General features: G+C 34.2%; 1 protein-coding gene and 1 long non-coding RNA gene across 2 annotated transcripts in view; both read left to right on the plus strand.

Annotated features, from left to right (window-relative positions):
• The first annotated feature begins 715 nt into the window (after nucleotides 1-715).
• Nucleotides 716-31498, plus strand: LOC143253333 (TWiK family of potassium channels protein 7-like). The gene is made up of 2 exons (XM_076507050.1): nucleotides 716-1350; nucleotides 28716-31498. Exons 1-2 carry the CDS (start codon nucleotides 894-896, stop codon nucleotides 29423-29425), a joined length of 1167 nt encoding a protein of 388 aa, XP_076363165.1. The 5' UTR covers nucleotides 716-893; the 3' UTR covers nucleotides 29426-31498.
• Nucleotides 31499-64950: 33452 nt separating this feature from the next.
• LOC143253335 (uncharacterized) overlaps nucleotides 64951-72089 on the plus strand; it is a 19759-nt gene continuing 12620 nt past the window's right edge. The window contains exon 1 of the long non-coding RNA XR_013029514.1: nucleotides 64951-65379. This is a non-coding gene — a long non-coding RNA (uncharacterized LOC143253335). The remainder of the gene's footprint in view (nucleotides 65380-72089) is intronic.

Consider the following 72089-nt stretch of genomic DNA (forward strand, 5'->3'; position numbering starts at 1 on the left):
CTTTACCAAATGAAACTTAGAATCATTAAACCAGCTAATTATTTTCCATTGTTAGTGATTGTCGTTACTTTTACAGAAGGCGCGACATAGCCAGGCGGTTAAGGCGCTCAACTCTTAATCTGAGGATTGCGGGTTCGAATCCTCGTCACACCAAACATGCTCGCCCTTTCAGCCGTGGTGACGTTATAATGTGACGATCAATCCCATTATTCGTTGGATAAGGGTAGCCCAAGAGTTGGCGGTGAGTGGTGATGACTAGCTGCATTCCCTCTAGTCTTACACTGCTAAATTAGGGACGGCTAGCACAGATAGCCCTCGTGTAGCTTTACGCGAAATTCCAAAACACAAACTTTTAAAAAAAGATCGCAAGGAGTTCCTAAGATGTAAGCTACTTAGTAGCTAACGTTCCGAAACTTTCTTGCATTCTTCGTCTACAGCTAAAACTACTTTAAGTTAAGCATATTCTCTTATCATTTATTACCCAGAGTTAAATTTCCATGGGAAAGACATGAAACCTGTTCTTTATAGTTTTTACTCACTCATTACCTAAAGTATTTCTGTTTACTTTTACAATATTTTTTAACCTTAATGTTTCTTAAATGAAAGAAACAGTTTGACGAACGTTTTAACAAGAGATGGCACTAGCTGCTAGCCCACGCGACTCTAAAAATTGAAGACCGTGAGCGATGTCGGTCTAAGAGACAAGGACCATGTGGTTTGTGTATATGTGTGTGTGTGACGGCTCGAGATGTTAAAGTCAAGCAAGCTCGATGCTTGCACTTGCGGATGAGTGCACGGAATACCGTAGAAATGTCGATAATGTAATGTTCTAAACTGGTTGTAAACATGTGTGCTTTCCGGTTCAGACTACGCAATTAAAGCTGACCTCCAAAATGACGTTAGAGAGGAAACGATCATCTCGGCGAAGTAGAAGAGAAGGTCACCATCCCGCGAAAAAACGGCGGCCAGCCAATAGATGTAAAACGTGCTGCCGGAAGTTCACAGCTTTCATGTTTTCTCACGTCGGTTTGTGCGGACTTGTGGTCGGATACAGCATCATGGGCGCTTTCGCTTTCCGGGCGCTCGAGGCTCCCTACGAGGAGGAGAAAGCGAGTGAAGTAATCGAGATGCGGGAGCAGACGGTGAAGCGACTGTGGGATATCACATGTAATTATAATGTGCTCTACAGAGAAAATTGGACCAGAACTGTGACCTCTGAGATAGAAGACTTCCAGTCTGCTCTGATAGCGGCAGTCAGGGACGGATATGACGGCAAGGGAGTGGAGGCTGGTCAACAGTGGTCATTCTCGGGAGCTTTTCTCTACTCGCTCACTGTCATCACCACTATCGGTAAGACGTTGTCAACTTAACTTTTACGTACATAACATTTTCGCTATTCACCCTCAAATTTCTGACTCGTTTTCGTACTGTCCACTATTGGTGGGGTTTACGTATGACACACAAAGTATTGTTTTTATTCGTCACAACATTGTGTTAAGAACTCTACTAGAAATAATGTGAGTAAAAATACTCATTTTCTGTAGGGGTTGTTTGTTAAATTTTAAGTATAAAGCTACACCATAGTTATCACGGATACCGAAATATGGTTTTTATTGTTTATAACCCTTCAGATTTACTGTTGATCCACTAAGTGTGTAGGTGGGTAGGGAATATGAGGACTTGTAAAAGTTTAAAAAACAAAATGATGAAAATCTAGTTTAGTAAGAGCAACGAGACACGTGCTACATGAACTACACGTGTTACGTCAGAGTATATGTTTCAGAATTTGGTTTGGTTGTTGTTAAACGTATAGCAACACAAAGGGGCTATATGTATTCTGCCCACTAAGGGTGTCGAAACCCAATTTTTGCGTCGGATGCCTGCAGAGCGTTTCATAACTCAGTTTAATGCATCACTTCGTGTTTTAACGCAGGTGACTCCATGAGTTGTATTTATTACAATGCAGATAGTACATTTGTTAATTTTTGTGTATGACACGATGACTATTACGGACCCTCCTAACCAACAAAGTTATGGCATCACAAGCCATATGGTGCACAAACAGTTTAGAACGGTGCACTTGCAAAGCCGGTGTATGTGTGGGGGTGGGGTCGGGTTTAATGCACAAAATAAAAGTTGAAATGTCATTTTTCACTGTAATATTTAATATTTATTCATTTGTTTATTTGTTTAGAACCTTCGAGTAAAGAAATACAAAGACTACCTGTGCACAGCCATTCCTAATTTTAAACTAATAAACAAAATGAAAAACAGGTAGTCAACAGCACTCGCCAGAAACTTTTGGGCATTTATCATACGAACAAATGACGTTATTTCACCGTAATCTTATAACGCAGCCACAATCCCAAAGTGTGGACAAGATTTTCCAAGAAAAGGGCGCGAAACACGAGCTCTCAGACTCGTACTATGAGCATATTTATTGGAAAGGATAAAGGTGATGACAAATATCTTTGTCTCATAGGCAAAAAAGCCATCTATAATCACCGACTTGTGAATAAAAATTCAGTTTAAAAAACAATAAAAAATAATTATGAATATTTATCACAATTCAGAATCAACTTCCATAAACCGATGAAAAAAAAGTGAAGAGTTACGAGATTTAATTGGATTTCTTCTGGGAATTACATGTTATTCATGTTATTACATGTTATTCTTAGGCTTAGTTTGGTACATCTTATTTATTTATTTCCATACAGATAACATAAATATTTACTATAAGCAAAATATAGTTAGTGTGTGTGGGGGTTGTATTTGCAGCTTAGATACATGTATTTAACATAAATGTAACTGATATATCGATGATGATCTTTGAGTACCTTTGCTACCCCATTCATTTACTCGAAGTTCATTTCTATGCTGTTGCTTTAGGTTCATTAGAACTACCTTTTGAAACTCTTGATGTTATTTTTGCCTAATTCACCAGTCCGACTCCCCTCGTTAGTCTGAATGTTTATACAATTTTTTCGTGTGTTTTTTTGTAAGACTGCATTCGCAGTAAAATGTAACATGTGATATAAAGGGATGTCTCCTTGCCGTAAAAACGATCTCCGCACTTTGAGGTTCTGAGTGCACTGTAAGTTTGTCTATTGTGAAAAGTTAGCGCAAAGCTATACAAAGCCTACCTGTGCAAATTGTTATTAATTTTGAACTGATAGGCCAATTTTTGGACTACTTTCTGTCATATTGAAAAGTTAGGTTAACTGTTACTCTTATAGCACACTCTCAGCACACTTTTTATGCTCAAGGATAACGTCATACAAATTCTAAATCATGAAATTTACAGTCCAGGAACGTAACTACTAGGCCACGCCCGACTAAGAGTAATGATCAAAACTCACTGTTCGACCAGAAAAAAAAGTGACCAAAGAGTTAAGGGCAGGTGTTCTTGACTTTTTGCTATCTCCATAGAAAATTGAAGATCTGGTACGCGAGCATAGCTTTGCCTGAATATAAAATAAAAACGGAGATATTTCGTGTATGTTTGTGGTGTTTAAATCTAAAGTTAATGCAACTAATACCTGACAATGGAAATATGTGGTTTCAAATTCAAATAGCAATTTTAATATAAACCCAGTTTTTTGTTTAAGAAAGAAGAAGATGAAAATGTTCTCCGTTAGCTCAGCGGTACGTTTACAGAATTAGAATGGAAACATGCGGAGCTTAATTCCTCAAAGTGGACAGATCACAGATGTTTTACTGTGTGGTTTTGGGATTAAACAAAGAAACAGGAAAATATATAGATGATTATTACATACCACACCGTAGTAATATTAACTAAAATAAAACGTAAATTAATGTCGTTAGATTTTTCAAAAACCCAGAAACAAATAAATTAGTTAGGGTTACGTCACCCTATTCTTCTCAAAATGTATCATTTATATATGTATATAGAGGATACTTGAAGTAACAAGTTAAAAAAAACAACGCTCATGACCACAGTCTTAACATTTAACCTGGAACAAACGGATGCGTTAGATGTAACATTGGTTCCTTTAAATGCAATTATCAGGAGATATCTATTACATTTTTCTTTGCTAAATCTTAGTTATGTAATATAATGTTGTAATACATTGTTTTATTTTTTTCTCTTTCTACTATATTAAGAGTAAAAATGCTTTTAAACACAGCTAAAGATAAAATATTTATTAAAAATTTCAGTCGAAATGTTTCTGCAACACAGTTGCTATCATCAGAGCTGCATTACCGAAACTAGTCAGCTGAAACGTTCGATAAAGATTTTATCTTTGATTGTGTAAAGAAACGTTGTTCTTGCTTTTCTTCTTTTATCAGACCTTGTTTATCGTTTTATTACAGCCCATCAAGAGCCCTCCAAAGATAAATCTGGTTGGTAATGTTTGTATTATTACAGTTAGTAACTGAATTATTTGACCTGGTTTTATTCGAACCAGCGTTTAAACATACACCATAAAAATGGTCGCCTTCAGTCAGTTTAAAGACATTCTCATTAAAAAAAAAAAAAAGCGAGGCCGAAGTTTTATTATCCATGTCGACATCTGTGTATCGGTTAACTTGTCGACTGCATGATTGCCTGGTCTATTTCGGGAACCAATGTCGTTCACAATATAGTAAGGTGAATCCATTACGCAGAACCCCACCAACTGGGACTTGTTTTCTTCCGCCAGGGTGACTGTTTCACTCCGTGAATAAAAATAATTAAACTGTTATTTTAGAAAACGTAAAAAACAAAACAAAAAACGATTAAAGATACCTAAAAAGTGACTTAAATTTGCATACCGTGAGGAACATCTGAGTTGACATTTTCGACCGTACATTCATTTATTAGAAGCGTATTTAAGGTAATATTTTAATCAGGTGCATTTGGGAAAAAAACCCAAAAAAGCAACCAAAAATAACTGATATCTTAATAGCATCGTTGCGTATTTTATTTTTCCTATAAAAATTATAAATACTGTTGCCAAGCTACGCCACTTTCAACCGCTTTATCTCATAAAAATACAAGTACTTTGCTTATCCAGTCGTCATAAAAATGCTAATAATACGATTTATTTTGCTTTGAATTTCGCGCAAAGCTACTCGAGGGCTATCTGCGCTAGCTATCCCTAATTTAGCAATGTAAGGCTAGAGGGAATACAGCTAGTCATCACCACCCATCGCCAACTCTTGAGCTACTCTTTTACCAAAGAATAGTGGGCTTGATCGAAACATTATAACGCCTCCATGGCTGAAGCGGCTAGCATGTTTGGTGTGACGACTAATAATACGATAATCTGTTTTTACTTATCCATGTCTTTCATTATAAAAATATGAATATTTTATTAATCAGGTGTACTTATTTTGTTGTGAAAATATATATGCGCTACTAATGTGTTTATCGTTTTATGTTCTTTGTTATAAAAAAAATGAATATTATACTAATGCGTCATATTTACCCAATATTATCCTTAAATTAGCATAAAATACCCACGATCAACCCCCATGATACACGTAGGCCCCAGTGTAACGATTAAGCTCCTCCACTGTCCCCATTTACTTTTATAGATACCTTAAGGGGGGTTTCGCTCCTGGTACCTGAGCATGTGTGCCCAGTTTGGTATCGTTAGTTCCTGAATGTAGGTATGAATAGAGTGCCCCAAAATTCTCAGAGAGGTCAGGATTATGAAAATTGATAACAGACTCTAGTTTATCTACCATTAATATGTATTCTCAGATATCTATAACGCTTGTTTTAGACCTCTTTTACAGGAGGACCATGTAATTTTGTAAATGACTCCTTCGGGCCACCTTGAGTTCGTTTGCTAAGTTCGGTCTTGCTAGCTCAAAATCTGTAGGAGGAATTTGCGGACAGACAAACAAACAAATTTACACATATTATGAATTAATATACATACTAACATTCTCACTTCATTTTATGTTACTTAGCTTATGATTACAACATTAATCTATCTCACCAATATACACATTCACATTACGTCTTAATTTGCTCAGTGTATGGTTACAACATTAATTTATTTCATCTTTACGCATCTTCACGCTACACCTAACGTTAGTAAGTATATGCTTACTATATACCCTTTTTTTTTTTTTATTATATCTAAGTTATTCCAAAAGCATCTGTTATAAATGACTTGGCTACTGCAGTTGTGCCCTACTGTTCGTTTCCTGTCAGGAAGGACCGTGATTAGTAAGAAAGTGTCGTTTTTAGTTCATTTAGATTCTTTAAAGACCCACAATATTTGACTAACAGTAAGAACCTTCGAGGCTCGCGCTTGGACGAAAACAAAATACAAAACAAAACAAAACAAAAAACAACGTGCTGTTTTAAGTCGTCGTAAATAAAGCCAAACACAACACGAAGCAGCCGAATTCTTGAGAAATATCACATGGCCAGCACACCTTCAGCACTCTATGGTCTTGTTGAATATTCTCAGCATGTTTGGCATCATGAAAAAACAGACGACAGCAGCCGACGTCAGCACCAAACAGCGTTGAAAGATAGAGGTATATTAAGAAATGCACGTGCAATAACAACAACAACTGCGGGGTAAGGGTTGTTGCAAATTAAGCTTCAAATTTCTTGTTTATTTTAATATCATTTTCAATTTTACGCTATGATAAGTATTTTTATATTTTTTGTTTGTTACAACAACAGGTATAAAGACATGAACAAAAACATTTTTGGGGAAGTTACCAGTTTCTGCGTAACTATATATAGGACCCCACATAATAATAGGTGGAATTACTTGCGATATTGTTTATATGTTTTTGTATAACTTATATGTTGGTAAGAACACTTCCAATCAGCAAAATAAGGGACCACAAGCAACGGTACGAAAAAGTTTTAAAATGTTTGTTTAAAAAGCCAATGTGCTGTATCGGAAATTTGAGGATTTAAAAAACAAAACAACTTAAAACAAAATACGAAAAAAAATGGAATTATATGTTTACCCTGGTATTGTATTGCAGCAAAAGTGGAATAATTTTAACATAACACGATATTATATGTATGTATACGTATGTATGTGTATTTTTCACACGTACCAAAAATATAAATTCGGGATCAATTTAATTCACAAAACACTGCTACTTATTTTACGAATAGCACAAATTATAGTGATCCAAAAAAGGAGTTCTCGTTTTGATAAACACTCTTCTATTACAACTAAAAATGTTTTAAATGTTTTTGCCAGTCAGAAGTCCTCTTATTTATGTAAACCAAAGAGAAGAATGAAATACGTAATATTCCTTTCAACTTCAATATTATAGTTTCTAGGGGAAATTAGATACAGCTCTAAATCTCAAGACATTTCTCTTGATATATATAGCAAAAACGAATTATTCATTAGCTATTCGCATACTTCCCTAAATACTTGGAACTTGAGTACCAGAGCTGTCACCAAGTTCATACATATTTCTTTCACTAACCAGACACAGAGAACGAGGTATCGACAAAACGTGTATAAGTTTACTACAGCATTAAAAACGTTACAAAATGCACAAAATTTGACTCTCTGTCACATCCAGAAAAATGAATTGTTCTCTAAAGGTGCATACGTTATTTCGAGCACCATGAAATGTCACCAAAGTCCACACTTTCTACGATACCCGTAAAACAAACAGCAGATGTGGAACTTGAGACAACTTCACTGAGTGTCCATTCACTTATTATCACGTTTGGAAAGGTGTCTCTGACATCGAATTGCCCGGATAGATATATTTAATAATATTTTTAAAACATTTTTATGTCATTCGTTAAAGAAGAGCTCTGGGCTTCGAAGCTGACGAAGTTGGGTTCAATTCCGTGCGACACCCCAAAATGTTCACCGCCTTTAAAGCTGTGAGTGTACTGTAATAGTTAATAGTCAATTCGCGAGCGTGAATGGTGTGACTGGCAGGTTATTGCTCATTAGCTTTCCTTCCTTTAGTCAACAGTTAAAAATGGAGAGGGCAGAAGATAACCGCAGTAGCTCTGCCATAAATACAAGTACAGTCGACAGAAAAACATAAATAAACAACCCAACAGTTTAGATACATTTTAACCCCACACACTTGCCAAATTATCCACGAGAAAAGTCCTAACATTTAATGTCATCTATTTGAAGAAAACAACAAACAAAAACCTTTGCATTTGTTATAACATATCCAGAAAGGGAAGAGGTATACATTGCAATGGCATATGTCTTTGCATTATCTGAGAAGAGCACAAGATATACAGAAAAGCCACATTTGTTTTTAAAAAAACATTTGCGAGGTTCAAGAGTTATCCAGTGATATTTTAAATATTTTAGGAAAAAAAAAGATAATTTATGACTTTACTTTCTAAAATACCCAGAAGGTGTAGAAATTATTAAAGTTGTATACACTTTCTGAAGCACAGTAAAAGGAGCCATACTATTAAATTTGTTATATTTTTTTACGATTTCTGAAAACAATTTCAAATCTTGAAAACTAGTCATAAAATCCTCTTAAATCGCACACATTGAAAATATAATGATATCTTCTGTCAGGTCTGACAAATGGCTGAAGTTTAAAAGGAAAGGGAACGTTTATGAATCATTTATCGTTAATTTTTGTGCCATAACAATGTGAAGGTAAATGAAAACGTTTAATCTTGGTTGTTTGAAAGTTTCCTGCGAAACTATACAACGTCGTCCTAAAATGTAAAATAACAGAATTGAGTGAAGACAGCTAATCGACAGTACCGACTGTCAATTTTTGGGTTACTTTTGACTTATTGAAGAGAGTGATTTGGTTATCACCGTCTTTATAGTACACTTACGTCCCAAAATGTGGAGTGCGTTTTTGTAGAAATGGATCGCTAGCCATGAATCCTCAAATTCACAGTCCAGACATGGTGATCACCCTCATAATGCATCCCTGCCACAAAGTGTGGAGCAGCAATGGATCACGAAACACGTATCCTTAGATTCTCAGTTCAGGTAAGCTAACCATTGACAAACTCTACTAAATTTAAATGCATTTTGAAGCAAAGAAAGAAAATCGATCTTATTCTGACCTTATAGAAAGTCATTTTATGTTTAAATGAGCTTTCTTTCAAAACATGATGAACAGCTTGTAATCACTGTCATGTCACAACAACAGGGAGGAAGAAAAGTCTGAAAAACCAATGAAAATGCCTCATTTATTCTCCAAATTGTCTTTCAAACAAACCGCGTGTTTCGTTTTGTTTTTCGCGCGTCTCGTTTTATAAGAACTTAAACAACAACAGACGTGATGAGATTGTTTATAAATGCATTCCTTGGTTTTTCTAGTTATCTCACACTAAAAAGAGTAGTGAGACGTTAAATTACAGCCCGCTGTTTTGAAAGTTTGTAGTTAAGCACAAAGGTCTACAATAGGCTATTTGTGCTCCTCCCACTACGGGTATTCAAACCCGGTTTTTAGCATTGTAAGTTCGCAATATACCGGTGTGTCACTGGGGAATATTTTTCAAACTTATACGAGTTTATCTTATTACTGACGTTTAGCGATATACTTAAATTTAGACAAAATTATTTCTATTTTAATGAATTCATATTTTTGCTCAGAATTTTACTGTAACTGGATACTTACGGAACCAAACGTTACTGTATAACCTTTTCTTTTTTCACTTGCATTTTTCCAAGTTTTTGTTCCCAAGTACTGTTTTCTTTTTAAAATATGTTGACTATTAAATTTATTTATCAACTCCACTGATATTTTTGTATGTTTTACACAATCGATAGAAATTTCCTATCTATCGCGTTGTATATGTATTTACATGTGCACATATGCTTAATTTTACACGGGTGAAATGTCCCCAATACTTTTTAAGGACTAATATTTTGATGTAATACCCTCGTGCATACCTCACATACAGTAACTGTCTCCCCACTTTTGAAACCCAAGCTACGCCACTACATGTGTATATTCATATGTTAACGTGCTTAAAAATTAATTCATGTTAACATTTAAACTCACAACACAACAATTTTGACAAAATAATTTACCTTTCACACTCTATAACTGTTGCACGTCGACGCTACTAGAATCTATCAACGCATAGCAAGATAATATTTCTTGTTGCTAATACCTGATAAAACTAGCATCTACACTGATACCACTGACAGTTATACTTATAACTTTGCTACTCCTTAACGATGACGTAAAATAATCATCATCTTACAATAGATTATCGAATAGTAGTTATACGTGTGTGGTGAAGTGTAGTTAACTTAATTGTGACGTTATTTTATTCAGTTTTATTTTACTTTTCTGTTTATTTTTCTATCCACTCTCTGGATATTGTACTTAACGAAGTACTCAGAAGAAGGTACAGACAGTAATTAACCGAAACTACAGAGGATCTTTCATCTTCAACACGTATTGATTCGCGTTTCAAATTGCTTAGACTTGCGTATTCATGATACTTTATATTTTTCATATAGTTATAAAAACACGGTCTATTACCAGACCAGGAAAAATGACAGGTAGTTTCGTCACGCCCATCAGTGGCACAGATCTATGGCCTTACAACGTTATAAACCGGGTTTTAGTAGCTGTGGTGGGCAGAGCACAGATAGCCCATTGTATAGCTTTCTTCTTAACTACAAACAAACAAAATTTCGTCATAGAGTTAAATTACTTTCCTTAACATAAACAGAGAAGATAATATTTTCATAAGTATCAAGATGTTCATAGCAGACATTATTAATACCAAGTTTCACTACGTGACATTATATTTATGAAACAAGGCTGGCTACGGTTTTATGATAATAGTAGTGTTCGCTGTAGGTGCATTGTATTTATAATTTAAGACTGGTTTTGTTATTATGATAAAAGTGTTTGCTTTATGTGGATTGTATCTTATAACACAAGGCTGGGTGTGTTATATTAACCACATTTGAATTTTACGTGTTACAGAAAGTTAATATTTCCCTTTAACATTTGTGCTACCAATAATATAGCAATTCGAATATTCAGTTAAATGATAAATCATGCAGATATGGACTAAATACAGGGCAGACTTCTAGATTTTAGACATTGCTGACCACAGGAGGAGGTAACAGCCTCTCAGAAGACTCGTCGCAACAAGGGCTTTATTTAGACCTTTGAACCGTTGTAATTAATGGAGCCGAGTGTCACTTTTAGAACGCGCCCACAGCTGAACGTGTGGAGCGAATTTAGCAGTATAGTGGTACAAACTTTTGACTTTTCGATATGCAGTCCGTCATGCTAGACACTAGACCATGCTCAACCTTGAGTAAATATTAGGTATTATGTGTAAATAATTATTTTAATCTTCATAGAGTGTTTAAGTCAATGAATATTGTATTTAAGCATTATTTTTCTTTAGACTAATACAATAAAGATATTTGAAGTAGTTTTGTTATTATTATTATTAACAATAACTGAACTAAATATAGTAAAGGAATGGTTATAAAAATAATTAGTTTATGTGTTTTTAATGCTAGATTTCTTTCACGCACATTAGCTTGAATGGTTAAGGGATACAAGTTTCAAATTAAGATGTCAGAAAAAGAAAATTAGGCGATTACCTTTTAACACGTTACATCAAGACTATTTAGGATATCTTAGTTCACTGTTTTGTAAAACTGAAATAGAAATCTTTCTTTTCCTCGTCTTCACTTACACACTGCGTGAAAAGTCTATGAATAGTAAAGCCGCTGAGAAACCGAAGCGTCACTGTCACTTCTTTACTTTTATCAACATTATCTCATCTTTACATTCCGGTTTACCCAACATTGAACATCTGTTCTTGTTGCTAGGATACAATGACGCAGGGTGGACAACTCCTCTCGTCATTTGGATACCAAAATGACACAGAAGGCAGGCTACCACTACCACACTCGCTTGAAGTACACCATTTCCTTGCTTTGTTTTGTTTCTGTTGTCATTTTTGGTATAAGTTTGTTCTGATTATCAACAGAATAAGGTTTTTCATTTAGTAAATCTTTAAACGTAGCTGTAGTTAAGTTCACAGGGAAGTAGAACAAAACATATACTTGGGAATTGTCCAGGACAACGTTCAACGTCTTATAATAATTGATGGGGCAAAAACACGTGCACATCTTTTATACCAGCATAACATTGTATGGATTAGTCGTTCGGTACAGGACAAAACGTACACCCTCTGATGTCAGCTACGCTTCTCTGAAATGAAAATAAGCACAGTAGAAGTTACATACTACCAGAAATACATGTAGTGTCGTTATAAGAAGTTGCATGCAAACATGGATAGTTATAATGTCGATATAAGTAGTTACATACCTCCAAGAATAGTTGTAATGTCGATATACGAATTGCATATCATCATAAGTATGATGAAATTTTTTCTAAAAAGTAGCATACAACTGTACTGTCGCTCTAAGAAGTTACATAGCATCAGGAACGGTTTAGATGTCGCTCTAAGGAGTTAGATACCATCGAAATAGTTGTGATATCACTTTAAGAAGTTAGGCACTACCAGGGCTATTTGTAATGTCGCTCTAAGAAGTCATATGCCACCAGAAATAGTGGTAATGTTGCTATAAGAAGTTACATACCATCAGGGATAGGTGTAATACGCTCCAAGCAGTTGTACGCAATGGAGTATATAGTAATTTCTTTATGAAAAGTGGTATACGTCCAGGGATAAATATTAATGTTGCTCTAAGAAGTTGTATATCAATAGGGGCAGCCGTAATTTGTTTTTAGGAAGTTACATACTACCAGGAATAGTTGTAATATCACTCTAAGACGTTACATATCTCCATGAATAGTTGTAATGCCACTCTAGGAAGTTACATACTACCAGGAATAATTGTAATGTCACTCTAAGAAGTTACATACCTCCAAGAATAGTTGTAATGTCACTCTAAGAAGTTACATGCTACCAGGAATACGAGAAATATCGCGCTACTGGGTTCCCCTCTGACTTGGTTACTAATAAATTCGAACATTCTGTAAATTGCATTTTCGGTTATAAGAACACAATTATAAGTGTTAACATAAACCTTAGATTTAAAGCATTTATAAAATACAGTTTGAATCTACTTAAACATTCGTTAGTGTCTAAACATATAATTTATAAATAGCATCAGAGAACTTACAAACCTGCGTTTACCGGAGCATCTGTTACCACCCTGAACGAGTCTGCAATTTTTAGAATCCATAAATTAACGGATTATCTAAATATTTACTTTGAGCATATACGAACATTCAAACTCAAAATCTATATCAATTCAGAAGATTTATTTTGACATGAATGTATGTTTAAGAGTATCCACTAAGTATCTAACTGCTACGAGAAAATCTACCACATGAAATGATAGTACTTTATATAAACCTTAGGTTTATGTTACTGCATCATGAAATATTCAATGAAATCGTAAAAAACAAACAAAAAACTATATATATTATAACAAGACGATCTTATAGATTTTGTATATTGTTTGGTTTGATAGCACCACTGTAAATACTACATAGATGATGTCGTTTAAGGCGTTATATTTGTAAAACACTCACCAAATCAACTTTGTTTCATATTTTGTTATTGTCGTTACATTGATGTGTGATCACGAAATTGTTGCTATGTTAATCAATTGGAAATAAAAGAACAGAAAATTAATCAAATAAATAGTCCATGATCGTCGCAACGACTAACAATCAATAAAGATTTGCAAAAAATAAAAAAGAAATTGATTTTTTTTTGCAGTTAACTAGTTAACAACAAAATAAAATAAAATATCTGGTCATAGTGAAGCACTAAACAATGAAATACAGATGGCTTAACACTGAGCCATTCTAATAAAAGATCTGATCCTACTGAAGTTCAAAACAATGAGATACAGGTGGCTTAACACTGGGCCATTGTAATAAAAGATTTGATACAACTAAAGTACAAAACAATGAGATACAGGTGGTTTAACATTGGGTCATTGCGCATTATATGAGAAATTTATTTTTATGATGAATAACTGCAGTTATACAGAATTTCGATTTATCTGCCTGTTTTTAAGCCAGGTAAGGAACCTCGGAAGTTTTGGGATTTTATCAACGAAAGTGAATACATTATTCTATCATATAATATAATTTGTTATATCGCAAAATGATGTTCATACATGGTTTATAAATCATGTAAAACGAACTTGGTCAAAAGGTCACTCTCGAACTAATACATTTTATATAAGATATATATATATGTGTTTGTGTATTTGTTTATGAGTGCATAAATAATAATCAGTGATGACGAGAAACCCACTTGTAGAAAAACCTGAACCTGACGATGACCGAAGAAGGTCGAAACGTTGTTCGCTCCTGTACATAAAATGTTCTCAACCCAAACGAGCCGTTTTTACATATATATGAGTGCAGAAAGTATTGTAAAGTGTTCCATAACTAAGCGTTTGTTCTCTTCTCTATTTTTAACATATTTATCCTGTACCACATGAACTTCAGGTGTACTTGTTAATAGAAAGTTGTTATTGGCTTTTATTTCAATTGATTTATACTCATAGACTAACTTTAGAATCTATCCTATGCATATTCCTTGTTTAACTTGTAGCTATCAGTTGTGTGAGCTAATGAACGTTCATATGACAGGAGATTTCTTATAATATATAGATGGTATCTAATGTGACTACTGGTCTTCTACGAATGTATACGGATATTAATATCACAGCGGTATAGCTTTAACTCAACAGGGTCATTAAAAGAAAGAGGAAGCGAAACGTCTAGCATGGGTTTTGAGCAGAACCCTCAGTTGGGACAACCATTTTGTATATTATTTAAGGCTTACCACTTACTAGTTAACAATATGCTAAAACAATGGCTACCATTAAAAGCCAATTGATCGGAAATCATAGACAAATATCCAAAATCCAAAAAGGTTACTTTGAAATATAATCGAAAACTGAGTGAATAAAGAAACAGTGCACGTTGAACATTCTCTGATTTGCTGTAGGATAAAACGCTTATTCAAGATAATATGTAAATCGTTGGTTCTTATTTACAACAACAACTTTAAAAAATCGTAACTTCAAACTTCCAGCCAAGTCTATCTATACCATTCAACTGTATTATTTCGTCTACTCTTTACCCTTGATAAATAAAAAAAAAAATATTTTCCCTTTGTCGGTGGAATGATTAGGCGTGGGAATTTACGGCGTTTCAGTATAATATCAAACGAAAACAGGACTTCCAACTAAAATTATTCGCAGTTTATCAAACTTCCTGGAGGTAAGTAGCATTATAGTAGAGGTGGAAGACACTCTCTCAGATATTTTACTCCCCAAGAGAGGATAGAACTATCTAGCCCTACCCTGTTTATCATAGGTGTAAACGAAACGTCTGTAAAAGACTTAAATTTCACATAATGCTCACACTTCGCAGATGATGTGGTCATCTGGAAGAGAGCCTAAAATAATATGTACATCATGTACAACAGCAAGGTATGGGTAAGTTTTGACCGGTTTAAATACTGACACGCTGGTTAAAATGACCTGAACTACTCAATTGTTTTCAGAGAATACTCATGATTAAAACCCAGACGTGTTTGCACCGTGATTGCTCAACCTGCATGAAACAACTCATTTTATTACTTGTTGTATTTTTAATGCCACTAAGTATACTTTAAGACAGAGCTTATTTTATGTGATCTAAAACAAATTTATTTATGTAGATTACATTATTATTTCAGTGTACTGTAGTGAGAACGCAAGATTGTGCAAACCTACATCAGCGTTCGCGTGTAATTACATCAAACTAATATCAGCCCACAAGGCATTGAAAAGGCAATGTGAAGCTTCATTTACAAACGTTAAAAATAATTCTAGCATTGCGTGAGTGTGGGAAGTATCATCGGAAGAATCTGGCATTGTGTATGTGTTGGAAGTATCACCGGAAGAATCTAGCATTGTGTATGTGTTGGAAGTATCACCGGAAGAATCTGGCATTGTGTATGTGTTGGAAGTATCACCGGAAGAATCTAGCATTGTGTAAGTGTGGGAAGTATTAAGGCAAGAATTCTATGTGGATTAAATAAAGTCACAACAACATGAACACAATATCATTAGCGCGAAGCCCTCGAGTAGCTTTGCGCGAAATTCAAAAAACAAACAAACTTTGGTTTATAAGCATTTATTCTTAGATGTACATATAATCACTATTTTCGTATCAAAAGTACATGAAAGCGAGCATATTGGTCTGCCTGCGACATAGATAGCGAATGAGAATACAAGCACTATTTATTTACTTTAATGTAATTACATATTTGTATTCACATAAATGCAAGCTTATCGTTATAATCAACGGTCTACAGTTGAGAGTATAATAATTTGTTTGCAAGCCTAAATGAAGTTTGATGTTTACGTGATTGATACGCTTGTTTAAATATTCGACCGTTTGCTCTTGTCTTATTCTTAGCTCCATTAAGTTATAATACCAGTTAATAATATACATAGGAATGAAAGAAAGCATAGATTTTTTTAGCTAATATTATTCTGATGAATTTATGATTTCAAATCCTATAATAAATAGCTTTAGTTTACACTTAATGAATATTTGTTTGTTTGTTTTTGAATTTCGCGGAAGGCTATGCGAGAGCTATCTACTTTAGCCGTCCCTAATTTAGCAGTGTAAAACCAGAAGAAAAGCAGCTTTCGGACTACTGTTTTACCGATGAATAGGAGGATGGACAAACAAATATAAAGCTCCCACGGCTGAAAGGGCAAGCACGTTTGGTGCGACGGGGATTCGAACTTGCCATCCTCAGATTACGAGTCGAGTGCCTTAGCCACCTTGCCATGCCGGACCGTATAATGAATATTTAATTTGTGTAATGCTTATAGGAGTATACAAGAATAATCAATTTTATAAATAAATAACCTGCTAGCACCTTTTTCATTCTTTTTTAATCAATTAGACACTCAGCGTTTCGCTTCACACAAACCGAAACTGACAAACGTTGAGTATCAAATTACAAGTAAAACAAGAAAACTTAAATTATTTTTATATATTTCTTTACTAATGAATATTATTATGGCATGATGAAGAAACGGATCTAATCCTATACCATGCTAGCTGGATGAAGAATCCATCCTGCGTCATTGTAACCTAGCGACATGAACTAACGATCAGCATCCACTTGAGTAGTATAAAAGAAGGGACTCCGGAAATCTATTCAAAGACTCGTGTCCTTACAATAAGACATTTGAAGTCAAAGTTTCAATTCTTACTTTCAGTTAACAGCTGGAACGGCATTCCTCTCCGTGTCTCCACTTTAAAACCACAATGTGTTGGTAACATACCTGGATAAAATTAAATTTAAAAACTAGAATGACTAAGGTGGTATGTATGTTTGATATTTTATATATTATTAGTACAAGACCGAAATAAATAACTGACATAAAGTATTCAAACGGAAACTGCAGATTGGCAGAGTATCGATTTATTTGTTTGTTTGAACAAAGCTAGACAGTGGACTATCTGTATTGTGTCCACCCGATTTTGAACATTACAAGCTTTCAGGGTTATAGCTAAACCACTGATGGAAGCAAGCATAGATAATACATAATAAATAAAGTCTATACGAACACAGAGATAAAACTTGTTTGGTTGGGAAAACGATTTTTGGTTAAAGACGAAAGTAGATACAAACAGTTCGTGTGTTGTGAAACGTGGAAAAAAAAAGGTGAATCGGGCAAAGCAGTACGCTAGAGTTATTTTACAAAAAAAAACAGGAGATTTTAATCTACACCTTTTGTAGGATACGAAGCTCAACTTGAAGAAACAGTTAGTATATTCTCTTTAAAACATTGATTCTCAAATTTTCTTGAACGGATAAAAACATATATTGGAACCAACCGCTCCTACTGTACTAGGGCTATTCTCTGATACGGCCTCGACCGTTGTGCGTCAGTGATAGTCGGCGGGCTACCAAGAGGACCCTCCGCACTACCTGTGAGCTCGGGCCACACTTTGAGAAACTGGTTTAAACGTCTCAAACTGAATCTTTGAAGATTCTGTTCTTCTTTTGTTTTTATCAATAAAACCTAGTATTTTTGAAGCACATTGAAAGCTATCATTTAGTTCTAACAACGGCACTAAGTCACTTCAGACTCCATATCGTACATCTTTGAGTATTACACTTAAAAAACAAACAAACTCATTACGATGTCGTAAAGCGTCAGTGAATGGTATATTGTCGACACCACAACAACGGACAATTGTTACCCCGAAATGACGCACTTGTTCTTTAAGATCTAACCCAGCGTACGTAAACTAAATGCCAAGTATATACCGGGCATTGTCGAAACATTTGTCTCACAGAACGAATCTTTTGTTCGAGTTCGACGATAAAGCAACAGTATGCAACATTTCTCAAACATCTTCCAAAAAGTCAAAAGAGAACAAAATAGTTGATTTTGCTGATCTGTGCTAAAGGAACGGGTTACAAACTGTTTCAGTGTTTTACAGAACTATAGGTCATTCATATAACTGGGCAGGACAAAATACAACTTTTTTTCCCTTCTTCATCGGTATATCTCTAACAAGGAAGATAAAAGAGAATACAAAAGAGAGAGTTGAACTATAACATGACTTTATCAGAAACTTATGGAATCGTCTTAACGTACGGAAAAAGTAACAGTTCGTTATCTTCTGGGTAAAAAGAAACTTTCCTAATTAATGACTTACTTATAGTTTAAAGTTTTTAAGAATAAGTTTATTTTGTATCACATTTAGTTTTCTATCCCGCTGGAACTGACTAAAGCCTTCTTGGAGAATCTCAGACTTTAAGATCTATATGCATGTGATGGCAGTTTCTGTTTAGATAAGAAATAAAGTAAAACATATGGTATATGTTCTGTATTTATAATCGTGTTTAGACACAAGATGAAATCTTTTTATTTCAGTTGGTAACCAATAAAAAATAAAAACAAAAACATCACAGTTGTGAGACTCGACAGCAAGGTAAAAAAAAACTTATTGGAGTCAGAGTTAATGAAATAAACTATTTTTGAAGTCAGAGATGTTAATCATAGTAAACACAGGCTTCTCTGTGACCAATAGTAACAAATATAAAGAAAGTTTTATTTTTCTACTTCTGATCAGAGAAACAGAAAATAGCAAAACAAAAATAAAAACAAAAACAAACGTTGAAAGTGTTTGATTTGAAACAATAACTCTATATGATCCCAAACGACTTTATTTATTAATAACCAATTTTCGTATTGGTAGGTCAGGCATAGCCAGATGGTTAGGGATATTCGACTAGCAGTCTGAGGGTCGCGGTTTCGAATCACCATCCCACTAAATATAAAGTCCTTTTAGTCATAATGTGACGCTCAATCTCACTATTTCTTGGAGAAAAAGTAGCCCAAGAGTTGGCGGTGGGTGGTGATGACTAGCTGCCTTCCCTCTAGTCTTACACTGCTAAATTAGGAAGGGCTAGCGCAGATAGCTCTCGTGTAGCTTTGCATGAAATTTAAAACAAATCAAACCAATCTAATTTTACACTGCTAAATTATGGACTGCTAGCGCAGATAGCCCTGGTGAAGCTTTGCGCGAAACTGAAAAAAAAACCGAACGCATTAGCAATAACATTGAGAGTTTTGATTCGTATTTCTTTAAAAAACTGTAATATTTTTTCAAACAAATCATACACTTCTTTAAAATATAATTTTCTTATACGAACCAAAATAATCCATATTTCTTTTTTATTATTTTTTCTTTCACAAAAATATAGGCTTCTCAAAGTTTGTAAACTTTTTATTATAAATCACGTTCTTATGTAAAACATCAAATTAATATTTATTTTTGTTATTTTTAAATTTCATAATCCTCCCATTGGCTCAACGATAAGTCTGTGGATTTACATCCCTAAAAAATCTGAGTTGATATTCGAGGCAGGCAGAGAACAAAAATAACCTATTGCGTTGCTTTGCATTTAACAAGAAACAAACAGACAATAATAATATTTAGACATGAAATACACAGGAGTGTATGAAACTGTTCAAGGTATTTGCATAATTTTATATATACTTGAACTGGGGATGAAATATAAGTCCACCACTAGTACAGTGGTATGTCTACGAATTTACAACACTAAAATCAGCGGTTCTATTCCCCTGGGTGGGTTCAGCAGATAGCCCGATGTGGCTTTGCAATAAGAAAATACACGAAATATAAATTTACAAAATTTGTTGCTGTTCATGTTAAAATCTATAAAAGTCTTATATCAAAACCTAAGTTAATAGTTATAGAAGATATATATCGTAAGGTATGGGGGGGGGGAGAAAGGTATATTTTGAACAAATACGGATCCTTATTTCATTTCGATTCTTGTTACTTAAAGACATTCCATGACTTGTTTTCGTTGTATTACCGATAAAAGCTAAACAAACTATGTGGTAAGATAAATTTTATTTCGTTTTCTACTGAGCCTCACACCTCCAAACTAGTATGTGGGTTCTCTACCAGTTGAACTGAAGGGTTAGTTCAAAAGTCATTGACAGCAAATTACTAATCATTACTATTTTGCCAATAATTCGATGTAACAAAATTATCTCTTAGTCCCACCTCATTGATTAGATGGACAGACGACCATTGATGCTGGTAGTCCTCATCCTAATTAGACTGGTGAACATTGTTCTCTCCGTAAATTGTAGTCCTCAACCTGGTTAGAGGGATAAAAATTGACCTCTTACAATAAATTGAAGTTCTCGGCCTGGTTAGGCTGATGAGAAATAATAGCATTCCAAACTAAGCTTGGTTAGAGAGATAAGTATTAATATTGCTACTAACCATATTTTCAGCCAGCTTGATATCGGCAGGTGACCTCTAATACAGTTATTCAGTTTTCAGCATCTCAGTTTGTACTGCAATTGCTTTGAGACTAAAAACACAATATTTGTGATAATTTGAAAAAAAAATAATTCTAGCTATACCATTAAACTGAATGTCTTTCATTTTTATGTCACATGTTACTAAGTGATTCTACTCAGAAACGAACCTCTCGATCTGTCGTGGTTTGCCAAGTCTTTTCAATGTTTATATAATCATCAACCTTTCGCAATTAACCACTGCTTTTAACACGAGTAGTATTTTTTTAAATCCTGGTTTCATATCACGGTCAAAACATTCGTGTTTCTCATGTAAAGTATTTTTCCACTGCCATATTGGAATTTCTTCTTCTTCTCCATAACAGCCTTAACCCCCACTTTCAAAATGAAGAATTTTTACAACCAGGTATCCTGCTCAGGCGGCAGCCATGTAGGATGAGTGTGTCCAGTGACGAGGATTCTAGCTCGAGATTCTTAGATTGTGAGTTTAGCTCCCTAACCACCAGCTAGATGGCTTAGGATCGAAATTCGTTAATGTCAAACGTTTTCCAGCCATTAGAACATGACACTAACTCTAACACAGCAAACACTAGATGTAGTCACGTAGTCACGAAAGTACAAACTGTAACGTTGAGCGGTCCTTATGTGACGTCACTTTAGTGTCTACTAACTGACTGAGAGACAACACACCACTCTAGAGTGGTGTGAGTAGTTAAAACAGAAAAACCTTCGGCCCTTATAGGAGATATTAATGTGCAAAATGTGTCCTATTGATTACCTTGTTTGGAGTGTGAATCCAACATCCATGTTGCCAAAGATACTTCGCCCTTTGGGATTGTGGGTGCGCTATAAGAATGATAATCTATCCCGTTATTGAGTCAGACAAGGGTTGATGGTGGTTGCTGTTTTACGGCTGTTTCCCTTTTGTTTATCAGTTTAAAATTAAGGATGACTATATGCAACTAGACTTTTTGTGTAATTAATTCTTAAAGATACATACAAACAAACAAGAAATAAAAAACTTCACATTTTTAATAATATTTATGCACATAATTTACGAAAGTGTGTTTTGTGTGTTTTTTCTTATAGCAAAGCCACATAGGGCTATCTGCTCAGCCCACCGAGGGGAATCGAACCCCTGATTTTAGCGTTGTAAATCCGGAGACATACCGCTGTACTAGCGTAGGGCCGTAATTTACGAAAAAACACACACAAAGTATTTGAACTTTAATAGAACTGAGGTCATAGAAGTACACTTTTTGTTAAAGAAAGTAAGAAAAGAAAACAGTTTTATTGCCAACACGTAGTGTGATGCCCTTCATTGATAATATATGTATATACACATATGCCATAGTTACATTCCATAACTGAACAGAGACCAATGAAGAACACCTATAACTAGGACTCTTCCGATGTCTAAAAGATTCTTGGTGATGCACCAACATGTCCATCTAACGATAACGAAACAATTATTTGCGTGAGTATGTGTAAGACTAATAACAATAGGGCGTTACTAAAGTCACTTTGTTCTGTCCACATGAACTGACATAACCAACTGCGTACACAGTCTGGCAAAAACTATCCGTTGATGCTACGAGTATGTGTGACTTTAAGTTATTCTGAATATTCTCTCAAATGTTGTGAACATTAATCATGTAGTAGTTAATCTTAAGTCGTAAATTTTCTAACCTCTTGACTTAAACAGCAATTCGGGTAAATATGTTGAGGGATTGATAACGAACTTAGACGATCCCTTTCAAACTTGGAGAACGTCAAACGTTCTTTTTTTTTCTGTAATGTTCTTGTCTATTGTTCTTTTTTTGTTTCTGTGCAAGAGCCTATTTCCTCTTGTACTAACACTGGTTAACAAAATGGCTTCCTTCCTGGATAACTTGGACGATATCGATGGCGGATTTAAGACATTATTTTAAAGCATGACCTATGTATCTCAGAACGGCTGGTATGGGTATTAACATTTTTATTTCAAGTGGGCTTCTCGTCATCTGAAATATGACCTATATTTGAGTCACAAGTTCTTATCCTAATCCGCCTTCCAAAACTATTTTTTAAGTGTAGTGGGCTTTGTTTTAATGGCCAGTATGAAAAAAAAACCAACGACGTTGCCACAAGTATAGAAATGAAAATGAGTCATAATTTTATCGGTTGTATTACTGAGCTCGTGGTCTCCCACTATGCAGTCTCATAACTTCTCCTTTTCAAGAGGGTGTGTTGAAACGTGGCAGAGACTTTTGCCAAATAGTCTCTTATTTGAAATTGCTCATAAATTACGTAAACTGCTTCGCTCACTTGAATACAAACGCAGTTTATCTGATACGTCACTACCGTTCATAAAAACACTCTACTTTTTGAACTAGAGCATGCATGCGCTATAAACCCTATGCCACATCCAGTTATTCCATTTAATCACCTAACACTAAAAAAACCTGAAATTACATTTGACCTTATTGCGAAAAAATGTGTGTTGAAGACGGCACAAACACTAAGTTACGAACATCGATTATTGTACTATTAAAATACCATTTGTCACCTCCTACTATTCCCACAACACCATATTTACAAACATAACTTTGCAAATGTTTGCTCCCTTCCCAGTAGCACAGCTTTATGCCTGCGAACTTAGACTGATAGAAACCGGGTTTGATACCCGTGATGGGCAAAACAATGACAGCCCTTTGTGTTTAATATAAACAACAACGTTTTCACATTCTGCAAGCCCCCCAAAAAACGATTATATCTTGATCTCATTCTTCCCACTAAACCCTTCCCTTCTTCTTTGTAAACGTGCTGTCAGTAGTAAAAACTGTTGTGATCTGTCTGTGGAGCATCTGTCTGTGTATGAACGGAAATAAATAGATTTTAGCCAGCAATGTCTGTGAATCCAATAGAAGTATAACTGATGGTAATATATGTTCTTCTGCTTAAGAGCTATCCAACTCATTGAGTGCCTTTTACAGGCTTCCCGCTAGTACAGCGGTAAGTCTACGAATTTACAACGCTAAAATCAGGGGTTCGATTCCCCTCGGTGGGCTTAGCAGATAGCTCAATGTGGGCTTTGCTATAAGAAAAAAAAACTCACACACACACGCCTTTTACAGTGTCTTTCCAACTTAGTTATAGGTAGATATTGCAATGTTTGTAATTTTCAGAAGCGGAGAGAGATAAATGTAAGAGTCATGTATCGTTTCAGAAAATCCTCTAAAGAACTTTAATTTGCTATAAATAAGAAAAAGCTTGCAAACGTATGGCTAGATTTATGGATTTAAACAACTCTATTTCTGTTTCCCAGTACCCTGTTTATAATGATTGATGTTGAAAAACAATCTCTTTTAAAAAATTAATGTTTGTTTGAAGTTAATCACAAAGATACACAGTGATATCGAAACTCGTTTTGTAACTTTGTAAGTCCGGAGACATTCCCCTGTGCCACTGGGGGGCTGAGTTAACGTTAACAATTGATCAAACAAAACTACTTGTATAAGTTAAACGTAAAATATATATTCAGTAATGTGCAGAGTTAATTAAATAAGTTGTATTACTTATAATGTTTAGAATAAATTATTTCATAAGACATCAGTAAACCAAATTTTGCCATTTAATGTGCACGTTTTTAGAGGGAGTGGAGGGGGATTCTAGAAAATACATACGTTTAATGTGCACGTTTTTAGAGGGAGTGGAGGGGGATTCTAGAAAATATATACGTTTAATGTGCACGTTTTTAGAGGGAGTGGAGGGGGATTCTAGAAAATATATACGTTTAATGTGCACGTTTTTAGAGGGAGTGGAGGGGGATTCTACAAAATATATACGTTTAATGTGCACGTTTTTAGAGGGAGTGGAGGGGGATTCTAGAAAATATATACGTTTAATGTGCACGTTTTTAGAGGGAGTGGAGGGGGATTCTACAAAATATATACGTTCTGTACATTCGTGAAAACTGTCAATTGCAAACTTCTCCTAAAATGTTTTGTTAATTTATTCAATTTTAACAATACTCGATATCCATGGTACCTAGTTTTCGATGATTTAGCGGTAAGTTTATGGATTTTAACTTTAAAATCCGGGGTTTGTTATGACTACACACGTAACGTTATTTTGAGCGAATCGATATTTCAAGTTGAATAAAGTTTTCAAGTATCAAACATGTTAGATAATATTTTAATAAATCTCTCTAAAAGAAGTTTTGGTTGGAGCATCACATGTTTCTTTGTATTTAATCTACAAAACTACACAGTAAGCTATATGTGTGTGTGCCACCAAGTGAGGGGTCAATAGGAGCTTAACCAGAAAGTAAGATTCATAATACAATGAACAGCGATTTAGTAGTGAATTTTTATTTTATTTTATTTTTTTTCTAAAAGAGTGATCTACTTTGCAGCACCTCGCTCGAACTGACCCAAAATGAGTTTCTAAATTTGTGAAAGCAAAACGACATACATAATAAGAATTGGATGTTAGTTTGCCGGAACGGAAGACATAGATTGTTGATGATTGTTATTGAGCATGAAGATAGCTTTACAAAGCACTATGCGTGATCTGCTTATACTGCCACTTTCTGGCAGTGTAAGCCCGCAGACATTCTGATGTGCCACTAATGGAAGCTATGTTAGAAATGTGTTTACTTATGTTTCAGAGACAGGAAGAGTCTTGATTCTCTTCCAATGCGATGCTTTTCATTGTCAGTTACAAATTTACAATGGTGGACAAGTGTAGTATGAAGACACCGTGTGTAACCTTCTGGAAGTACAATAATATACACAATAAAGATTATTGTATGCTTGTACTGTTGTTTAGCACAAAAGTACAAACGTAATATCTGTATTCTCACTGCTAGTAATATTCAACCCTATTTGTAGCGTTATAGATTTATCTTTGAGCTATTGGGTGAGGGATTAAAAATCATAAAGTGACTTAATTTAAGTACACGACAAGTAACTGACAGGGAAATGTTACTGAATTTCAATGTCTAAATTTCATATAATGTTACGGTAAGCTCAAGTTAGTTCAAAGTGGCTGTGAATAAAGCGTTTTTTTGTTTTGTTTTAGAAGGGGTCTTAGCTTTGAAATACCGCTAAATATGCTTTCAAGTCAGGTTCACGCAAGTGTGTATGAAAAGTATTCGATATTTTCAGTTTTTAATAAAGTAGATGGCTTTATAACAATACTCTTGAGTCTGATCCAAATTTTAACCCAAACCGAAAAAAAAACGCCAGACTTTTCACATATCCATAAAATAAACTGCATGCAAAAAACTGATTTTTTAACGGATCCACTGTGATGTCTATTTATCTAACAAAATTTTAAAAAATAAAACGACTTATATCATTTGTGATTTTTCTATTATTGCAGTACAACGAAAATGATTCAGTAGAAAGTGTTATTTTTCTACTATTCCTGAAGAAGGAATGTGATCCAGTATAGGATGTTATCTTTTCCTCTATCTTTGAAGAACTAAAACGTTTTTTTATAATGTAATATAACTTCTACTATTGTGGAAGAACTAAAACGCTTCATTATAATGTTATATGTTTCTACTATTGTTGAAGATGTTATTTTGAATTAAGCACAAAGCTACACAATGGGCTAGATTTGCTCTGCCCACCACGGGTATCGAAACCCGGTTTTTAGCGAAGGATGTCCACAGACATACCGCTGAGCCACTGGGGGCATTATTGAAGAACTAAAACGCTTCATTATAATGTTATATTTTTATATTATTGTTGAAGAACTAGAACGCCTCATTATAATATTATATTTCTCTACTGTTGTTGAAGAACCGAAACGTTTCATTATAATGTTATGTTTTTTACTATTTTTGAAGACGTTTCATTATAATGTTATATTTTTTACTATTTTTGAAGAGCTGAAACGTTTCATTATAATGTTATATTTTTTACTATTTTTGAAGAACTGAAACGTTTCATTTTTTACTATTTTAATGTTTCATTATATGTTATTTTTACTATTTTGAAGAGCTGAAACGTTTCATTATAATGATATATTTTTTTATTATTTTTGAAGAGCTGAAACGTTTCATTATAATGATGTATTTTTTACTATTTTTGAAGAACTGAAACGTTTCATTATAATGTTATATTTTTACTCTTTTTGAAGAACTGAAACGTTTCATTATAATGTTATATTTTTACTATTTTTGAAGAACTGAAACGTTTCATTATAATGTTATATTTTTTACTATTTTTGAAGAGCTGAAACGTTTCATTATAATGTTATATTTTTTACTATTTTTGAAGAGCTGAAACGTTTCATTATAATGATGTATTTTTTACTATTTTTGAAGAACTGAAACGTTTCATTATAATGTTATATTTTTACTATTTTTGAAGAGCTGAAACGTTTCATTATAATGATATATTTTTTATTATTTTTGAAGAGCTGAAACGTTTCATTATAATGATGTATTTTTTACTATTTTTGAAGAACTGAAACGTTTCATTATAATGTTATATTTTTTACTATTTTTAAAGAGCTGAAACGTTTCATTATAATGATGTATTTTTTACTATTTTTGAAGAACTGAAACGTTTCATTATAATGTTATATTTTTTACTATTTTTGAAGAACTGAAACGTTTCATTATAATGTTATATTTTTTTACCATTTTTGAAGAATTAAAATGATTTATTATAAATTGATACTTTTCTACTACTGAAGAAGAACTATATTAATTCAATACAATATTTGTTTTATCAGTTATTGCTAAAAAAATTTAAACTGAATATCATATTTTCTGGAATCAATAAAGATATAAACTTCACCAAAAGATTTTTTTCTGAAATGAAAAACGGACTGGACGTGGCCCAATTATTAACACACTAGATTGTCTCTACAGGAATTTATGGTTCAAGTCCTGTTTCCGTACTTTCAAGCCGTGGGTGCATTATAAAAGTGACGATAAATTCCTTCTGTTTGGCTATAGCAACCCAAGATTTAACACTTTATGCCATTGATTATAGCTGTCTTCTCTCTATAAAGCTATAAAGCTATAAAGATAAAAATTGTATCTTTTGTCCCACGTAGGATTGGCTAAGCCTGCTGAATCGTTTAAACTTCAAATGTGCTAGGCCCGGCATGGCCAGGTGGGTTTAGGCACTCGGCTCGTAATTCGAGGGTCGCAGGTTCGAATCCCCGTCGCACCAAACATGCTCGCCCTTTCAGCCGTGGGGGCGTTATAATGTGAAAGTCAATCCTACTATTCGTTGGTGAAAGAGTAGTCCAAGAGTTGGCGGTGGGTGGCGATTACTAGCTGCCTTCCTAGAATAACAGGGGAAAGATGTAAATAGTGACGAAGCATTTATTTGTCGATTCACAATAAAACTGGTATCAGTAGAGCAGAAGACATAGTATTTATTAGTGGAAAGTCAACATTAGAAAGTAATGTCGTTTGGTATGCTCGTGGATCTAGATTAGGAGTATCTTGTTTCAAAAGTTATGATGAAATAAAAATAGTCCTAAATTGTGAACTTTGTATGATGGTAGAAGCCTTTTTCCAAAATAAAACAATACAATATCCTTTAGACATTATTAAATCGTTTAAAGCAGTTGAATGTATAGTGTAAGTGTAGCAACTGGGGAATAAAACCGGGATCATTCTTATATATATATATAATAAATAAATAACTGTCAATAGTTAAACTACAGATTACTTTAAACTTTGGAAAAAAAAGTTCAGCCAAGGCTGCTAATAAGCAAAGTATATATCACTAAGCTTATACAGCACCTTTCAAATTTAATGAATTAATTGTTATTGATGGGTGTTATGAGAATGAATCAAAAGGTAACTTCATAGGCTTTCCTATTTGTACATGTCAGCTGATAATCAAAGAGATATCTTGATTTTTTTTTATGTTACAGGCTATGGAAACATCGCAGCAAAGACAAACTGGGGAAAAGTGGTCACCATCCTGTATGCTATTATAGGAATTCCTTTGATGTTCTTATACTTAACAAATATAGGTGACTTACTCGCTAAGTCTTTTAAATACCTTTACCGTAGACTGTGTGGATGTAAACCGGAAGATGGGCGGCAGCGACGTCGCCACCCAGAACATTATCGTGTTCATCACATTGTTCTACAAGAAAATGCTCCCAATTCTCATGGCTCCCTGGACCCATCGCTTCCAAGCAAGTTCGCTACGCCGCATTCCACAGAAGAGGAAGTAAAAATGGAGGCCATTCCGGATGACTTATCAGAAGAAGGGGATTATGGGAAATCGAGAGCTAATGTACCCATCACTCTCTGTTTGGCCTTGATCACCGGATATATATGTGGAGGAGCTTTTCTGTTTTCTCTCTGGGAAGGCTGGAACTACCTAGATGGCGCTTACTTTTGTTTTGTTACTCTTAGTACGATTGGATTTGGAGACCTGGTTCCTGGTGACACGGTGGTCTCGGATACTACGGGGTCTCAGGAGAAGCTAGTAATCTGTTCCCTCTACGTACTTGGGGGCATGGCTTTGATTGCCATGTGTTTCAACCTCGTCCAGGAAGAGGTCATCTTCAAAATGAGGAACCTCGGGAAGAGGCTAGGCATCGTAAATGATTCCGATGATTCTGATGACTGATCTTATAGTCAGATGGCGTAAAAATAGATCCAGTTTCTAGCTTGTACATCACGTTTTAGATAAGGGAATAACATCGGAGTAATCTGTAGTCATGGTCTGGTGAAAAATCTTCAAAGAGAAAATTAATATACTTTCTTTAGCATGTAAACCAGGATTGTTCAAGTTAATTTTAAATAGAGACCATATGAACAGCTTTAACAGAAAACACTAACTAGTTTTTTGCATTCAACCAGTTCTATAAATGATAAAAACCACTTCTAGATTATATAAATGCACTACATCACTGGAGCTCATGGAGTTAAAATAAAACATCAGTTGTATGATTGATCTTAAGTGTACTAGCCTTCCAATCACCAGTAGCCAAACAAGTTTGGTAATAAAGTAAATAAGGGAGCGAAAACAGCCAGTGATCAACAGATTTACATAGATACACATATATAGATTAAATTATCATTGTTTATATACGAGCTAAGGAAGGCGGTTTCAGAGGTTCGAGTGTTCCAGGGTAAGACAAGGATGTGCCTTAATGATTTATCTTCATTCTTCTTATGGGTCCACTTCATCACCATTTGAGCACTGTTCATTGTTGTTGAATTTGTTTTCTCTTCTTTCACTGTTTGTTGTGCACATGTATAGAAGATAGTATCAATAAAACTGCGTAGTGTTGCACTACGGATACATCTTTTGTTATTGGAGCTTAATGTTGATCATACGATTTGTTGCATGTTTTCATTGTACATTAATTAATTCATTCAAGAAAAAGAAGAAACGTGGAACACAGATCCATGCTCTAAGAGGCTTTGAATTTTTAATTAAAATTGAAATTGCACCATTCTTAAATGCTCGTGAAAGAAACTGGATAGGGGTTTTGTCAACCGGATATGACTTTACCCTTTAAGTTTGCTGTTGTTCTTTTGAGGGGAGAAGAGGTCTTTCGTGTACTCGTATGCTACTTCGAAAGTGACTTGAATGTAACAGGATAATTTTGTTCTTAACTGCAGAACGTAAAGACAGAAGAATCCACTCAGTATAGAGCAGAAAATGATGTTAAGTGATCTAGATAATATTTGTTGTGATGTCACTTTGCTTTGCAGAGATCAGTGTCTTTTTAAACAGTTTCCTGTATAGCACATTAAATAAATTATTCAGTCTGTATACTGTGATTATTGTCCGAGCAAGTTTTTAACATATAGTGGTAACAACTAGTGGTAATTATCATTATTTTGGTTGGAAAACAAAACAGGATTTCCCAGAACAACATTATAGAGAATGAAGCTGTGGAATATAGTTACGTCGACATGTATAATTGTAAATTACTTGTTTGTTTCCACTGAAACAAGATTCCATATCTCATAGTGGTCAGTAATACGACTATACTGACCCTTCAGCAAGAGATTGTAGAGGTGAGGTCATTTCTTTATTATTACGCAGCTGTATTTGGACAGAAAATTTAAAGTCACGGGCGCGAGTCTCAGAAAAATGTTGTTTCGTTGAGGTATTGGAACATCAGTGGCCCGTGACTTTGAAGACAAAAACAATCAAATTGAAATTCTGTTTTATAACCCAGTAGAACGTAATCGAAAAGTTTTGTATGTGAGAAGTAACTTCTTAGAATACATTTACATTTATGTATTTATAAATATAAGAGAAAATAATAGCGTTTGTCAAATATGTAATATTCTACGAGAATGACTATCGATATGGCACAAATATTATAAACTCGTCGTACTTTTCCCAGCCAATAGATGTCACTACACGAATATTCAACATTGTGACAATCAGAGTATTCACCCTAATGTAGTTCAGTAATCAAAGATATTTACCAAAACACAGATTAAATTTTCTAGTCACTATTTTCATTACTTACATTTATAGAAACAAATGTAAATTTGAGACTCAATAAATGCATTGTTCTTTTCTTTCCTTTTTCACAGTGCAATACACTCACTAAGCCGAGTATTTTCGGAATGTAAACGGTTTTTCTTCGCGGAATTCAGACATGGATTTGATGGAACATCTTAGAATGAGAAAGTATTCTATTTTGTTAACTTTTCATTGTGGTATTGTTAATATTCAGTAGTTTATTTATGGTTTTATACTTTTGCAGACTGATGACTTTCAAATCAAATAAACATGTATTAAATAGAACTAGATGTATTTTTGTTGCTACATGTATTTTCAGTACTATATGTATTAAATAGAACAACACGTATTTCAGTGTTACATGTATTAAATAGAACGAAATATATTTTCAGGGTTACACGTAATAAATACAACTAGATGTATTCACGATGCTACAAGTACTAAATACAACTAGATGTATTCACGATGCTACAAGTACTAAATAGAAGTAGATGTATTTTCGGTGCTACAGTATTAAATAGAACAACATTTATTTTCATTGCTACATGTATTATATAGAATGAGATGTATTTGCGGTGCTACTTGTTTTAAATAGGACTAGGTTTAGTTTCGGCACTACAAGTATTAAATAGAACTAGCTGCATTTTCGGTGCTACAGTATTAAATAGAAGTAGATGTATTTGCGGTGCTACTTGTTTTAAATAGGACTAGGTTTAGTTTCGGCACTACAAGTATTAAATAGAACTAGCTGCATTTTCGGTGCTACAGTATTAAATAGAAGTAGATGTATTTTCGGTTTACATGTAATAAACAGAACTAAATGTATTTTCTTTCCTACATGTACTGAATATACCAAATAGAACAATTCAGTACTACATGTATTAAATAGAATTAAATGTATTTTCAGAGCTGCATGTACTAAACAGAGTTAGATTATTTTTGTTGTTACGTGTATTAAATAGAACTAGATGTGTTTTCGGTGCTACATGTATTTTCAGTGCTACATGTCCTAAATTATCTGACTTCTGGGATAATCTCACTTCTATATTCACATTATCTGACTTTTGGGGTAATCTCACTTCTATATTCACATTATCTGACTTTGGGATAATCTCACTTTTATATTTACATTATCTGACTTCTGGGATAATCTGACTTCTATATTCACATTAGCTGGCATCTGGGATAATCTCACTTCTATATTCACGTTAGCTGGCTTCTGGGATAATCTCATTTCTATATCCACATTATCTGACTTCTGGGATAATCTTACTTCTATATTCACATTAGCTGACTTCTGGAATTATCTCATTTCTATATATTCATATTATCTAACTTCTGGGATAATTTTACTTCTGTGTTCAGACGTGGTGTAGCCAGGTGGTTTAGGCAATCGACTCGTAATCTGAGGGTCGCTCGTCACACCAAACATGCTCGCCCTTTCAGCCGTGGGGGCGTTATAATGTGACGGTTAATCCCACTATTTGTGGGTAAAAGTGTAGCCCAAGATTTTGCGGTGGGTGGTGATAACTAGCTGCCTTCCATCTAGTCTTACACTGCTAAATCAGTGACGGCTAGCGCAGATAGCTCCCTTGTAGCTTTGCGCGAATTTCAAAAACAAACAAACAAACATTAGCTGACGTGTTTTGGAATTGAATTTTTTTTGTTTTATGTTTCATCTGGAGAAACTGTAATCTCAAAGTTCTGATTACATAGTTTAGTGTAAGTTTACTATTTTCTTCCTTTCGAACAATTTGGGAACGTTCGTACTTATAACATCTTATTTGATCAAGAACTACACGAGACTGTAATGTTTGTTTTACAGCTACGTTGGTCGGAGTTTTTGTTTCGTTTTCATTTCCTTCGAGACACTTGTACTTCTAATTTCTATGTTACATTTTCTGGTGTTTACAACTGTAAACAGCGCTTAAATACCCTTTTGACGAGAGGGTTTGAATTTGGAATTTTGGAAAATCACGATTCTAAACTTTTTTGATGATATTATCCGTGAAGTGGCGGGAACATAGTAACGTAGTTAAATACGTGAACCAAATATCAGTTACTAATGCAACAAAAGCAGCCTTAAAATTATTTATAGACTTTTAACCTTCACATAAAAAACGGGTTGCGGATATCAATTCGAAGAATTACTGCAGAAATTTACCATTGACTGAAACGTTAAAATTCCAACAATTTTGAGTTGTTTTGTAACAAAATCAGAACTGGAATTTTGTAGTGAAGTTTTTATGTTGTAATACGGCTTTATCTGTTTAACATCTTAACAGTACGACTGATTGTAGAGATATAGAGACAATAATCATTACAATCTGAAAGTAATATCTAGGATTTAACGTTTATGAAATTAATATGAGATCATTTTCCACTAGAATTTTGCAAATTCATAAAGAATAGAACTCCCACGTTTAGGTTCTTTTTAGTAAATGATACCAGAGGCGATAGTTTCAAAAAATGTTTAATTAGTGAATTAATAAGATTTTAAATGTCATAAGTGTATCGTGATATGTAGAATTATTTCATATTTAATATATATTTGTTTTCTGATAGGTTAGTCTGCACTTTATCAATATTGTGTATTGTTCGTATTTGAATGTTTACAGACAGAGCATAACAGATAACATGTTTGTTTTTTGTTTTTAATTTCGCACAAAGCTACTCGAGGTCTATCTGCGATAGTCGTCCCTACTCTTTTACCAACGAATAGTGGTACTGACCGTCACATTATAACGCCCTCACGGCTGAAAGGGCGAGCATGTTTGGTGCGATCGGGATTCGAACCCGCGACCCTCAGATTACGAGTCAAACGCCTTAACCCACCTGGCCATGCCGGGCTTCCATAACAGATAACATGGTCGATATTATACTTTGGTAAATGGTAGCTGCAGTTTTGGCAGTGGGTGCTGTTAACTAGGTGCCACCTTCCCTCTAGTATGTCATGTCAAAATTAAGAGTCCCTGGGTGTGACAACGGTAAGTTTTGGGATTCACAACGCTAAAATTAGGGGTTCGATTCCCCTTGGTAGTCACAGCAGATAGTCCGATGTGGCTTTGCTGTAAAAAAACACACACACACACACACACAATTAAGAACCTGTGGTGGTTTTGCGCGAAATTGAACAAACAAATAAAGAAACATATAAGCTTACCGTAAAAATTAAAACAGCTCACCTAATAAAAGCTTTATTTGTTTTTATAGCATCGACCTCTGAGATTCTGCTATATATGTTTTTTATTTTTTTATTTTCTACTTTTGAAAGTATTATAAATAAAAACTTTCCAAAGTCTGAACGTTTAGAACGCTAAAAACAGGGATTCAATACTTGTGGTGGGACAGCACAGATAGCCCATTGTGCGCTTTTAAGTTTAACAATAAAACAAACAACAACAATATTTCGTATTTCATATACAATAATTTCATCGTTCGTTTTAGAAGCGGAGCAAAAAATATGTTTTTCCTAGTTGGAATATGAGTGTAAGATAAATAATTTTATATACTTACACCGTACATTGATAAAAACAAGTACCATAAGGTTTGTTCGTTTCGTAACTTCTCACAAAGTGACACAAGCTATAACAGTCCTTAATTTTCAACTCATAGAATGGACAGAGAGTAACTAGTCAACAGTACTCACTGTCAAATCACTGATTACTATAATTGAATAATAAAATTTGACTCTCGCTCTTGTAACACACCTACAACCCTAACGAACTAGATTTTGTGACCGTCCAAAGCGAATCATTAACCCATGACTCACAGTTTAGCATGCTAAACCATTAAGCCACATCCAGTACTAATTATAAAAAATAAAACTACAAGGTTGTAATTTCAAAGATAAAAATAATTTAAATACACAATAACTTATAAGTTTTTGTCTGTATGAAGTAAGAAAAGAGATATACATATATATTTTTTACAACACGAACAACTGCTTTGAGAAATAGCGTATCGCAGATAAACATAGTTTGTTTGTAGTTTAAACACAAAGCTACACAATGGGCTATCTGTGCTCTGCAAAACCATGGGTATCAAAACCCGGTTTCTAGCGTTGTAAGCATGCATACTTACCGCAGTGTCACCGGGGGAAGAATATTAACGCTTGTATCGATTCTTGTAAGCAATAACAAGCATACTTTCTGCGGGCTTATAACGTTAAAACCGAACTTCGATACCCGTTATGGGCACAGCACAGGTAACACATTTTGTGAAGCTTTGTGCAAAACAAGTAAAGAAACACGTAGAAAAAAGAATAGTTTTTCCATGCTCTCAGGTGGTGGGAATGTCACTAGTTTTTCCCTGCACTCTAAAGACTGTATTATTGTAAGAATTTAATTCTGTCAGAGAAAACAAACCACAAAGAAAAGCTAAAGAAAATGAACGTCAACTGCTGGATTTCGTTCTGATCACAGAAACGAACTATTTTATAATCTATTATTTCCTAGGAAAGAGAAACAGCGACTAACGAACCTCTAATCTCTCTGCTCGACTAAGCGTAAAATACGACCGTTAATCCTTGCAACACGATAAAGCCGCCTTGACACGCGTGGTGGCGACAGAATTTGTTCTGACAGTGCGTGCTGTCGAGTTCACCGGCAAAATGGGAAGCTTGCCAGAACAAAAGCTACATCATCTTGTTAGCTGGAAGTTCGTGTATAATGGATGGTCGAATCACGGCTATTAAAATTTTAATGGTCGGATCCATTACGTATATCAAAAGAAACAGATAACTTATTGTTTCACGAAAGTTCGTCATCAGCTCGACTTAGGCAGTTTAACCTCCTATGATTTCATACGATATACACAATTTTAGACACGTACAGTATCGAAAACATAAAAATTAAAGGTTTCAGAATAAAATTTAATAATTCAAATATAAAGCGAGACCTTGACCTAGAAATTTAAAGTATCCGGAGTAACATAGTAGAGAGACTTAACACATATACACATCTTGGCAGTAAAACTTAATTTTGTTTAAAGGAATAGAAAAAGAAAAAAAAAAAGTGATACTTTCTCGCTTTTCCCAACAGGAATATTCAGGAGCAATCGTTCTTCTTAACCCCGCCCACTGGAATGCTTTCCTCCAATTGTGGTTGTTTTTTTATGATAGTTTAAACGTAAGTGACAATTTCTGCCCATTTATACTCTTCGAACATACACAGTTCGTAAAAGATTTAACACCAGTACAGTTTAGTAATAGTACGTATGCCTATATTTAATGTCAATACAGTCTACACTGCCACATACGTTACTGCATTTAATGTCAGTAGAGCCTATTCTGCCACACATGTTATTATATAGTTAACGTTAGTGCAGCCTATTTTGCTACAATTGTTACTATATTTAACGTCAGTACAACCTATTCTGCCACAAATGTTGCTATATTTAACGTCAATACAACATATTCTGCCACAAGTCACTATATTTTACGTCAGTCGAACCTACTTTGCCACACATGTCACTATATTTAACGTCAATAAAACCTACTTTGCCACACATGTCACTATATTTAATATCAGTTGAACCTACTTTGCCACACATGTCACTATTTAATGTCTTAACTCGTAGAATGGGCAATTTAACAATACAATTAAATAACAAGTTGAACAGACTGTCTAATGATTTACGCTTTTTAATTTTAATACATTTTATATACATTATTTGTGTTTAAATAACTGATAAAACACATATTTACATAACATGTGCCAAAAATATGTTCTGTAGACATTATTTACTGAGATTTAGATATCTGACATAATTTCGATAACACTATCAACATCCCTGACAAACTAGTCAGCTTAAGGAAGTTTCTATAACATTATCACTAGATTGGGGAGCAGGTTCGTGTCACCTATGTGACAGATTCACATTCCTGCGGGTTATTCCTGTCCATGTGGAACGTGTATCTCTCATACATGCAAAGGCAATGCTACTGAGCAATGTATATAAGCCCACGTTTAGTCTCGGTTGCTATAGCAACTCGTCTTTAGAGAAATGTGAACGCCTAACAACTGAAGGTATTTTGTCCGTAATGTTAATAAAGCACATGAATTACGAGAGGAGTAATAAATTTAGTAAAGACACAAGACGGTCGCGAGATGTCATCATTACGTCGTCGTTGGTTCCGTTATTGATAATATTAGCACTATCTTTCTCCTACCATGCAGTTTGAGTTCTGGTACTTTTAAACCGTGAATAGGAGACCAGAAAAAAAAATTGTTAAAGGATTTCCATATCCATCCTCATTACAAATAAATCGTAACAAAATATAGGAAAATACAGAAGGTATGTTTCTTGTTTAAACTATTCCCAGTAAAGTAGAAATAATAAAAATAATTAGATGCAACAGTTACAACACGAGAAAAGGATGTTTCCTAATACACACACATACTCAGCAGATAGCTTGATGTGGCTTTGCTGTAAGAAAACACACACACACACAGAAGTGGAGGAATACAGCAAGTATTTTTGACCTTGGAGCTACTGACGTCACTGAATGTTCCACAAGACTTTTTATATAAAAGTACTGTGTTTTCGTATGTTTGCATAGGCATCTAGAATTGAATGTAAGAATTCTGCTATCCTGGAAAATCTGTTACGTTAGAAATCGTTTTGTTTTAGAAAACTCATTAGAACTTACGACGACATACTGGAAACCCAACCAGAACCTATGAATTATTATTTGTTTCTTCTTGGCTATTTGTGTTATGTCCACCACGGGTATCGAAGCTCGAGTTTTAGCGTTTTAAGCCTTTAGAACTACCACAGAGACACTGGAGAGCAGAACTCACGAAAACATTTTGTATAAGAGCCTGGCATAACCTAGTGGTTATGGCATTCAATTCATGATCCGTAGGTCGAGAGTTTGAATCCCATAATCGAGAATGTTCGCTATTTTTCGCGTGAGGGCACTATGAAGTAACGATGAAACTCACTTTTTGCTGATAAAAAATATTCCAAAGATTGACGATGGGTGTTTATTACTAACTGCCTTCTATCTATTCTATGTTTTAGTTAGACGGTTAGCGCAGAAAACCGTCTAGTAAGTTTGCGCGGAACTCTACAAACAAATAAACATTTTGTAAAGTGTACAAAACCTTGCAACAGTTGTATCAGAAATATACACATATGTAATATAATTTTAAAGAAGTAAATATTTTAATTTTTATGACTATCTTGACCTTGTGGCTATCGGTTTGCAAAGTCAACAATTTCAGAATCAAGAGATGGTGATAACTAATACACACTTCGCATTTTTAGTTGTTTGTACGTGTTATAAAAGAGATTGTCAATATTGCTTTCGGTTGCCTTCCTCGTGGCTTATAGATTAAAGTTATGGAGAGCAATGTCTGAGCCGTAAGGGTTTTTAACCCAGTCGTTTAGCCTATTGCGTGCATATGGGTTTTAGATTTGCAAAATGGCGATTAGTCTATATCCAAAATCTGATGTATTTTAATACTTTATAAATAATATTTTAGGTATATTTCCTTAATTGTTTGTAAATACTTACCAGTTAGTTATACAGTTTGACGAACCAAATTCAAATTTTCTTTAAGATATGGCCTGTTTCTGTAGACCAAATCAGGCTATCGTAGTCTATTATTGTCCACTTGATTGTTTATACGTCTTGAAAGTATGATTATTAATAAGCAGATTCATTAGCTCCTCTAAAGGAGGTCGTACGCCGCCTGGAGGGGTTACCTCTTTTAACCACTATAAAATAGTGTGTTGTCTGTCAGTCAGTAGACACTAAAACAACGTCACATAAAAGACGCTTAACGTTCTAATTTGTAGTGTCGTGACGTCAGTAAAATGTGCGCATGTCATGAATCATGAAAAGAATTATTTTCTCTGTAAGTAACAAAACAGCATGACGTATGAATTTCAAAAGCAAGAAATAAAAATATTTGTTGCTTTTAATTATTGATTTAATAATGAATCGTATATATGTTTACATTGTTGTCAATTCATTATTGGACTTAGTTTACAATCAAATGTATTAATTAACTCGGTTTCTATTTACTCCTTCAACAGAACAATTTCGAGAACCACGCTGAACTCATATACCAGATATATGTTTATTCTGTTTATATTTATTATGAATTTCTCTAACATGATTTGTTTTATATCGTTGCGGATTTGGAGGGAGATACAACATAGAGTTCTGTAGTTTAAAGGAGTAGTTTTTTCTTTTTCTTATTTATTATTAGAATATTTTACAGATTTACCAAAGGCACCTACATGTACACAAATCGTTGCATCAGTATCTTAATTAACTCCGTAATTACCGATTTACTACAACAGCTTTTTAAATAGAATTTTCCAAACTATTAATACACTAAATCATGTATGACATGTGATCAGGCAAACAGCATCACCAAAACTATTAATATTACAATTAATCCCATTAACTAATGTTGAGACAGCCCTATACATTTTTTCAGAAAACTAGAAATTTCTCAGATTCTTTATTTGTTCGTGTCTTACATTGGGTATTGTAACAGTTAAACATATAATATTACTGGAAATGGTGTAACATTGTGGATTTTACCGGTCTTCATGACGACTTAAACTTAGTTGGTCACAATAATTTGTTGTGTTTGTTTTTGAACTTTGCGCAAAGCTACACGAGGGCTATCTGCGCTAGCCGCTCCTAATTTAGCAGTGTAAAACTAGAGGGAAGGCAGCTAGTCATCACCACCCACCGTCAACTCTTGGGCTACTCTTTTACCAACGAATAGTGGGATTGACCGTCACATTATAGCGGTTCCACGGTTGAAAGGGCAATCATGTTTGGTGTAACGGGGATTCGAACCCGCGATCCTCAAATTACGAGTGGAGCGCCCTAACCACTCGGCCATGCCAGGCTTAATGAAAAAATAAATAGCTGTTGTGGCGAAAGAAAAGAAAAGCATTTGCTGAGGAAGACTATAACGTCTGAAAGAGCGAGCATGTTTGATGTGACGGGGGGTCACAAGGAATGAATTGTTTAGACGTGTTTGAAGGAATTTTAGAATAAGTTCGAATAAATTATGCTTCCACTTTAAACACAGTTATATTGGCCCAGTCTTGTCAAATTTCCCAGTGACTGGAAATTTCATTTTACTGTAAAGCCTTTTCAATTTTTGTAACTGAAATGACATTTTAAGATTTTTTTGCAACTAAATAATACGCATACAATTAAATATCTGTAGATATGTACTAACTGTGACAAAACCACTGAATGTAGAGATATAAAATAAACAATGCTGAAATGTATTGAATAGAACTATTTTGTGTAGTAGCTTAGTTACAAGACAGAAGTTAGAAAATATTTATCCGATATAGACAAACGCGTGATTTTGATGCCCTTAAGCTAGATTGTACGAATTAAATCCTACTAATAAAATCAATTACAGAAATTATTGTGAATTTATATTTCACAGATGAAATTCTCTTAACTAATTATATCATTCAAATAGTTAAGAAAGTGTGTCGTTCAAAGAATCAAAAACCTTTATTAAATCGTTGATCGTATAAACGATTACATACTACTTTTATTCAATAAAAAGCGAAAAGAAAATCTTGTAAAATTCGGTAAATTAGGTGAATATTGAAAACAGCTTCATAACAGCAAGTAATGTGAGAAAATGTATATATATATGTGCTGTTAAAGGCTCGATCCAAATCGGTTATTTTGCTGATTAATTAACACACTGTTACAAACTAATGCAATTAGACAATAATACTTTTATTCAATTTTTTTAAAGTAATATTCAAATTGTAACACTCAAGTATGCGACGTTCTATGTAGGATTAATTCGGAAATTTTAGCTTTGATGTGATTAAATCTCGTTTTGGTTTCTTTCTCTTTCTGTGTGTGTGTGTCTAATTACAAGTACGTAGATGTTCAATGCACGATGATACTCCAGTTCTATTAGATTACATTGAATTACGAGTGTACAGGGATGTAAGCCACTGTACAAATCACAATTACTTTTAAGTATAAATGTTCTTAAAAACATTACAGTTTTAATTAAACTAATGGCATTAGTGCAAATTACAAAGGTTAAGAAACAAAATACGAAAAATTGAATATTTTTTGAAGATTGAAGATGGCTCTGATGAACAATTAGAGCTTTGACATGCCTCGCTTTACAACATAACATCATTTATATAGTGTTAGTTTCTTTCTTTGTATATCATGCGCTCTTTCTTTTTCTATCAATCTTACTTTTTTACTGGCTATATTTTCTCTACGTCTAGCCAGATTCTATCTGACGGCTGTGTAATTGTCAATAGCCCATATCGTAGTTTCTATTGTAAAAGGCTTCATCGCAAGGCTTTCATGTCAAAAGCAAACCATTCCTTCAAGGATGGTGGCCCGGCATGGCTTGGTGGTTAAAGTGATCGACTCGTAATATGAGGGTCACGAGTTCGAATCCCTGTCTTACCAAACATGCTCGCCCTTTCAGCCGTGGGGGTGTTTTAATGTGACGGTCAATCCCACTATCGTTGGTGAAAGAGTAGCCCAAGAATTAGCGGTGGGTGGTAATGAGTATTTGCCTTCCCTCTAGTATTACACTGCTAAATAGGAACAGCTAGCGCAGATAGCCCTCAAGTAGCTTTGCGCGAAATTCAAAACAAACCAAACCAAGGATGGTCCCATATTCCAGTGGACTAAAAGACTGAACGAGGATGGCGATTTTCCAGCATTTGTTTCGACAGCTCATTTGCACAGAAATCATTAGGTGCTTTGCTCGAAGACTTAAGCAATTATAACTTCATATGGAATGGCACTGATATTATCTTTATTCTTCACTTTTCAATATATGCGATGTCGAACGAATACGTTGTCGAATAAACTTATGTACACGTGACTTGTCTCACTTTTTCGGACAGACATCTTTCTATATTGTGTTGTGTGCTTTTCCTGAGATACACAAATGGCTTTCATCAAGATATTTGTGTTTCCAGATTTTTAACTAATGCAAAATAACGTACTTTGCTTACAACGATGGAGATACAACTTGTTGTAGGTCTCTCTCAGGATGGGTCTTGTGTCCCATGTTGATCCATATTCCAATTTCATACAAGAGGTATCTCAACCTTGAAAATCCTCGTTCTGATCACATTTAAATGATTTAGTGTATGAATATTTTGCGTGAGAAAAGGCTTTCCAGATGCAATAATTTTTCAGTGTCATCACACTAATTACGCAACACCAAATAGTGTCAAAAAGTAGTTATGTTACATGTCAATTCAGCACGACATTATTGTAGACTGTGTTTTCACGTGAACTGCTGATTTCTATATTTCAAGTAGCTTCAATATAACGTTCTCAAGCCTGTAAAACATTATTTAAGTATTATAAAATAAAACTTTATTTTACCAATTTATAAAACCCTGACATAAATAGAATTTACACATGCGATTAGGTTTAGTCTTGGTAGAATCAACCTTGCAATTGTATGGGAATAAAAAGATACAGGTCCTAAAGCACGTTTAAAAGGAAATTTTGCTGAAAATAATGTATTTACTTTGTTGTGTGTTAATAAAGGACAGAAATTTATCGTGTGAGAATTAACAAAACTTCGGAGCAGTTGAAAATCACCTCATTTAAGACTGCTTCATGTTAAGTGTCCTTTAAATATGGACGTTTTTCTGTTAAATGTTACATTTATATGGACTAAACATCTTAAGGGCCATTATAACAGATTCGGTAGACCCTATACATAGAAATGGCCAAGGCACTCAGTGATACAAATATGCATGCAAACAAAAAATAAACAGTGACAGAGAGTTTTACTTTAAAAGACGATGTCTACTCAAAATCATTTGTTTCCTTACCCCAAAACAAGGAAAAAAACCATTGCTAAGATATCACATTGGAAAGTGATCATCACATCAAATTATTCATCTTTTTTCTTCTTATTTCAGTTGAGATAACTCTACAACTGTACAACTACTTTATCACTAACGTCATTTTAAACCAAAATCTACTCTACGTGTTTTTGGGCAGTGCACGATGTCATCGCTTAGTCGTAATAACTAAAGTAATTTAGAAAAATCATACTTCTAATGTAAACGATGCTATTATTACTCCTTTAGTTAGATCCTTTAGAGAAAATTGTAGTTCATTTAAAAAGCTAAAGTACTTGATAAAACAGAAATTATCAGTCAATAATAGATGAAAATAAAATACACTGACTTTCAGTCGGGGAAATAAATGTAACAAAACAAATATTAAAACATTTTGTAGATATAAAATGTTGTAATAATAGCAGTGCCAAAAAGAATACAAACAACATAAGTATGATACCGTTATACACAGAACATCCCTACAATGTTTCAATATTAAAATTTAATGCGACACTTTAAAATGTATACTTGACTTTAATATTTCTGTAGTTGAAAGTTATATATTTCTATCTTTTGGCATGCAATATGTGTATAGTAATATTATGAGCATGTCAGGATAGATATCGATGTAGCGTAACTAAAAGCCAAGTACTTATGTACAAGAAACACTAATTTGATCCAAAACGTGCTAATTCTGATTGTTACATACTGTTATAGACTTTTAATACGAGGTAGTTCGAATTGACCGACTTCATAACCATTCCGTACTCGTGTCTTTTACAATTTAACATTAAATTTTAATATAAAAAGTTTTTGTTTGTTTGCTTTTGAATTTCGCACAAAGCTACTCGAGGGCTATCTGTGCTAGCCGTCCCTAATTTAGTAGTGTAAGACTAGAGGGAAGGCAGCTAGTCATCACCACCCACGCCAACTCTTGGGCCACTTTTTTACCAACGAATAGTGGGATTGACCGTCACATTATAACGCCCCCACGGCTGAAAGGGCGAGTATGTTTGGCGCGACCGGGATGCGAACCCGCGACCCTCGGATTACGAGTCGCACGCCTTAACACGCTTGGCCATGCCGGTCCAATATAGAAAGTCATGTAGGGGTGATCTATGTATAGTTGTATTATCCTTATATTTTTGTTTGTATTATTTTAGACACTGCCATCCATATATTATTTTACATTTGCAAAATGTTTTTATTACTTGTTCATGATTTTAAACAACAACCTCAAGTAAAAATTGCTCGTACATCAACCCAATCCTTCTATATTGTAATGGTAATTGTTTTGAATTATTTGAACTGTATCGCTGTTTGGAGAAATACTCTTCCTCTTCCTAATTGATAAGATTTCTTCAGTTTACATGAGGAATTCAAATCCTTATCACTTCTCACGTTATTTGCCAATAGTGGAGAGTAGCTTGTGTTGGTTCTTTTGAGTTTCTATAGATGAAACAATGGCTTTGTGTATGATTGGAATAAGAAAATATCTGCTTTACTTATTTTGAAAAATAATATGTGTAAAAGTGATTTTTAACACTGTATTAAAAAATGATCATTTGTTCTTTTTCTCCGGTTGTCATCTCTCAGTGGAAGACTTACAATGATGAATTTCGGGGTCCAACTCCTTGCAGTGGACAAAGGGTAAATAGTCCAATGTACAGCTTTGTACTAAAGACAACAAGAAGAAAAATTTTCTCCACTGATGTATATCAAGCTCAGAGACTGTTAAAAGATATTGAAGTCTGTCAAGTCTACTGCAGTAGAAGTGTTAAAAAGATATTGAACCCTCTCAAGTCTACTGCAGTAGAAGAGTATTAAAAATGTATTGAAATCTCTCAAGGCCATTGCAGTGGAAGAAGTTGAGGTCTTAGTAAGAAATCCCAAATACTTCTTATGGAGAAACACGATATAGTAACACATGAAAACTTTGCAAGTCATTACTTCAGTACGAACGAGATAAACGATATTAAAACACCAGGACTTCAGTAAAGTTTAACAAATTTTACGACATAAATTACACATTATACTAGCAGCAAACGGCATAACTTTCATTCTTAAAGGGATTGATGTCTATGGTTGGCATTAAAAAAAGAGACAAAATCTATATTCTGTGTCTTTATTGCTGCTTCATTGATCAACTCATTAATCCAACTTTTCTGCGTTCACAGCCATTACATAACTTCGAAGGTAGAGTTTTCATCTTCATATATATATTTCAAACTAAAGCTTGGATTTAGTGTGGGCATCTTTTAGCCGAACAAAAACTGTGTACGTACATATAACACATTAATATCGTTGTAATTCTGCAATAAACTTTGTTTTAATACTAAGAAATACTACGAACTACAGAATCACTTTAAAACTACAAGTCTGGACAGACGAAGTTTTGTTATAGGCAGTCATCAATACAATATGTATAATTTTAAGCATAACAGATCCAGGGAAATATGCCTGATGCCTATAATACATAGGCATATTCCTATAATATAGGAATGATAGCGATGTATTCACTAATAATATTTTCAACTGCAATAGTAGTAACATATTTTAAGTGAAGTTTATAATCATTTGTAGTAAATCTAACAAATATTTTCATTTGGAAAGCCATAATGTAGTGAAATATAAGTTGAAGTTATAGAAATCGGTCTTAATAAAAATACTATTCAGAAATTAGCAATTTTAGTTTGGTCGCTGATTCGTGAGTTTCGAGTTCACGCTTCACATATAAAATACTCTCGCCACCAACTGTGGTTGTCACTTATCATCCATCTAGCTTCTATGTTTTTTGTGAGACAGACTATTCTCTATCACTTGTGTTCTAGTTATTTCGTACAACAGTTTAATAAAGTATTAGAAATAGCTTTTATAATGTAGACAATACAAGTAAAATGATTGTTTGTTTTGAATTTCGCGCAAAGCTATTCGAGGGCTATTTGCGCTAGCTGTCCCTCTTTAGCATTGTAAGACTAGAGGAAAGGCAACTAGTCATTACCACCCACCGCCAATTCTTGGGCTACTCTTTTACCATCCAATTGTTGGATTGTCCGTAACATTATAACACCCCCACGGCTGAAAGGGCGAGCATGCTTGGTATGAAAGGGATTCGAACTCGCGACCCTCAGATTACGACTCGAGTGCCTTAACCACCTGGTCTTGCCGGGCAAGTACAATAATAGCTTGATGTTTTGGAAAAAAAGAATACGACTCTTAATTAAGTCTGTTCTTGAAAAGTCTAGTGTTTACTGATTTATTGACACATGAATGTTTTATAGAATCACTTATAAAAACATGAATTTATGTCGCAGTAATACATTATTTTTATAACTGTGTTATTGGTTCACCAGTGCAACACTACTCAGCAATAGACTATAAATAATGAGTTAACATTTTAGGTTTTTACTCTTGTTTACTTCTACCTCTCTTTAATGTACTATCTCACGACTGTATTAACTGTGATATACTCGTTTTTGAGGGTTTCTTTACTTCTTCAGCACTTTAAATTATTTCAGACATTGTTTTCTCCATAATAATCTTATCAAGGTTAATTTCTGATTTCTTAATAAAAAGACCATGTGTAATTGGTGTATTCATTATTGTAATTTTTGACGTTCCAAATGAATATATTTTTACATGGTTAAAATGTGCTGACTCTTGTTATGTATGTACGTACCTTTTTCTGCAGTTTTCTGTTGATAGGGTCATCAGCGATTTGCTTTTTCGATCTGGATAAGCCAGGTTTCAACCGATGTTGAAAAAACTAAATCGTTGTCTGACCAATAATATAGTTCAAGAAAGAAAATCAAAAAATAGTTTTGTTCTACATCTGGTCATTTTTCTCTGACCAACTTGAACTTACTCAATTTGAAGATTTCGGTCGTGTTAGAAGAATAATGTTCCGAATGAACATATTTTTACATGGTTAAAAGGTGCTCATTTTTATTGTGTATGTACATACATTTTTCTACAGTTTTCTGTTGATAAGGTCAATAAAGATTTCATCAACCACCGATATGTGTATTGAGTGTGTGTGTTTTCTTATAGCAAAGCCACAAAGGGCTATCTGCTCAGCCCACCGAGGGGAATCGAACCCCTGATTTTAGCGTTGCAAGTCCGGAGACATACCGCTGTACTAGCGGGGGGCATGTGTATTGAACTACTTTTAATATAAGAAATGTATTTGAATATTTAAGTAAGTCGTTACAAAGCTCGAGTTAAGCTATTTTTGAACTTCATTTTACAAAAAAATCTAAATAAACAAAGAAAGTCTCGTTATTCTTTTAACAGGACCGATACCTTCAAATTTGTAAGGTCAAGTTGGTCAGAGAAAAATGACCAGATGTAGAACAAAACTATTTTTTGATTTTCTTTCTTGAGTTATATTAATGGTCAGACGACGATTCAGTTTATTTTCAACTTTGTTTAATCCCTGACTTACCCAAATCAGAGGATCAAAATCGCTGACGACTATTTCAATGACTGTCGAAAAAACTACAATTAAAATTCAAGTGAAACGTGATGGAATTGCACAACAACCAGTAAACGAAAACAATTCGGTCAAATTATAGTAAGAATTTTTTTTTGAAAATCAGTGATGAAACTGTACGTAACGAAAATGACGAGATGGCTTTCATTAAAAATGACGTTTTTAAGATAGTGACGATGACAAAGAAGAGAACACTTCACGAAAGTATGCAAAAATGTATATGATATCAGGGATGTTTACAGACATGACATTTTTTATGAGGAATTTACAGAGTCGAAAAGCGATTGAAAGTGGATCTTTTAAAGCAAATCGTTTATTTACTTTCTGCATTTTAGTAATGTAGAAAATATGCTTTATCATCTTATCAAATTATGTAGACCTATTACTGTCTAATATAGAATAACAAATTGTAAGATACATCAAAGAAATTATAACCAGTAACAAGTTAAAGAAAAATATAACTTAAAATCAATCAGAACTTTTGCTGCATTTTATTAAGTAAAGGGTATTATTGACTCCACTGTGTGCTTCAATACAGAATGACGAAGTTTGCCGTTTGTGTAAAACGATAACAAAAGCCAATAGAGTACCTTGTGTTTTAGCTTGATACAGTATCTTTTAAACGCATTTCGCATGTAGCTGTTTGCAGCAGCAGTTTCAGTTATCTAACATTTCTTATATAAACCTAATATTGGTTGATACGCTGATTTTCTTGTGGCAATATCTTCATCTATTTGCTCTATAAAAAATATGTAGCATCCTTATCATTGGAGTTTCCATTTGATAACAAACATTACCACACAATCGAATCTCTGGATGGATTATTGATGATTCTACCCCTAATAAAAATGTTACCCAAGTTGTCCTTACGATAGGTGTTAATAACACAAAGTAACCTTTCAGTTTACTGATCGTTCCGGCTTGGCTAGTGCTAGAATATTCGGAATATGAATTCGACAATTGAGAATGAACACACTCTGCTCGTTCGGACTTATTCAGAGAAAAGTCGTACTGAGCTATGTGCTGAGTTCATAAATTTAACGCTGTCCCACCGGAGGATATGCACTTTAAAAGGGTCAAACCCCACTTTGCGGTCATATAAAAGTAGCCAAAGAACTGGCAATGGACGCCGCCAGTTAACACTTATGGTCCGTTATGCGCAGATGGCCCTTTATATAGCTTTGAGTAGAAATTCTGCACTAAACAAAAACAAGTTGCAATTACTAATTCCTTTAAATCCGTCGGCTTGATCTCTTGCGTTGCCAGTTACTATCCTTACAAACGAACGTGTTTTGTCCTAGTTTACCTCAGCTTAATAAATGACGCCACGATTTCAAGTCACAAAAGGAAAGTTTCTGGTTTTTTTATTAAACCCTCTACTTGTCTCTCCTTTTCTTTTTCAAAATATCCTATTTTACGCAGGTCGATTGCTTTTCTTTCAATTCCTTGTTGCATTTAATAATGATACGAAAAGTGGAACACATGTGAGATCGTTGCACGACGATTAAATGTAAGACAGGCAAGTAGAAAATAATAGGAAAAATAAATAGATTACAAAGTGATAGTATCCAAGACTGCTAAAAAATTAAAGCTTTGAATCAAACAACAACAGAAGATTGACACGTCTAGGGAAATCTCAGTTGACAGATATTTATTGTGTTCCGGTGATAAGAGAGATTACCTCATGTATCTATGTTGTTTAAGAGGATTAAGTTACGATCCGGTTTTATATAAAAAAAAAATCTCTTCATTTGAGGAGAAAGTAAAAAATAAAAATAAAAACAGATTATGCAAGCCTCACATTTCTGTCATCAATTACCAAAAATTTTAACGGCCTAAATTGAGTACCAGTTTGCAATGAATTACATTTTCTATTGAACTTCAAGCATGTTTTAGGTTGTACTTGTTTGATCGTCAATAATCATATTTTTATTTTATTTTTCTCTGTTCAATACCGTTGTTCAAGTTCAACTGTTATGTATCTACTTAGTATTTATTCCAAGCACGATTTTTTTTTTCATGTAAAGGTTGTATACTGGTACTTTTTATAAATACATTAAATATGTTAAGCAAGTTTTAAAAGCACTTTAGAATGAATGGTATAAATTACAAGATACGTAAAACACAGTTTGAAGTATTTCTTAACAGTTGAATAGGTTCGCTACCATATTAAATAAACAAACCTCAATTATTGTATAATCTGAAGTAGTACCAACGTAGATCTCAGGTGACGCGTGTTTAAACGTAATCAAAGTCTAGTTAAGTTTTAAGTTTATTTATTGGTTAAATACTAGTTGGATGAAAGTTATGTAAATTCACGATTAAAGAAGGGTTATATTAGGATATGGATAGCTTTTTCCGTTCTATGTTCAAGACGCTCATAAAAACTTCTAAACACAAAATGTGAAACCGCAAATAAGTATATATCTCCGCAAGGATCCAAGAAATCTTCGTGGCAAATTTCGTGAGGATTCATTCATGAAGAGGGAACGAGGTAGCGATAAAAAACGCCAATTAGAAATGCAAACCCGCAAATTGCAAAACTAAATATTTAATTCCGCATGGATTTAATGAACTTCGATAGCAGTTTTAATGAAGGTCCATCCTTACCATATGAAGGAGCTACTTGTAGCATACAATAGATAGTAATGTTGTATTTATATAGGTAATCAAAGACTTTCGTATAGTTTAAATCTAAGTCTATTTTATATTGTCTAAATCTAAGTCTGTTATATAATATGTAAACTTAAGTCTATTTCATGGTTAATACAATAATTCTAAGTATATTATGGTCTCTTAACAGAAGGTATACGATTAAGAAACAAAACATGCAGACAGAGCATCTTGTTTTTTAATTTGACTCAACAACGATACATTAGAAACGTAACGTGTCTAAAACAATGTTATTTTGGGAAGCATTTATTTAAGTTTTGTGACTTGATAATTTTAAGATGAAGTGAGGTCTTAATAGATTTACACTGACTTTATTGACTTTATGTAATGGTAAGTTTACATCGTACCCCATTTCTGGGCTGAGCGTTATCCATTGCTTACGTCAACGGACTGTAAATTCAAGGGTAAAAGCGTTCCTGCAAAATCGCGCTATTTACTATTGGGTCATGGTGGCGTTGTAAGAGAGGCAGTCAAATCCAGCTATGTACTAAGGCCAACTGAACAGTTGGCTCTGGTTGGAATTGACAAGCTGCCTTATTTCCAGTCTTTCAGCTTAAAATTATGGACTGCGAGCGCAGATAGTCCTTGTATAGCCATGGGACACGAACTGTGGACCCTGGTATTTATAGTTCATCAGAATACCCACATATCCATACCAAGCACCTGTTCTAGTGAATTAATCTCTGAAATAATTCATTTGGTAAAGCTGAAAGTTTTTAATGTTTATAGATATACGTTTTCACTGCTTTGTCTACATTTTGTTGTTCATCTGTCTCTTAAATGTAATATGCATTTAGAAAAAACCAAAAGAGGTTAGGAAGTCTTTCTGTAACCTGTTAATTTTAGTTATAGTTGTATGCCCATATACTAAAATTAAAAATTATTTAACCCTAGAATTACGGATACTTCAATATCACTGGGGTATTGAAAAATGCCTCATAGATCGTTTCATTACATGATGTTCTCTTACGTTTGAGCCCAGCATGGTTAGGTAGTTAGGGTGATCGACTTGCAGTCTGAGGGTTGCAGGTTTCAATCCCCATCCCACAAAACATACTCGCCCTTTTAGTTGTGGGGGCATTATAATGTGATGGCCAATCCCAACATTCATTGGTAAAACAACAGCCGAAGAGTTGGCGATGGGTAATGATGACTAGTTGCCTTCCTTCTAGTCTTTCACTACTAAATTAAGAACGGTAACGGTGATAGCGGTGATGTAGCTTTGCTCAAAAGTCCAACCGAACTAGTTTTCCATGAATCGAACTATTTGATTGCTCTGAGCTTCTTAGCTCTCTGCCGTTTCAATGCCATTTGTAATCACCTAATTTTGTCTGTTGCACCTTTGATCTTAAACTTTGTTGGGGATTATAAATTCAACATTCAGAGAGTATCGTTAATTCAGATTCCTCTATGGGATTTTCCAGACTCACGATCAGAGTCAGTTGAGGTTTATATCTCATGTTCTTAACTAGGACTACTTTATATTAAAAGTAACGAATCAATGTCAGTTGTTTTATGTGTTAGTATACTAAAATTCAATTACGTATCCTTTTGGTTCTCTTATTTGTCTAACCACTAAAATTTTCTAAATATCATGTCGATTGCCCTACATGTCTTGTTACTAAAACTCAATAAGCTGGTAGTTTAATGCCTAGCATTGCATAATGAATTAATTAAACTGTGTTCTAAAAATTATTTTAAGTTTTATTACCTCCTGAAGAAAATTGTGTAATGTTTGGTTTCATTTCTTGTATTACACAACATTTAGTGGGCATCCTTAGAAATTCTTATGTATCCGAGAGTGAACCAAACACACGTTACTTATTTCAAAATATCGTAATTTTTTCTTTTAAATTTTATGTACAAAAGCTTTATAATTTTGTTTTGATTAATATTTTTATAAAAATACTAACTCAATATAAAATTTCTCTAAAACATAGAGAATTGTTTCCTAATTGGAAAGGTAACTGAACCTATTTATACTCTTGGAATGATGCGACTATACTTTCAAGAAAACTCTAGTGTTGACTTTGTGTGGGAGCGAAGTGTACTATGTCTGTCTATCAGGTTAAACAATTCTCTGGGGCATTAATTAGTATCACATAAGAGCATTAAGCATTCGATTTGTAGCCAAACGTCTATGAACTGGAGCAAAGAAGTCTAGCAATTCGTGACCTAATCAGCCAACTCTCCCTAAATTTTAAAGAACTGCAGGTTTTACTTAATAGATGTACAGTTTGTTTACGGGGTGAAAGAGAGTAAAATTGAGAAACCAAACATGTGAAATTTAAATGTACCAACGTTATCGTGTGCCCTTATAACTTACGTGTTAATATATAGATAGAATTACTAAACAGGACTTCATAACTTCTTTATGTTTTGAAATACGATACTTTAGGTTCCACTCACCGAGTCCTGTATCTTTGTTCCATGGTGTTGATGATTTCTAAGTCATAAATGATCGGAATATAACTCGTAGTTGTTTGTTCTTAAAATTCGAAAGTTAACAGCGCTTGAGACACAGCGTTTAGGTTTATTTTCAAACTTTGGTTGTTACCTGCTTACTTATGTGTGTATGGGAAAAATCGTTTTCAAAATAGGCATTTTTCAAAAATGGTAGCCTTAATTTAAAATAATCATAATTTCTAACCCTTCTCTTGTTTTTTAAACAGATATTTGTCTATTGTTCAGTTTTGTTGTCGGTAAAACTCGTTTCAAATTGGTGATTGCTCAAGGCAGTATGTTATTATTTTATGTAAATTTTAGCATTTTTCCCATGGTTATATTTCACATTACAAGAAAGCTACTTTATTATCAGTTCTTCCTCTGTATAATCTGTATGCATGAGGTAGAGCTTATTTACACTTTTGAATCCTTGATGAATATTTGTTTCTACCTAAAGGCTTAGAAAAGGTAGAGTTTTCCTTTCTAACGTAAACTAAAGGGATGGCTTACAAGTGATTATGAAAACATTTCAAGAAGCGGTTTTCCTAGGAGACCGCCATACAAACGTGCCGTCAGTATAGCTTGGTAAAGATTAGGCACATGTAACGATATACGGATACGGTATTTTCTGTCTATCACTTTCATAGAAAGCTGGTCTTAGATAGAGGATAACGGTGAACCGCCTGGAGTTTCATCAGTCATCTCATAAAATTTTAAGTCCCAATGGAATTATATCGATGCTAAACACATATATAAAGGTTCATAGAGAGACAATACCAGAATCGCTGATATCACTAGAAGAGAAAAAATTGAAAACTAGTGGTTTTCTTCTGAGAAAGCATACGTTAGGTTTGTTGGACTTGACAAAAACATATTGGAGATAGTATTTGCCTGAAAGCAAAACAACCCAGAAAATATTACTTATTTAGAAAACAAAACAAAAAAAAATTGGTTTACAAAGTCTTAAATAAACACCGTAGAAATGATTGAAATTTAAATTGAAACAAGTGACGTGAATGGTCTTTTCTGAGATTCAGAAATATTGCTTGTAAGAGAAATATAAGACATACCAGTTATGAATTGTAAGCGATCTATATATTGATAAAAATAAGGAAAATAATTAAGTAAAAATATTCGAACATTAAACATATATTCACACACAAAAACATTCTATAAAAACATAGTTATGTAAGACTAAGAGTTCTTACTTAGAACAATAACAGCTAATTGAAAGAAGTACTTAATTACCATAATAAAACTCAACTAGACGACAGATCTTAAACTTGTTAAAACATTCCACGCTTACGTTCATGTAATCAGGAAGTAAGAGTTCACCTAACTTTGCTTGTTTGATGTTAACCATAAAGCCACATAATAAGTTATGAGTTATGGTGTGCTTATCGCTGGGATCGAGCCCTGAATTCACAGTTTTAAGTTCACAATCTTATCGCTGATCAACTGAGGGCCAACTTAAATGATGATCAGTCTCAACAAGCCAAAAAAGTAAGTGAATGTTCAGGATAAATGGTTTAATCAGTTCTTTTAGGTGAAAGGGTGAGAAGTCTGTTTATTCACATCTCTTCTGTCGTTGTCATCATTAATACTTTCTTCACTCTCTTCAGTAGTTCCAGGGTTAAAGTAATAACATCCGAGATAGTGTAGCAAGGGTAAGTTAATGTGTTTGTGTAAGGGGAGTTTGTTTTTAATGTCTGAAAGGTGTTTATCGATTAGTGAATTTAGTGTTTGTTTTTCTTTTCTTCAACGTATTGTGGACAAAAAAATTTAATTTCACATATGTTATGACATTATTAACTATACGTTTTGTTTCAAGAAAACTTCGCCTCTCTTGTCTTGGCGTATATAAAACGTTATTTAGAGAATGTGTTTGTTAACTTGGTCTATATTATACAGTTTTCTGAAATACATGTGATTTGTCCAGTAAGTCACGCAAACTCGATGGTCATTTGAATGATATGAATGGAAAAATTTGAATTCTGTTTCTCGTATTTTTACTTCTATGGGGGAATGAGATAGACGTTTTGAATGAGTTTAGACAGCGGAGAAGTGTACGACGTCACTAGAGGAATTCTACTCTTTGTTAAAGTACTTTTCACTTATTTTGAGTAAGCATTCCGAAGGTTCAGTTTGATTCGAAGAGTATAATTTGAGAGTAATGTTGAATCTGGAAAGAGCTCACTAGCTTCGACAGTATTTTGTAAAGTTTTATTTGACAATAATTAGAAGCTTTGGCTGATCTTGAAAAACACGTCGGGTTAGTAGAAAGCATACTGATAATATGTTAATATTCACTCACACAAGATGTAATGAAAATGCTGTATTCTTCCCATGAAGAGAGTACTCTAGATGTGTTCTTGTAGTGTTTATTGAGAGCAAATTCGGAATGCTGTCTTTGCCCGGAGAAAATTTTTTTTTTTTAGTTTGACATCTAACTAGTAAGTTGAAGGTACTGTTTTGATCTGGAGTATGTGCTGTTCTGGTTTGACACGTAACAAGTAACCTGGAGGTGTTGTTTTGGCCTAAAATGTTGTGTTTTGAGTAACAAATAAAGGATACATCTAAGGTTTTGTCCTTGTATTACTTTCCTCAGTAAAATATTTCTACTTTTCTTCTATTTTACATTATAAAATGTCTCTGTAAAAACAACATAAGTTTTGCTTGTAGGAGATTTCAACAATATTACGTTTCTTTTTTCTAAATACAATATATAATAGCAATTATTAAAAGCATTTGACTTACAACTCTTGTCTCCCGCTGGTACAGCGGCAAGTCTAAGAATTTGCAACGCTAAAGTCAGGGGTTCGGTACCCCTCGGTGGACTAAACATATATGTAGACAATTCAAAATTTCATAGAAATGTGAACGGTACATTACGAGTAAACTTGGATGAACCGACGATCCCCCAGGAAAAAGCTATTGGTACAGAATTTTAACAACGTAGAACAAAGTGAAAGTAATGATGAATTGAAGTTAATGTCCAGGAGAAATAAGGAGAGAGACAAAATATTACACTATGTAACACAAATCTTGTTTCTGGATAGTATTGTTATTTCTTAATTGTTTATGCTGTAAAAGTACAGAAAATGGCCATTATTCCCTTCAAACTTTGCTTTTGTGACCTAGATAATGAAATTTAGAAATAAACCTATTTTCTATGTATAAATGGGCAAATTTACACATTTTTTATTTACATAAGGTCTGAATGAAACAACATATGAATCAAGATTTACATGTATTTATATTAAAGTTATACAAAAATGAAAAAAAAATATTTAGAAGTGAGTAGTTTTTCAAGATTTGCGACTGTAATGTAAACCACTTTCACGTATAAGCCCCCAAATATAGTCTCTCATGATGTTTTTGTTATGCGTTCCTTGGTAGTGGCGTTCAAAACCCAGTATATCTTGTTGGAAGCACTCGCCTTGCTCCTCTGAGTATGCTCCCATGTTCTCCTTGAATTTATCAAGATAAACGTCAAGAATATGGACTTTCATGGACATTCTGCAGCCCATTTTGCTGTAGTTTTTCATCAGAGCCTCAACAAGTTCCATATAATTTTTGGCTTTGTAATTGCCCAAGAAGCTCCAAACCACTGCGACAAAGCTGCCTGAAGCTTTTTTTCCCTTCCTACTTTGCTTCTTAGGGAATTTTGTGCACTCTAGTATCTTCTTTACCTGTGGTCCAACGCAGACACCAGATTTCACGTTTGCTTCAGACAGCTCAAGGAAGAAGTCTCGAAGGCACTTGAAAGCTGCAGACTCCTTATCAAGAGCTGTTACGAATTTTTTCATAAGACCCAATTTTACGTACAATGGTGGGAACAATACCTTCTGGAGGGCCACTGGTGGCTCACACTTGACGTTGATTCTCTCCACAGAGAACTCGGTCCGTTGTGGTTAGTGCTTCAATTTGTAGTGTCCCTGCTGTCCCAAAGGCAAAGACAACAGAGAAACTTGGTAAGGCCTTCTTGGAGACCCATCAGGAATGCCACCATTTTGAAGTCTTTGATAACCTCCCAGTCATACTCATACTTCAAGGATTCTTGCAAGGTCTTGACGCTGTTGTATTCCTCTTTGAGGTGTGGGCCCGGCATGGCCAAGCGTGTTAAGGCGTGCGACTCGTAATCTGTGGGTCCCGGGTTCGCGCCCGCGTCGCGCCAAACATGCTCGCTCTCCCAGCCGTGGGGGTGTTATAATGTTACAGTCAATCCCACTATTCGTTGGTAAAAGAGTAGCCCAAGAGTTGGCGGTGGGTGGTGACGACTAGCTGCCTTCCCTCTAGTCTTACACTGCTAAATTAGGGACGGCTAGCACAGATAGCCCTCGAGTAGCTTTGTGCGAAATTCCAAATCAAACAAACAAACAAACTTTGAGGTGCACCGAAAGATATTTAAATTTTAAAAGGTCTAAAATTTGTATAATATAAAAAATTTACTATTCAAGCAAGCAAAAATTGTCCGTCTTACCTTCCTGAGTTTTCTACAGTGCTCGCATGTAAGATGAGGTGCTCAGGGTTTGTCTTGATCCCCGACAGGCATGCCGAAATATACCTTGTAGGCTTCACACATTTTAGCAGATGCTGTCACTGAGTACTTTTTCGCTCTTGTCTTGATGAATTGGCCACACACATAGTAGAATGCGTCTGAAGAATGCTTGCAGCTTCTTGAAGCCATCTCTGATAAAATCAGATAAGTCTATGTTTCACTTAGGCAGCTAGAACTAAACTGAAGTGGTGAGTGGTGAACCCCTGTATATATATATTACTATGGAAAGTTCTAGAAAATTCTCGTAATCTCTACAGCATTCTAGAAAGTTCTTGAAAATTCTTGTAAGTTCGAGAAAATTCTTTATCAGCTACTCAGCACTGAATCTACCTGGAATGTTCTGGAAAATGGGTAAATTTGAAAATTTTATTACCCAGGTCACAAAAGCAAAGTTTGAAGAGAAAAAAATTGGTCTTTTCCATTTACTTTAGGTATAAGCAATTGGAAAATAATACTTTCTGCCCAGGAACAAAAAAGTAAACATTTTGTTACATAATGTAATTATTAGTAGAAATAAAAGTTAAATTGTAGTTTGATCGAAATGTAAGTAATTGAGAAACACGTGATTATGCTTGGATGTGAAAGATGTTTCTGTTCCATTGTTTCTTTTAGACATTCTAAAGACAGTGAGACACTTTCTAATTATCTGTGGTCGTTCACTTGTTCCAACATAAACGAGAGATCAGCTCTAACACTAGTAAGTGTTATCACCCAGTGACCCATGATACCGGTAGGATACGTGATCACCCAATGAGACATAACACTGGTAGATGTGATCAACTTATGGACCATAATACTGGTAGAACATGTGATCACTCTATTAACCAGAACACTGGTAGAAGATGTTCACAGTGTTGAGTAGTTCTGTTGAAAGACCTGATATGAGTAGTCGTACCACACTGTTGGGCGTTAAACTGATTATACTAGAATTCGGGATTCGATTCCCTTGAAGGATATGGCGTAGATAGCCCATTGCGTAAGATTACACATAAACATACAAACATTAAATGAATTAAATAGAAAAGAAAGATGTATATGTATGGATAATTTACAAATCAATATTCTGCCTTTTGTGTTTTTTGTGACAGTGAGTTACAACACTGATATAATATCACTATGACAAGACAACCGGCCCACCCCAATGCAATATTTAGTTACTAAGACAAACGTCTTGACTAAGGTCGGATACTTTTCGACAATACAAAATAAAATATATATATTTTACACATTTGCACACTCCTGTCATTAATGACATCCGAGGCTTAGTGCTTCACGTTTCAGAGTTTTCATTTTGTATTGGTTTCTTGGTTCCAATATTTTTCTTTATTATAGTTAATGTCAGTGATAGAACGTTAATGTTAGGTAGTTAGTGTTCTTTCCTTTATTGTTTGTCTTTTCTTTGTAACGTACACCAGTTTTTGTTACTGGACATACGCTACTACAAATATAGGAACGCTGGTAAATACATTTTGCACTGAAAGCAGAGTGGTTCTTAGAAACAAGTAACGGGTTTTAATGTGATATTGTACTGACACACTCGATTTTGTTTCTTTATATTCACTTTCACTAATGCCGTTGGTCATAATCTAAGAACATATTTTAATTTTTTGTTAGTTCATAGCATTTACTTTACATTATTAGTGTAGTGTATGGACTTAGTACAACTTACTTCTCATAAGCTGTATGAGCATCATGAGATTATTGGGATTGCGGCCTGAAATATCGTAAGCAGTGGAGGTATCCATAGTTGATTTACTGCATTCTACTCATTACGGGGATCAGTTTCGTTGTGTATTGATTTATGACATTACGTTCTTCTCGTTGTTTCTTTTATACAGATAGTCTTCATTGGCTTGCCAGATGCTTTCTAATCTGTTTGTAATTAAGCACAATGCTACACGATGGGCTACCTGTGCTTTGCCTACCACTGGTATCGAAACCCTAAAAACGGGTTTTTTAAGCCTTCACACTTATAAGTGAACTAGTGTAAGACTATTTTCTTGATTAGACTTGATCTTTAAATCAGCTTAAATTTCACTAGTTGTAAGTAACTCTAATAGTGTAGACATATTTAACGTTACTTTATGTCATCTCATCAGAGTTCCGCATTACACAGATCTTAGTGAGTTTATGAAAATTAGTTCGCCTCACTTACGACTACAGTCTGTATTGAAAAGTGCTTTATAAACTCCTACCTTATTCAGGTTGAAACTAAAGAGAGAGACACAGAGACAGAATGACTCTGATCAGATGATAGAGCGTAACAATCACTGCAGGCATGATTGTTTCACGCCTTTATCAACAAATCGTGATAAACATGTGTGTATGTGAGAGTGATAGTACAACCTAACTCAATCCTTTGAAGATCATGTGTTTTGTGCAGCTGTGTGTGAATATCCAAAACAAGCTAAAGCAAACATACATCTGTGTAGATGTCTTCTAAATCATTATTTAAGAAAAATTCTGAGTGAGTGTGTGTTCACTTATAACAGACGAATTGTTGGATCTATTGTCATCAAACATGACGTGTACTTTAGCTAGTCACACCCTCTTTCGGAGAGGAACATACAGCGAAGATCGGTCGGATCCAATCCCCAGGAAATCTTTGGGTCTCTCATGGTTCCAACGCACTCTAACCAGGTACATGAAATAGTAATATATATATATTTATCTAGAAATAAAGAGATATACCCATATATATATTATTATATTGTTGTATATTATATTATCCACCGAAACTTCATGATTATATCATTAAAAAATGTACCACATTTTATTTCATCATGTAGGAAGGAAGTTTTTATTAACAACAAATTAATCATTGATTATTTGACGTTACAAAAGAAGAATAAAAAGTCCAGCACGAGAATAACGAACGCGAATATCAGAGCACAATACAAGTTAGTATTTTATGTTTTATCACGTACCAATAGAGGACGCGAGTGTTTGGTGTACTGTTCAGGAAATTTCATGATTAAATCAGTATTTTTTATATCAAATATTATCGATTTAGTATATCTGAAAACGTAAGAAATTTCAGTTTGTTACTTAAATAACAAGTTTGAAGTAACTGAAGAATTACAATAAATTAAGTATCAAACTATGTTGGATTAAAAACGTAAATAAAAAGTCGTTTATACTTCGATTGCAAAATACTTTGTAAACGTCCAAAGACTTTATATCTAGAATAAATTATTAGCCTTCTTGTAAAGTGTTTGATAAGTTTCTAACAAGTTCATGTTCTCTTACTATGACGGATAAAAACTAAATCAATACTATCAACAGAATCTTATCCGACAATGTCGTTAACGAGGCAAATGTTCCGGAACATGCATTAATGAAGTGACTCAAAACGCATATCTAACAACGTGTTCATTTCCGAGTAATTATCATATGGATTTTTAATGATATGTTTAAAAACCTGTCAGTTGATACATAAAAAAACTCTGCTTGAAATCCACTTTTTGAAAACTGAAGGCACTGATGAAGTGGCTGAAAACACACACCTAATATTTCTCTCAATGTAATTAAAATATATATATTAAGAACATTCTAGCGTTTCGTAAATATCAAAGTAAAGTTTTTTGGAGAAGTACAAAAGCACAGATTTATTATATTTTCTTGTGTTGTTATCAGATGCTGAGTGTTAACAAATTGATATTCAGAGAGGTTTGACAATGTAGATAATTCGACTGGAACAAGTAAACAATAGATAGTTTTAGAAACTATATACCGTGTTTATAAGCTATAAATTCGAAACGTGTAACTTAATGAACTGTAAACTTCAGTTGGATATCTTCCTTTTTGAACAGTATTATTGGCCATAGTCCCAGTAATATCTCACATTCTTCGTTCAACTTTCATTTGTCTAAAATCGTATGCTAAATTAACAATGAACAATGAACTATTCTCACACTTTTAAATATTAATTCATATACATTTAAAATTAACTTAAAACGTTATATTCAATAAGATTTAATACAACGGAATCTAAAAAACACTTACTTTTAAAATAAACTATAGTAGATTATTAAAACAAGTAATCACTTGTAAAGCAGTAAAGGCTGGACTTGGCCTAGAAGTTAGTGTGCCGGATTGCTGTTGATCAAAAGGTTTAAGGTTCGACCCACAAGATATGGCTGAACGCGATCCGGAACATGCAAGTTGAAAATACTGAATGTAAAGTACTGCACAAAAACATAAGAATACTTTTCACGACGAGGCCCAGTATGGCCAAGCATGTTAAGGCGTGCGACTCGTCATCTGAGGGTCGCGGGTTCGCATCCCTGTCGCGCCAAACATGCTCGTCCTTTCAGCCGTGGGGGAGTTATAATGTTCGGTCAATCCCACTATTTGTTGGTAAAAGAGTAGCCCAAGAGTTCGTGGTGATGACTAGCTGCCTTCTCTCTAGTCTTACACTGCTAAATTAGGGACTGCTAACGCAGATAGCCCTCGAGTAGCTTTGCGCGAAATTCAAAATAAACAAACCAAATTTCACACAAAGTAAATTATTTAATGTGTCATATATTTCAATACCCAAAAATGACATTTTGTGCATTATTGTTCATTGTTTTGTTCATATTTCTTCATTTTGTGTACTGCTATAAGTTTGGCTTAGAGAAATAGTATTTGTTGCTTATTTCCTTTGTTTTAAAAATTATTCAATTTTGCTGAAAAAACCCGGCATAGGAGCTGCCGTAGCAGCTGAAATACTTGGCAGTCAACATGTTAAATATCCTCTAGTCAGGTTAATAAATCTTCTGGCACAAGGGTTAATATAGTATTATATAAGTTCAAGGCGTTATTTCTATCCATTCATATCCGGCTAATATAGCATATTTCTTGTTTGTTTGTTTTTTGGAATTTCGCACAAAGCTACTCGAGGGCTATCTGTGCTAGCCACGCTTGGCCATGCCGGGCCAACATATTTCTAACTGCACGGTTAAAGTACTGCGGACTTTCTTTATTGTTATTTGATTTGTGTTTGAAAAAGCTAAAGATCAGTTCCAAAACATTTATATATAATTCGTTCGTATAAGTAAGTGTGATAATACTGTATCTCAAAAAAAGGAAAATTAAAAGCAAGATATCAGAGTTATGAAATACATTCTAAAATAGCAAATAGGCTTTAATGTCACTTATCAGTTTGGTTAAGAAAATGAGGTACATAAAATTCAGATGATTTAAACATAAGATTTTTATTTTCGTTTACTGCAGGTCACTGTAATAAAACACGTATACATAAACATGAAGAAAACCTATCAACAATAGTAATGCATGCTATCCGAATAAACCTAGGCAGAAACCTACACCGAGAGACGTGTTAACGGAAGGAACTCGTAAGGTGTTTTTTAGACTATAAAGCCTCTTAGTAACTGAATACAGATACACCTATATATGTATATATATATATTCTTGAGTGAATCCATTGTAGGGAGAAAATCTATGAAATGTGGCTTTCTATGTATGTGGTTATTGAAGGAAATATATTGTTGTTGTCGTTGTTGTTTAGCTGTTTTTATTGATTTATAAAAGAAACAGTTGATGCATAATATAGTGGAAACTTCGCTTCTGCGTTGAAACAAGTATGAAAGAAACGATATATATATATATATATATTAATCCTTTGTGGGACTAACAATGAACCCTAGCCTTGCAGCTTATGGGTGGAATAAGCTCAAACGATCTGGTCACGAGGTTAATAAATTAGTCGGCTTATGTGTGCCGTCTTGTCCAGAAACAGCTGGTTTTGTTTCCAAAGGCTAAACTAATCAGCGTATCGTGAGTGTTTTTAACCTGGAGTCAACATTTACTCCCTTCAACTTCGTGATGTATTTTTCCCCCTTTCATTTCGAGCAAAAACAAGCTATCTAAACAGATTAAAATAAAAAATCGAGTCAGTAATACGTATCGTTCATTTGATATACTGTTCTTACTTATAGTGATAACAATGCATTGATTCATCAGTTAGGCATTCTCACTCTTAGCGATAGATTTAACCTTACTTCCAGTAATATGTCAGAAAGTTCTGCCACTTTAGAATACTTATGTTAGTTCTGCATCTATTTACTAAGCTCACATGAGAAAATATTCCTCATAATAAATATATGTATAATAAATAATAATTAAAGGATTAAATTACATATATATATATATATATATATATATATATATATATATATTAGATATAACCAGTTCTGTTCATGATTTGAACAATTAACACAGAATAGAGCATTTAGAATACATAGAAATTATTTGTTTATTTTATGTACTATCACCAATTCTCTGACAGAATTATGAAGACGACGAAATTATCTTGCATATTACAAGCTGAAAAGAAAAAAAAAATACAGAAAATATACGATATCACAATTATGTGCACGGGACTTAGAAACAGTATATTTCTCATATTTGCTTATTTAAAAACCCTAGAGTCTAGAAGAAAGCGCAGCGCGCTGTATTTTATCTGTTTAGCGCCGTCTAACGAAAGAACACTGAATGCATGCAATATTCATCGGCACAAAAACTGCGTAAAGTAATTTGTTATTGATGAAGAGAGCGGATAAAATGAAATGCCTCATAACCTGAAGTAAAATATTTCATTCGATGAGATTCTTATTGAACACATAAATCGAATAATATTCGCGCAATCTATCAGTGGAAACAAATAAAACCAGTAGAAACTTTCTTTTCGAATACAAGAAATGTTTGTATTTGGAACAAAGATGTTTAAAGAGCAACTTCGTCAGATTTTGCTGATTCCTCTGAATCAGATTAAAACGCTTTCAGAACTTGAATATAATTTACAGTTGGTACATTATTTATTAGTTGTTCACAGAATAAGAACTTTGAAATAACGATATTTAGCCCATTTCCTGATATACCCTGCTTCCACACTTGTTATTTCCCAGTAATTAAAATTATTTATGTTTCCAGCTAAACATAACATAAACCACTTCCACACTTATTGTTATTGTGTTGTTTCTGGCTGTTTTTCAAGCAAGGTGTTGTGTTTGTATTTTTTCACGTATAATCTTAGATATACTAATAATAAAAGCATTAAATTATGTTAGATAAGAACTCTCATCTCACAGTTGGCGAAGGATACAGTAGGAAATGTTAGAATTAGAATAATTAAATAAAACTACATTGTGACGTTTTATTACGTAATATTTTGATAGAGATTATAATACATTCGAATTTAAAGGTCGAGATAAAGCAAAGAAACTATTTCATAAAATTATTAGATTAAATAAACTCTTTTATTCCGTCGATTTTGACAATTTTATTAATTCTCATACCTCGAGTATCCCTTTCTGCGCATGACACAAAGTTTTACATTCGAAATTTTATTAAATTACATTTTATATATTGTATACCAATAAGTATAGCATGAAATGTTAACTACTAATCTATATTTAAATAGTATGTGAATTTTAAGTTTTTAATTCTACAAGACAATATTTTCAAAAATCCTGAATTTTCCTTGTGTGACACACGTGACGCATTTCCTTTAAATATATTATCTTCCCTATTTTATTCACCACCCCTTGAAAAAATACGAAATTTAACGTAAATTACTAACTATAAAATTGTTATTGCTCATACAAAGTTTTGTTTAGTTTCAGAGCTATGGAATAGAGAATCAGTCCCCTCGTTATTCACTTACCTGTTACATTCTCTCTTTCAAGACGTGCTAATATTTCTCTCTTATGTTTAATTGTATATTATACATATCCAGTAGGAAGTCAGAGTTCCATCTATCAACTGGTGTCTTGTATCCCGTTCTGAATAGATAAGGGTTAATTTCACTTTTAATACAACTTTTGTTCCCATTGGAATCACAACAGCTAGCTTGAGTAAATTTGTAACGATTCTTGTCGTACAGTTAGAAAGGTAGAAAAATTGTAATTGTTAAAAAAAAAAATTGTATGCTTTTTGCATATTATTGGTTTGTTATTTGGTGCATTACTTAATTAAATAAAAATTATTTCGTGCATTACTACAATTAGTATAAAAAATAAGCTCAAGTTTCACCGACAATCGACAGCAAGAAAAAATGTTTGGGTAAGTACTTTTTATTCCTTGTTTTTCATGTTTATTCTTTATTTATTATTATAGAAGTAACTAAAATGTAAAAATGGGGATATTTTGAGGTTAGGTAAGATTAGTAGTAATAATATAATCCAGCGTTTCATGAGACACGCATGCGAACAACTTGTAAAGTGGGTAATGTAATTCGATAGCGTAACATGAGGTGCACATGCTCCGAGTGATTTACAACTTATAATGGCGCGGAGTGTAGTTAAAAACGGTTCAAATGGTAATGAAAAAGCAGTAAAATAATAAACTTTATGTATGTAGAGATGTATACTGTTATGGTCTTAAATCTACTTAGGATAAACAAAAGCAGTTTCATGTTACAGTTCAAATTCATTCTACAAAAAATAAATATTTCCAATTTTTTGGTAGTTACGAAATAGGGTTAAAGTATAAAGTTTATTTGAAAAAAAGTTTGAAATGTATTTAGGAGGATCTAGGGATTACAGAAAGGAAAAATGAGATTTTTGATATGAGAAAACGTATTTTTAGTCTTAACTTAAAAATTGTTTTGCTTGTATTTCTTATAGCAAAGCCACATAGGGCTATCTGCTCAGCCCACCGAGGGAAATCAAACCCCTGATTTTAGCGTTGTAAATCTGGAGACACACCGCTGTACTAGCTGGGGGCAATTGTTTTGCATACGGACATATTCAAAACAAGTACTCAATATATTCGTGGACAAATCTTTATTTTAGTTTATTAAAATTACTTCATTAAAAATATGATTATTTTGTGTGTGAAAGACTTGATGTTAACCGAAGGACTGAAATTTTGTGACGATGCCCACACTATATTAAAAGTTGGAAGCATTAAATCTATAAAGACTTTAAACGAGTTCAAAGAGGTCACATGGTCGGTCAAATTCATGGAGCTCGTGCTGAGAGAATGAAAGGTTTCTGAGAAGTGTTTATTATTATTATTTTGGAAAGATGGACAGTTTCCTTTGAGTTTCTTAATGACCTTGAATATTAGTTATTAAAATAGTGCTACTGTTAATAGCCATAAACTACCAGTTCTACTGAAACCATTTGTAATTGTAGTTTAGTTTACAGTATTTAAACGTTTTTCTGTACTTTCACTGTTCTAGGCGGTAGCCATTGTTCATTAAAATCAGTCATTTGATTTGGTTGTTATTAAACATAAAGCTACAGTGTAGGCTATCTGTGCTGTGCTAACCGTGAGTATCAAAACTTGATTTGTAGAGTCATAAGCTTGCACTGGGGGTGGTGGAAGGTTACACACATGACTCAAGTATTATCATTTGTAAAAGAGAAACTTGAGCTTTTAGTAACTGATAATTTAACGAATTGAGATGTAGTTGTCTGAAGTTAAGCACAAAGCTACGCAACAGGTTCATAAAGCTACACAACAGGTTCTCTCTAGTTTACCACCAGACGTAAAATACGGTTTTTAGTGTTTCACGTTCACAGAAATACCGTTGTATTGGTGAAGGGGAGGGAATACGAAATGAAAGTTACATAGAACGTAAAAAGTATTATTAAAACACACTCGTATAATTCCATTTTTACTTCATGGATGACCATCAGTTTAAAATGTTCATTACTGGTTGGACAATGATGGCTAATCTTGTTTTAGTTAAAAGCAACTTAAATTGCAGAAGTAATATATTCTAATTAATTCAGTATTTAAGCTACAAGCCTGCTTTGATAAGTGACAAATGTGGATTATGAGAGCAGTTATTCTGAAATAATTTACATTAGTGAGAACAAACTAAAGATTACGAATAGTGCTATTGTTGAGTCTCTTGCGCAGAATGCTTGCTTTAGCGTAAAGCTGAACAATGAGCGAATTTCAGCGTTACATGTACATAAACCTACTGCTGATCCACATAGGAAAATTGGGTAGAAATATCTTTACAAATGAAAACTCTTACCACAGAATCCTAGCCCAGCACGGTCAGGTAGTTAGGGCGCTCGATTCGTAATCCGAGAGTCGCGGGTTCGAATTCCCGTCGCACCACAATGCTCGCCCTTTCAGCCATGGGAGCGTTATAATGTTACGGTCAATCTCACTGATCGTTGGTAAAAGAATATCTCAAGAGTTGGCGGTGGGTGATGATGATTAGCTGCCTTCCCCATAGTCCTACATTCCTAAATTCTAGATGGCTTACGCAGATGGCCTTCGTGTAGTTTTGAGCCACATTCAAAAGAAACCAATACCAAATCAAATATTTTGATAAATTTGGTATAACTTTGCCGACAGGATATCGATTTCCTCTATTCTAATACGGCGAAAAAGGCGACCATGGGAGGTCATCAACAACATTCGGAGAGGGATGGGACAGTTAGAAAACAAAACTTCGTACGATGTATCTTGGACCACCTTGTGAGCTCAATATACAACCAGAAGACCACTTTTCTTCAACATCCTGCAAAAAAGCCAATCTCTATCTGAGGGGTCAGATGCGTCGGTGCAAACCCTAGGATTGCCACATAATACTCAGCAGAAACCGCAGAGCCGAACAATGGGCTGTCTGCGCTGTGCCCATCTCGGGTGCAACATCGTTTTAACATCGTACGATTACCACTGGACTGTTAGGGCGTATTACAGTGTATCTATCTATACTGTTATCTGTCTATATATAGATGTATATCTAGACGTATATTTTTATCATTTTGTTCAATTGGAAGACAGAGGGAAGTGTTGTTTGTTATATAACTTTTCCGAAATATTAAACAAAAATTGATTTATAGCTCCCCAAATTTTCACATAAAGTCAAAAGGGCATTGGCATTCACTGCCAATGGGATTTGGCCTTCAGTTTTATAACACACCCACGACAATACGTTTCAGATTGATTTTTGCCTCAAAGGAGACATGCTATTAATGAACAGTTGAAATCACATTCCGAGTACCTTAACCATTAAGCCTCATCATACCCAGAAGTGATGATTATGGACATTGTCTATTTTAAGTCGTATCATTATTTGTTCTTGGGTTGTTATTTTAAAGATGTTTTCAGGCTTTTATTCTAATTGTACAAAAAATGGAGAAAGCATGTAACGAAACGTTGGCTTGAATGAAATACAGTTTTAATCTGGAATCTTGTTGTTTTCAAGAGAAACATAGCAGAGAGACAAAAAGCAGTTTTATGTATTTCAGTTTGTTTATCAGTGTGGAATAGAAGTATTCCGCTGGGACATCGGTAAGTTTTCGGGCTTGCAACGCTAAATTCAGGGGTTCGATTACCCTCCCTGGACTCGGCAGATAGCCTCGTGTGGCTTTGCTATAAGAAACACACACACACACACACACACACACACACACACACACACACACACACACACACACACTCTTTACATATATGAACACGTATCTTGTTTACCTGCTTGAAGCTTTATACAAATAAATAAACACATACATTTTGGGTATTACTTTGATATGGCTTATCTCTAACGCTATTATTTTTATATGGCACTTCTCAGAAATAAAAATCGGGTATTTTAATATAACTGTTTATGTTTCTAATATCATCATATAATATACTTCAGAGCAACTTTCTTACGAAGTAGCAAATATATCAAATAGATCAGTAGCAAGATGAATCTAAGTATTATGGGTGTCTGGATGGATAGATGAATATTTAGATGATGGATGGATTGATCGATAGGTTATATATGACTAATGGGTAGACTCAGCATGTCCAGGTGGTCACAGGTTTGAATCCCCGTCACACCAGACATGCTTACCCTTGTAGTCGTCGGGGCGCTATAATCTACGATTAATCCCATTCTTCGTTGGTACAAAAGCAGTCCTAAAGTTAACGATGGGTAGTGATGACTAGCTGTCTTCCCTCTAGTCTTACACTGGTAAATTACGGACGGTTAGCGAAGATAGCCCTCGTGTAGCTTTGCGCGATATTCAAAAACAAACAGGACTAATGGATAAATAAAGGATAGGTGACATATATATGGAAAACAACATGAATGATAGATAGCTGATGGATAATAATATGGATAGATAAGTAAATAAAAGACGGAAAGCAAAATGGATTGATAAAGAGACAACATGGTTCTTCTATCGCATATATTAAATAATCACTCTTTTGCAAAACTAAATCAAACTGGCACAAAAATCGACAGATTAAATAAATATGATTCGTACAATAATTATTTTATTTCAAACGTTATTTCAAGAAAAATATTTGCGTCTCGTAAAAATAAATTTATAATTTGCTTAGCGTGTTATTACTTCACCTGTTTATCGTCCTTACAACAAAGTGAACATGGAACTTGAAGCATTTGAAATATCGGATATTATGTTTATAGTTATTGTATATGTAATTATAAAATATTGTCATTCAACTGAAATTGCTCGAACTTTACATAAATATTCTTATTAAAATCGATGTTCAATGATATTTAGTTATTTTCATATTGGCATCAGTAATCAATAATGCAAATAATGACGTCATAATAAGGACTGAATGGAAAGATCAACCTTACTATAAATTGGTTTACGTAAAGATAAAAACCAACGTTGAATGTATATAATGGAAATTGAATTGGGAAAAGGAATGGCCATTATCCTAAGATTTATCCATTTTATCTTTTCAGTGGTCTGGCAGTATTATTCTCAGCTGACATTAAGGATCTTGTATACTTTACAGGTTATTAAAGAAATTGCAAACAGAAGTGGACTTATAAAGAAAAACACTCGTATTGGTCTGAATCTCCTATCTCAAGTTCACTATTTTAAAGAGTTTATTGGTATTGAAGAAAACCAACTTTAGCAAAAAACTGACATTTAAGAACGAAATTGGGAAATAATGATATCGATTATTGTGATGTGTTTCAACATGATAAAAATGTTGCACCAGCTTTTTCCACACCATCATGATAAAACTAAATAATACCGCTATAACGTCAAGGTAGTTGACTTTACACTGTGATAAAACTTTTTATAACCACGTGTGGAATAACAACGGGAGAGATTCTCAGGCTTGCGTGTTTTCTTACAGCAAAGCCACATCTGGCTGTCTGCCGAGTCCTCAGGGCGATTATGCCGTAAAAATAATTGATAATGAAGTTGTAATAGCGTATGTCACTGTTCGTATTATATGCTCCCCCCCCCCTCAGTATGTCTGCGGACTTATACCGTTAGAAACTGGGTTTCAATATCTGCGGTGGGCAGATCACAGCTCATTGCGCAAAGCTACATGAGAGATATCTGCGTTAGCCTTACCTAATCAAGCAGTGGAAAAATAGATGTAAGGCACCTAGTCATCACCACCCACCGCCAACTGTTGGAATACTCTTTTTACCAAAGAATTATGCGATTGACCGTGACATTATAACGCCCCCACGGCTCAAAGGGCGAGTACGTTTGGTTTGGTGTGAGGGGGATTCAAATCGGCAACCCTTAGATTACGAGTCTAGTGCCATAAGCACCTTGCTATGCCAAAATTGAATGAAAAAGTAAGATTCAATAATGTATAAAGTAAACATATTTTCAAAGCATTAATTCGATTTTTGCTTCATTGTCAAATCTGTCTTTGAAAATACTGTTGTAATTATTATTAGACTATAGAGAAACTCTCGATTGTGAATAATGTTGAGAGAACAAAGTGAAACGGTAAATAAATTAATCTGGAAACCAAGCTCTGGAAGGAAGCTACAAGTTCTATCGTGTACAAAACGAGAACAAGCTAAGCTGAAGAATGAAAATTGGACGTATTAAAACGGTTAGATTGTATTAGAGTGCGATATTTTGAGGAATTAAAATTGTCAGTTTACAGACTCTCTGGTCTTGGATTATTAACCAGGAATGATACAGCCATAAAGGAACATCCGCCATCACAAGAGTTTTATCCGGTCCTTTGAGTTGAATATTGTGGCCACAATTAACACACAAATATCATCATGTAATATGTTTGTTTACCTGCTGATGTTTTACTTATGTATGTTTACTATATGGTATGATAATTATTTTACAGTGCCAGCTTAATAGTTGGATTTAGGGTTAACGAAAACCTTCAGAGTTGGCTGGAGCTCGTGAAATAATAATGGGATTACAAGCGAAAATATAATTAACGGTGAGAGTCCCCAACTACTGAATCGATGCACTCTGGTCGTTAAGTTTTTCTTTTATTATTCTTTCTAATATATGTAGTTTGCTTACTTTGATCAAAATCTAATGACAATCAACAGCACATTTAGTTAATACGTTACGGAACGTATTAAAACTTTTCTACACAAAGTCACTTGGGTATTAAACTTAAAAATTCTATATTCGCAAAACGTGAAGCATGTTTATCGTTTTCTGATAATTAAGTTAGTACTAACCAGTAGCAAAGATATAAGCCTCTTACAAAACAGCCGGTGTTGTAGAGCTTTACTTAACTCGTACAAGTAGATCCCTTGTGATACCACTTGGAAGCTGACAGTGCGTTCGATATGGCATAAGATGTGCATTCACCATATCCACAGGTTTCATTATATTAAATAGCTGAATATTGCATGTATTCTATAACACTTTCTCGACTACATCGTAACTAGTAGACTTAGTATATTAATAATACATCGTATGAACTGTACTACATCTGTTGGACTATGCCATGAGTACTGAGCTGTAGTACACATGATGAATTGTAGTATTAATACTAGACTACTACATGTGATGGACTATATTACAGGTAATATGCTATATTACAAG

Source organism: Tachypleus tridentatus, chromosome 6 (genome assembly GCF_004210375.1).
Source record: "Tachypleus tridentatus isolate NWPU-2018 chromosome 6, ASM421037v1, whole genome shotgun sequence".
In the NCBI taxonomy this organism is placed as follows: domain Eukaryota; kingdom Metazoa; phylum Arthropoda; class Merostomata; order Xiphosura; family Limulidae; genus Tachypleus; species Tachypleus tridentatus.

Bases quoted from the DNA above. Each gene is read 5' to 3' on its own strand.
- LOC143253333 (XM_076507050.1), top strand. From the start codon at position 894: ATGACGTTAGAGAGGAAACGATCATCTCGGCGAAGTAGAAGAGAAGGT. The intron at 1,351-28,715 runs GTAAGACGTTGT...TTTATGTTACAG, and splicing joins CACTGTCATCACCACTATCG to GCTATGGAAACATCGCAGCA.